The following is a 72,089-nucleotide window of genomic DNA, read 5'->3' as shown; positions in this document are numbered from 1 at the left end:
TCTCCACGCAGCACTTCAAGCGAGTTCCGAGATCTCCGAAGACCTTGACTGAGAGCAGGCTGTCCTCCGTTAACTTGAAGTAGAGGACAAGCCTCGCCGTCACGCTGTGGTTGCGTGTGAACATCTTCCATCTGCGGCGGAGGTACATGGCGTGAGGGGCAGGGAAGTTGACATCGACCCACATGCCGCCATTCCCGCAGCCCTTCATGTGCAACCAAAGGGTCTGGGGAGGATCGAGCTCCATCTCCCAAGCGATGGCAGTAGGGAGACGGAGGCGGTGACGCAGTGGCCGGTGCAGCCTGATGAATAACTCGCGGGGCTGGTCCCCAACTTGGTGCTCCGCCGGGGGAGGCATCGCTGGCGAAGGCGAGCCGATGCACCGCCCCGTCCTCCTCTCCCCCGGGCGCCACGACGGCCTCGACCTCGCCCCCTCCCCCTTCCTCTCGTGGCCGGTTCCGCCGGCACGAGCTCTTGGGAAGGAGGAACGCGCTGGGAGCATCGACCCTCGCCACCACCGTCGAAGGGCCAATGCTTCCTCTCGCCATGGCAGATGGAAGGAAGAAGCGGAGGTGGAAGGAGACGGATGATGGGAGAGTGTGGAACGCCGCCCCCTCCCCTCCTTATAAAGAGGTGGAGTCGGGGCTCGGCCGCCCCACTCGACCAGTCCGGTCATCGAGGGTGCAGGGAATCAGGACCAGCCCGCTACCCCAATCAGTGACGGCCCGGTTTCCCACCTCCACCTCCAGCCACATGCATGAGGGACACGTGGCGAGCGAGCAACATTGAAGGGACAGGCGAGGCGGCCGCTCCCCGCCCCATGATCATGGGGCGTGGGTGCCTTGAAGGCCACGACCCGAGTCCACCTGAGTAAATGGGTCGTGCCTCTGCGCCTCCCTCCTTTTATGGGGAAGGCGCGAGCCGCCTCTTTACCACGATGCGACACATGCGTGCGGAAACCGTCCCACGCATGACCCCCACGTCACGCACGACCCTCCATGTCGCGCGTTCAACGCGGGTCGTGGGGAAACACATCGGACAAGAAGTTACTGCGGTAAAATACGCCCCACCTGCCCGTGCACCGTTTTGGGCCTAGCCCAATAACGCATCGCGCTTATGTATGGCCCAGGCCCGGGGGCTCCTGTCGGTGTACAAAAGTAGGGGCTCTCCTTTTGACCCCTTTACATGTACGCGGGCGGTTAGAGCCACGCGCCGCGGCCACACTTAGCAGGGCAGAGGAGGGAAGCCAGAGAGAAGCCGAAGCACCAAGGCAAACAAGACAACACCAAGGCCGAGAGCACAAAGAGCAGAGGGATGAAACAGGTTACCCCGGCAAGACTCTTGCCGGGGCAGCCTCAGCGGCCCCGACAAGACCCTTGCCGGGGCAGCTCGCCTAACGCCAGCGGAGCACACCACCCTTGAGCCCATGGTTTCCAACACCATCAACCACGTTGGGCCAGGGCTCGGGAGGCACCTCCAGGGTGGCATCCAGATCTTTGTGAAGACAGAGAAACACTCAGGATAAGATGAGGACCAGAAGACGGCGACCCTCGGCAGGATCCTAGCCAAGGAAGTCCACAAGGCCCCCGGCAAGACCCTTGCCGGGGATGACAGCAAGGCCCCTGGCAAGACCCTTGCCGGGGATGACGGCAACACCACCGCAAGACCCTTGCCGGGCCCCCGGCAAAGCCTTTGCCGAGGGCATCAGCAGGGCCACTGCCAGACCCGTACCAGCCAAGACTACCACCGCCGTTTGCATGCAACTGCCAGCCCAACCAGCTGGGCATGCACCTGTGTGGCAACATGCAGCTTCTAGGCCAAATCAGCAGGCACCTGCGTGGCAGTGTGCGGACCTTCATGAAAGCCCTACCACCACGCCACCTTAGCTGCTTGCCTGTCTACATGGCACTGCATGGATCGCTCGCCTGGGCGCGTGTCGAAGCGAGGAGGAGCAGCGGCGGACAGGACGGGCCTCGTTCCCGTCCCCGATAAAGCTAAGGGACACCTAAGCGATGCATTAAATGTGTCTTGTCCTGTAATACGGGCGATAAGCTCACAGTATTGTAGGCCTTTCCACCTCCTGTGTGCCACTGTGGAAGCCCCTTTCGACTATAAAAGGAGGCCTATGGTGTACTGGGGGGGATTCGGCTCTTTTGAACTACACAGCCACCGTAGCTAGTTAGAAAACCCAAGAACACTAAATACATCCACCAAAGCAGGACTAGGGTTTTACGCATCCTCGTGGCCCAAACCTGGGTAAAGGATCCTCGTGCTGACCGCTAATCCTGCTCTTCTCACGACCCCGCTCCCCGGCAACCGTAGTAGGCATTCTTGTGATCCCATAGGTGTCGTCGCCCACTGACAGATAGCGGTCGATGTGTGGAGTAATAGTAGTAGATGCAGGTAGGAGTCGGTCTACTAATCTTGGACGTGATGCCTATATAATGATCATTGCCTGCATATCATCATGGTTATTTGAAGTTCTATCAATTGCCCAACAGTAATTTGTCTACCCACCATTTGCTATTTTTCCTGAGAGAAGCCACTAGAGAAACCTACGGCCCCCGGGTCTCTTTCTCATATTATTTGTCGTTGCGATCTATTTTCCTTTGCTTTTATTTTCAGATCTATTAAACCCAAAAATACAAAAATACCTTGCTACAATTTATTTTATTTGGCGTTCGATCTATCAATCTACTACAATTTATTCACGTCTGTTTTCCAATTTGTGGCACCGTTACCCGAAAGGGATTGACAACCCCTTTAATACGTCGGGTTACAACTATTTGTTATTTGTGTGCAGGTGTTGTTTATGTAGTATTTCTTGGTTATCCTACTTGTTCGATAACCTTGGTCTCGTCACTGAGGGAAATACCTACCGTCGTTGTGTTGCATCATCCCTTCCTCTTTGGGGAAATACCGACGTAGCTTCAAGACGCATCAGAGTTCTGGCAGCACGATAGTGTGGTGACGGTGATAGTGATGCTATCTGATGTCTACTATGCAACCTTTCTTCTTGTAGACTCGTGTTGGGCCTCCAAGCGCAGAGTTTTGTAGGACAATAACAATTTTCCCTCAAGTGGGTGACCTAATGTTTATCAATCTGTGGGAGGCGTAGGATGAAGATGGTCTCTCTCAAAGAACCCTGCAACCAAATAACAAAGGGTCTCTTATGTCCCCAACACACCGAATACAATGGTAAATTGTATAGGTGCACTGGTTTGGCGAAGAGATGGTGATACAAGTGTAATATGGATGGTAGATATAGGTTTTTGTAATCTGAAAATATAAAAACAGCAAGGTAACTAGTAACAAAAGTGAGCGAAAACGGTATTGCAATGCTTGAAAACAAGGCCTAGGGTTCATACTTTCACTAGTGCAAGTTCTCTCAACAATGATAACATAATCGCATCGTATAACAATCCCTCAACGTGCAACAAAGAATCACTCAAAAGTTTCTATCGAAGAACATAGGACGAAAACGTGCATCGACCCCTATGCATAGATTACCCCAATGTCACCTCGGGAATCCGCGAGTTGAGTGCCAAAATATACATCAAGTGAATCAATAGAAAATGCCATTGTCACCACAAATATCCCATCGCAAGACATATATCAAGTGTTCTGAAATCCAATACTCAATCCAACATAACGAAACCTCAAAGAGAAAGACTCAATTCCTCACAAGAAGGTAGAGGGGGGCAAACACCATATGATCCAACTATAGTAACAAAGCTCACGGTACATCAAGATCGTGTTGAATCAAGAACACGAGAGAGAGAGAGAGAGATCAAACACATAGCTACTAGTACATACCCTCAGCCCCGAGGGTGAACTACTCCCTCCTCATCATGGTGGCCGCCGGGATGATAAAGATGGCCTCCGGTGATGGTTTCCCCTCCGGCAGGGTGCCAGAACAGGCTCCCAATTGGTTTTTCGTGGCTACAGAGGCTTGCGGTGGCGGAACTTCTGATCTAGTTTTCTTTTCAGAGGTTTCTATATTTATATGAATTTTTGCATCAGAAACAAGTCAGGGGGTTCTCGAGGGGCCCACAAGCCAGGGGCGCGCCCTAGGGGGGCTTCTAGGCTTGTGGTCACCTCGGGACTCTTCTGGCCCAACTCTAATGCCCCGTGGGTCTCTTCTGGTCCATAAAAAATCACTATAAATTTTCAGCTCGTTTGGACTCCATTTGATATTCCTTTTCTATAAAACTCAAAAACAAGGAAAAAAACATAAACTGGCACTCGACTCTAAGTTAATAGGTTAGTCCCAAAAATAATATAAAATAGCATATTAACGCATATAAAACATCCAAAACAGATAATATAATAGCATGGAACAATCAAAATTTATAGATACGTTGGAGATATATCACTATCTTCGCAGGACTTCGCCTAAGTACTACGAAAATATGACCGAGGGTGTAAACGGTGGAGGGAGGCGCCGCACACGGATAAGTAATTGTCGTGGTTATGTGTGGCGCCGCCTCCCGCATATATATAGGTGGGGGAGAGGGGAGAAGCTACGAGGCACCCCCAAGTAGGCTGAATCCTACTTGGGGTCCTCCCCAAGCCGCGCCCCCTTCCTTATTTGAGTGCGAGAGGAAGGCAGGGGGAGGTGGTGCCCCCCTTTCCTTTCTCTCATGAGGAGGAAAAGGCAGGAGGGGGCACCCCTCCCCTTTCCTTCCCCATATGGACGGCCAGCCAGGGAAGGGGCGCACTAGCCCCCTTGTGGGCTGGTCTGTCCCCCCTGGCCCATTAGGCCCATACACTTACCGGGGGTTTCCGGAACCCTTTCCGGTGACCCGATGACTACCGAGTGCACTCTGAAACTCTTCTGGTGTCCAAATATCATCATCCCATATATCAATCTTTACCTTTGGACCATTCCAGAGCTCCTCGTCATGTCCTTGATCTCATCCAAGACTCTGAACAACATTCGGTCACCAAATCATGTAACTCATATAACACTATATCGTCAACGAATGTTAAGCGTGCGGACCCTATGGGTTCGAGAACTATGGAGACATGACCAAGACACCTCTTGGTCAATAAAAAATAGTGGAACCCGGAAGCCCACATTGGCTCCTACATATTCTACGAAGATCTTTATCGATCGAACCTAATGACAACATACGTAATTCCCTTCATCTATTGGTATGTTACTTGCCCGAGATTCGATCGTCGGTATCTTCATACATATTTCAATCTCGTTACCGATAAGTCTCTTTACTCATTCCGTAATACATCATCTTGCAACTAACTCCTTAGTCACTATGCTTGCAAGGCTTCTTATGATGTGTATTACTGAGAGGGCCCAGAGATACCTCTCCGATACTCGGAGTGACAAATCCTAATCTCGATCTATGCCAACTCAAAAAACACCTTCGGAGATATCTGTAGAGCATATTTATGATCACCCAGTTGCGTTGTGACGTTTGATAGCACACAAGGTATTCCTTCGGTATCCGGGAGTTGCACAATCTCATAGTCGAAGGAATATGTATTTGACAACAAGAAAGCAATAGCAATATACTGAACGATCAATATGCTAAGCTAATAGATGGGTCTTGTCCATCACATCAATCTCCTAATGATGTGATCCTGTTATCAAATGACAACACATGTCTATGGTTAGGAAACCTTAACCATCTTTGATCAACGAGCTAGTCTAGTATAGGCTTACTAGGGACATGGTATTTGTTTATGTATTCACACATGTATTTAAGTTTCCGATCAATACAATTTTAGCATGAATAATAAACCTTTATCATGAATAAGGAAATATAAAATAACAACTTTATTATTGCCTCTAGGGAATATTTCCTTCATGCATTCTATTCCACCCATTGTGCTATGTGGCTTACGCTCATGTATTGCGTAGGGGTTGAAAAAGCTTAAGCGCATTAAAAAGTATGAACCAATTGCTTCGCTTGTCATCGGGGTTGTGCATGATAAATACTTTGTGTTAAGAAGATGGAGCATGACAACTATATGATTTTGTAGGGATAATGTTCTTTAGCATTTTTTTGAAAGAATGATTGTATATTAGTATGCCTAAGTATTGATGTCTTTATATCAAACTATAGACTATTACTTTGAATCATCGGGACCTTAATATTCATACCATAAATGAAATATTACATGATGAACATGTTAGGTAGCATTGCACATCAAAAATTCTGTTTTTATCATTACCTACTCCAGGACGAGCGGGAATTAAGCTTGGGATGCTTGATACGTCTCCAAGGTATCTATAATTATTTATTGTTGCATGCTATTATAGTAACAATCTTGGATGTTTTATATGCAATTATATGTAATTTTATATCATATTTTGGGACTAACCTATTAACTTACTGCCCAGTGCCACTTGTTGTTTTCTTGCTTGTTTTTGGCTTTTCATAAAATCAATATCAAACGGAGTCTAGTTTTTCTGGACCAGAAGGGACCCATGAAGGTTCAAGAGAAGACTAGAAGAGCCACGAAGGAGCGACAAGCTCACTAGGCGTGCCGGGGGGAGGGGGAGGCAGAATTGTGGGCCCCTCATGGCACCTCTTGATCTAATTCCACCTCTATAAATTCCCAAATATTCCCAATATACCAGAGAGCCACCCGAAACACTTTTTTGTTGGGGAACACAGTAATTTCAAAAAAAAATCTACGCACACGCAAGATCTATCTAGGTGATGCATAGCAACGAGAGGGAAGAGTGTTGTCTACATACCCTCATAGACCATAAGCGGAAGCGTTATGACAACGCGGTTGACGTAGTCATACTTGTTTACGATCTGACCGATCCTAGCACCGAAGGTACGACACCTCCGCGATCTGCACACGTTCAGCTCGGTGACGTCTCGCGAACTTTAGATCCAGCTGAGTGTCAAGGGAGGGTTTCGTCAGCACAATGGTGTGATGACGGTGATGATGAAGCTACCGGAACAGGGCTTCGCCTAAGCACTGTAACAATATGACCGAGGTGGATTATGGTGGAGGGGGGCACCGCACACGGCTAAGACAATTGTCAACTTGTGTGTCTATGGGTTGCCCCCTCCCCCGTATATAAAGGATTGGAGGAAGGGGAGGGCCGGCTGAGGGAGTCCTGGATTAGGGGGTCTCCGGATAGCCGGACTATCTCCATTAGCCGGACTGTTAGACTATGAAGATACAAGATTGAAGACTTCATCTCGTGTCCGGATGGGACTCTACTTGGCGTGGAAGGCAAGCTAGGCAATACGTATATGGATATCTCCTCCTTTGTAACCGACCTTGTGTAACCCTAACTCTCTCCGGTGTCTATATAAACCGAAGGGTTTTAGTCCGTAGAACAACAACCATAACAACAATCATACCATAGGCTAGCTTCTAGTGTTTAGCCTCTCTGATCTCGTGGTAGATCTACTCTTGTACTACCCATATCATCAATATTAATCAAGCAGGACGTAGGGTTTTACCTCCATCAAGAGGGCCCGAACCTGGGTAAAACATCGTGTCCCCTGCCTCCTGTTACCATCCGGCCTAGACGCACAGTTCAGGACCCCCTACCCGAGATCCGCCGGTTTTGACACCGACATTGATGCTTTCATTGAGAGTTCCTCTGTGTCGTCACCGTTAGGCTTGACGGCTCCTACTATCATCGATGGCGATGCGGTCCAGGGTGGGACTTTTCTCCTCGGACAGATCTTCGTATTCGGCGGCTTTGCACTGCGGGCTAATTTGCTTGGCCATCTGGAGCAGATTGAAAGCTACCCCCTGGCCATCAGGCCAGATTTGGAAGTTTGAACTACACAGCCGACATCCGCGGAGACTTGATCTTTGACGGATTCGAGCCACAGCCGGGCGCGCCGCACTGTCGCGATGGGTATGACCTAGCTCTGCCTCCGAACAGTACCCCAGAGGCCGCACCCGCATCAGCTCCGGCCCTTAGCTCGGAGCCAACTGCGCCAATCGAGGACGGGTTGTTAGACACCGCCTCAGGGGCTGCAGTCTCAACGGCGATCGAGCCAAACACCAGCATGATCCTCTGCGCAACCCGTGACTCCAAGGTGTCGGACTCTCTTTCTGACTCCGAACCGCCCGCGCCCCTGCCAATCGAATCTGATTAGGCGCCGATCATGGAATTCACCGCCGCGGATATCTTTCAGCACTCGCCCTTCGGCGACATGCTGAATTCACTAAGATCTCTCTCTTTGTTAGGAGAGCCCTGGCCGGATTATGGCCAACAGGATTGGGATGCGGACGACGAAGAAATTCGACGCCCACCCACCACCCACTTCGTAGCCACTGTCGATGATTTAACCGACATGCTCGACTCCGAAGACATCGATGGTATGGATGACGATGTAGGAGACGAACATGAACCCGCACCTATAGGGAGCTGGAAAGCCACCTCGTCATATGACATATACATGGTGGATACACCCAACGAAGGCAATGGCGACGAGATAGTGGAGGATGACCCCTCCAAGAAGCAACCCAAGCGCCGACGTCGGCGGCGCCACTCTAAGTCCCGCCTAAGCAAAAGTGGTGATACCGGCACAGGAGATAATAATACTCCGGATAGTGCCGAAGACAACAACAATCCCCTCCAGCAAGATTTAGAGCAGGAGGATGAAGGAGCCAGCTCTCCTGAGAGAGTGGCAGATGGAGAGGAGGAGGATGACAATTACATCCCCCCCTCCGAAGATGAGGCAAGCCTCGGAGACGATGAATTCGCCGTCCCAGAGGATCTCGTCGAACAAGAGTGCTTCAAGCGCCGGCTTATGGCCACGGCAAATAGCCTGAAGAAAAACAGCAGCAACTTCAAGCTGATCAAGATCTGCTAGCTGACAAACGGACTGAAGTCCTCGCGGCCGAGGAATATAAACTCGAGCGCCCCTCCAAGAGTTACCCAAGGCGCAGGTTACTACCCCGACTGGAGGAAGAAGCGTATGATATGCCGGATCGGCCACCTCGTGGCCGCGATAGAGAGGCATTCCAGCGAAAAGCTCAGCCACCACCCCAACGCCATTCAAATAAAAAGGCATGGGGAGATACGCCAGACCTGCGAGACATATTGGAGGACAAGGCAAAGCATTCAAGATCGATCTACGGATCATGAGGGCGCACCACTCTGCGAGACGACAAACGTCACGCCGGATACAGTAAAAGAAAATCCGGCCGGGCCGAACACAGTGGGCAAGACCCATTCGAGCTGCGTCGAGATATAGCCCAATACAGAGGCGCCGCACACCCCTTATGCTTCACAGACGAAGTAATGGAACATCAATTCCCAGAAGGTTTCAAACCTGTAAACATTGAATCATACGACGACACAACAGATCCCGCAGTATGGATATAGGATTTCCTCCTCCACATCCGCATGGCCCGCGGTGATGACTTACACGCCATCAAATACCTCCCACTAAAGCTCAAAGGACCAGCGTGTCATTGGCTTAACAGCTTGCCAGCGGACTCCATTAGCTGTTGGGAAGATCTGGAAGCCGCATTCCTCGACAACTTTCAGGGCACTTATGTGCAACCACCAGACGCCGATGACTTGAGCCACATAATTCAGCAGCCAGAAGAGTCGGTCAGGCAATTCTGGACTCGGTTCCTTACAAAGAAAAATCAAATCGTCGACTGTCCGGATGCGGAGGCCTTAGCAGCTTTCAAGCACAACATCCGAGACGAGTGGCTAGCCCGGCACCTTGGTCAGGAAAAGCCAAAATCTATGGCAGCTCTCACGACGCTCAAGACCCGCTTTTGTGCGGGAGAAGACAGCTGGCTGGCTCGCAGTAATAACATATCAAAGAACCATGGTACCTCAGATACCAAGGACGGCAATAGTAGGTCACGTCGCAACAAGCATAAGCGCCGCATTAACAGCGAAAATACTGAGGATACGGCAGTCAATGCCGGATTCAAAGGCTCTAAACCCGGTCAGCGGAAAAAGCCATTCAAACAAAGTACGCCGGGCCCGTCCAGCTTGGACCGTATACTCGATCGCTCGTGTCAAATACACAGCACCCCAGACAAGCCAGCCAATCACACCAATAGGGATTGTTGGGTGTTCAAGTAGGCCGACAAGTTAATTGCCGAAAACAAGTACAAGGGGCCACATAGCGATGACGAGGAGGAGCCCCGGCAGCCACACACTGGAGGACAGAAGAGGTTTCCCCTGCAAGAGCGGACGGTGGACATGATATACGCAACCCACATCCCCAAGAGGGAGCGGAAGCGTGCGCTCAGGGACGTATATGCGTTGGAGCCAGTCGCCCAAAAGTTCAACCCTTGGTCCTCCTGCCCGATCACCTTCGATCGTAGGGACCACCCCACTAGTATCCGTCATGGCGGATTCGCTGCACTGGTCCTAGACCCAATCATCGATGGATTTCACCTCACTCGAGTCCTTATGGACAACGGCAGCAGCCTGAACCTGCTTTATCAGGACACAGTGCGCAAAATGGGTATAGACCCCTCAAGGATCAAACCCACAAAAATGACCTTTAAGGGCGTCATTCCAGGTGTAGAAGCCCATTGCACAGGCTCAATTACACTGGAAGTGGTCTTCGGATCCCCGGATAACTTCCAAAGCGAAGAGTTAATCTTCGATATAGTCCTGTTCCGCAGTGGTTATCATGCGCTGCTCGGGCGAACCGCATTTGCTAGATTCAATGTGGTACCGCATTATGCATACCTCAAGCTCAAGATGCCAGGACCTCGCGGAGTTATTATAGTCAATGGAAACACAGAGCGCTCTCTCTGAACTGAGGAGCACACCACGGCCCTCGCAGCAGAAGCGCAAAGCAGCCTCTCAAGGCAATCAACCAGTTCGGCACTTCAAAGCCCGGACACCTTCAAGCGCGCTCGGGGCAATCGGCAAATAGACCGCCTGGCGCGACCTGAGCTCGCGTAGCAATGCGGCAGCCACCCCAATCCCAACCCAACGGCGATATTCGTACCGCGCATACATAATTACGCATTAAAAATACCATGGGCACAGGTGGGGAGGGGGCACAACTGCGGCACGCCCCAAAACGCGGCCTAAACCGCACTAGGGGCTTCCCGTTTGGCTATTTTTCCTTTTTTCTTTTTAGGACCTTAATCTCTGGAAACACTGTCCGACAGCGCTATTGCCGAATACATGATGCAGCAACCAAGGAGGCAGACAGCTACGTTATACCACGGAATTCCCAGGTTGATTACAGTAACGAGTGAAATATTCAGTTTAATATCATTCCTCAGCTTGCCCTTGGAAGGGACATAGTCCTACTCTTTGCTTATCGCACTATCTGTATCACTCTGCCTTAACGCAATTTTTTAATAAACAATGCATGACATTATAAATATTATTGCATTCTTGTTATATATATATATATACGTATTCTTTAATGACGCCTTGCAACCATACACTCTGGTACGGCCAATACACCAGGGGCTTACGTACCCCACAATGCGGTGTGAAAACTCCGAACACTTTCACAAGTGCGGCACCCCGAACTTATAGCATTATATGCATCAGCTCCGAATCATGTCTTTGGTTAAATGTTGGGTTTGCCCGACTCCTATGTTTTGGTACCTTACGTTCTGCTCTATCGGCTAAGGTAGCGCTAGGAGAACTACTGCGATTGTGCCCCGGTTCTGCTGGGTTTAGCACCTCAGTAGAGAAAGCTAAAACTGACTGTCATGATAAGGCGAGAGACTGGTCGCTGTTCGCCGAGGTTTTTTTCGAGTCCCTAAAGACTTATGCCGCTTAGGGCGAGGGGTCGGCCCTGTCCGGCTTACAGCGTGTATCGCGCCCCGAATTCAGCCTTCTGAATACCAGGGGCTTCGCCGAAAATTAAAATTATAGAATTCTATGGCTAAGTGAGAGTGATAAAGCATTATTAGTCCGATTGCCTTGTTCGTTGTGCTGAGCACCTCCCTCGAAGGACCCAAATATGGGAACAAGAGTGCTCAGGTTTATCCCGAACACCCCAGCACTAGCGGCATGGGGGCAGAAGCCGAGGACTAGCCATCTCTCAGATTGGATAAACGGCCAAACAGAAGGTAATATTTTAAATTCAAACAAGCGTTGCATAGCGCATATGAAACAAGTTTTCATCATACAGGATCACACGAGCAAGTCTCATTCAAATATTACATCTTTTGGGCACTCATCCGCGATGAGACGGGCACCCGGCAGAACACCCTCGTAGTACATCTCAGGGTGGCGGTGCTCCTTGCCCTCCGGCGGCCCCTCCTTGATCAGCTTCACGGCATCTAGCTTGACCCACTGCAATTTCACACGGGCAAAAGCCCGGCGTGCACCTTCAATGCAGACGGATCGCTTGACGACCTCCGGCCGTGGGCAGGCATCCACAAGCCGCCTCACCAGGCCGAAGAAGCTGTTCGGAAGGGCGTCGCCAGGCCACAGCCGGACTATAAAGCCCATCATGGCCTGATCGGCCGCCTTATGTAGCTCGACCATCTGCTTCAGCTGGTCGCTCGTCGGCACCGGATGTTCGGCCTCAGCATACTGAGACCAGAACAGCTTCTCCGTCGAGCTTCCGTCCTCGGCCTCGTAAAATTGTGCAGCATCGGACACACTGCGGGGCAAATCTGCGAATGCTCCTGAAGAGCTCCGGATCCGGGTAAGTAATCGGTAATTTACTTTTACATGCTTGCTTTGCATATACAAAGCCTTACCCGTCGCTATCTTCTTCATCGCGTCGATCTCTTGGAGGGCCTTTTGGGCTTCGGCCTTAGCACTTTTTGTGCTCTCGAGGGCCGCGGCAAGCTCAGACTCCCGCGTCTTGGAGTCAAGCCCCAACGCCTCGTGCTTCGTCACAAGAGCCTGGAGCTCTTGCTGCACCTCGCCCACCCGAGCCTCGTGCTTCTCTCGCTCGGTGCGCTCCTGGGCCACTTTATCTTCGGCCTGGGTTAGCACTTGCTTCGGGGTCGCCACCTCGGTCGTGGCCCCCGACAAACATACAATGATCCTGTCATTTAGCAATCGTGTCCTTTTTTAATATATACATATCGATAGATGGGGTATTACTTACCCTTGTTCTCCTCGAGCTGCCTCTTAGCAAGGCCGAGCTCTTTCTGGGACCCCTCGAGGGCCTGCTTCAGTACGGCGACCTCCGCAGTCAGTGCAGCGGACGCCAGCAGCGAAGCCTGCATATGCATATTGACATACTTATATTAGACTCCTGCGATATTATTTGATCCTCTGTTCGGCTTTTCTTTGTGAACACCAAACAAAGCATCAGGGGCTATTGTCTATGCGGTAATATTTCTACTACATTTTAAAACACTTACCTCGAAGCCTGTTAGAAGGCTGGCACAGGCTTCAGTCAATCCGCTCTTGGCGGACTGAACCTTCTGGATCACCGCACTCATGATAGTGCGGTGCTCCTCGTTGACGGAAGCGCTGTGAAGCGCTTCCAGCAGATTGTCCAGTGCCTCTGGATGGACAGAGGTCACCGGCATAGGCGTCTTGCCCCTCTTAGAAGGAGGTTGCATGCCCGAGCCCGGAACCGCTGGAGGGTCCGGCACGGTGTTCGGCTGAGGGCCGAACTCGGAGCTCTCGGGGGCCCCATCCCCTCGGCTCCCGGAGTCCGGAAGGTCGCCTTGGGGCGCCTCCGGGACTGTCTCCCCTCGATCCGGTGCCTCTTGAGACAACACCTCAGCGTCGTCGGCAGGATGAGGGGAGGTGGCAGTCGGGACCGGATCGCTATCCATGTCCGACGAGCCCAGGGAGTCGTTCGATGATACCTCGATATTGCCTCGTGGCGGCCTGCATAATCATGTTCGGCGATTAGGGAAAGCAGTGCGATAAAGGAATCCTATGAGTTACTCTGGTATCCGAATACTTACGATCTCCCTGGGGACTTGACGCTGGGCAACCACTCGTCTTCGCCTTCGTCGGCGGCGGTGGAACTGTCCAGAAGAAGAGCCCTTCCCTTCTTGGACCCCCCCGGCCTCCCCAGTAGGGGCGGCCTTCCTTTTCTTGTCTCCCCCAGTCGGTGGGGGAGCATCATCTTCTTCTTCCTCGTCTTCGGGGGAGGAGTGTGTTGCAGAGTTATCGGACGACGAGTCCGATAATACCTGGCACCGGGAATGCTTTCGGGTTCCCTTGGCCTTCTTGGTCTTCTTCGACACCTTGTAAGGAGCTGGAGTCAGCATCTCCGTCAGGAGAGCGCTCGCAGTGTCTTCGGGCAAAGGGGTCGGACAGTTAATCTGCCCCCAACATCTCCACCTAGTCCTATCAAAGGCAGGGAGATTAGACCCCGCGCATAATTAATCTGGGAAAATAAATGACCTACGAGACATATCGAACTCACCGGACGCGCTAGGCGCTTTGCGCTTAGTCCTCGGTCCTCGGTGAGAGAAGGGGGGACCTCGGCGCCCTTGAACAGTACCTTCCAGATGTCCTTGTGCGTCGTGTCGAAGAGCTCGCTCAGAGTCTGGTGCTGGGCCGGGTCGAACTCCCACAAGGTAAAATCCCGTTGTTGACATGGGAGGGTCCGGCGGATGAGCATAACTTGGATTATGTTGACAAGCCTGAGCTTCTTGCTCGCCATGCTCCGGATACATTTCTGGAGTCCATCCAGCTCCACTGATGAACCCCACGACAAGCCCTTCTCTTTCCAGGAAGTGAGCCGTGTTGGGAATCCGGATCGAAACTCAGGGGGTGCCGCCCATTTGGCGTCGCGCGGCTCGGTGATGTAGAACCACGCCGATTGCCATCCCTTTATTGTCTCCACGAAGGAGCCTTCGAGCCATATGACGTTGGGCATTTTGCCCACCATGGCTCCGCCGCATTCTGCTTGTTGGCCTCGTACTACCTTCGGCTTGATATTGAAGGTCTTTAACAACAGGCCGAAGTGGGGTCGGATGCGGAGGAAAGCCTCACACACGACGATGAACGCCGAAATGTTGAGGATGAAGTCCGGGGCCAGGTCATGAAAGTCCAGCCCGTAGTAAAACATGAGACCACGGACGAATGGATGGAAGGGAAACCCTAGTCCACGGAGGAAGTGGTGAAGGAAAACTACCCTCTCGTAAGGTTCCGGGGTAGGGACGATCTGCCCCGCAGCAGGCAGCCGATGCGCGATGTTCGCGGCTAAGTATCTGGCTCCGCGCAGTTTTTTGATGTCTCCCTCCGTGACGGAGGAGACCATCCACTTGCCTCCCGCTCCGGACATGGTTGGAGAAGGTTGAGGTGGAAGTGTGGACTTGGGCGCTAGAGCTCGAGTGTGCGAAAACGGATGAGCAAAGGAGGAAGAAGGCGTGGATTGAAAGGTGAATCCTTATCCCTTTATATGAGCGGACGAAACTAAGCGTCCCCACTTGCCTGGTAAAACTCGCTTATCCCCCAAGCGCTGCAATTGATGGCGCGGTTGGGTTACCCACGCCCGTATTGATGAGAATCCCGTAATAAGGGGGCACGATCTCTGCTTTGACAAGACATGTCGAAAAACTGCCTCGCATTATGTGCAAGGCTAGTTAAAAGAAACGGTTCGAATAATCACCGGGCCATGACATAACGTCATGCTGCCAAAACAAGCCAGCAGATTAGATCTGCGAAAATATTATTCTCTCTATGGTGGAATGTGGAACTTATTTTGCAGGGTCGGACACTATCCTCGTATTCAAATTCTTCTATGATGTATTCGGAGAAGGAACCAGCCTTGCAATGCCGAAGACAATACTGCGCGCCGGACTCATCGTCATTGAAGCCTGGTTCAGGGGCTACTGAGGGAATCCTGGATTAGGGGGTCTCCGGATAGCCGGACTATCTCCATTGGCCGGACTATTAGACTATGAAGATACAAGATTGAAGACTTCGTCTCATGTCCGGATGGGACTCTACTTGGCATGGAAGGCAAGCTAGGCAATATGTATATGGATATCTCCTCCTCTGTAACCGACCTTGTGTAACCCTAACCCTCTCCGGTGTCTATATAAACCGAAGGGTTTTAGTCCGTAGAACAACAACCATAACAACAATCATACCATAGGCTAGCTTCTAGGGTTTAGCCTCTCTGATCTCGTGGTAGATCTGCTCTTGTACTACCCATATCATCAATATTAATCAAGCAGGACGTAGGGTTTTACCTCCATCAAGAGGGCCCGAACCTGGGTAAAACATCGTGTCCCCTGCCTCCTGTTACCATCCGGCCTAGACGCACAGTTCGGGACCCCCTACCCGAGATCCACCGGTTTGGACACCATCATCGGCCCTCTATGGCGCGCCCTGAAGGAGTCCTACTCCCACCGGGAGTAGGATCCCCCCTTCCCTAGTTAGACTAGGAGAGGAAGGAAGGGGAGGAAGGAGGAAGGAAAGGGGGGCTGGCCCCCACCCAATTCGGATTGGGCCTCGGGGGGCACGCCCCCTCCTAGGCTTCCTTCTCCTCTCTCCCACTATGGCCCAATAAGGCCCATATACTTCCCAGGGGGTTCCGGTAACCTCCCGGTACTCCGGTAAATGCCCAAACTCACCCAGAACCATTCCGATGTCCAAACATAGTCATCCAATATATCGATCTTTATGTCTCGACCATTTCGAGACTCCTCGTCATGCTCGTGATCACATCCGGGACTCCGAACAACCTTCGGTACATCAAAACACATAAACTCATAATACCGATCGTCACCAAACGTTAAGGGTGCGGACCCTACGGGTTCGAGAACTATGTAGACATGACCGAGACTCATCTCCGGTCAATAACCAATAGCGGAACATGGATGCTCATATTGGTTCCTACATATTCTACAAAGATCTTTATCGGTCAAACCGCATAACAACATACGTTGTTCCCTTTGTCATTGGTATGTTACTTGCCTGAGATTCGATCGTCAGTATCTCAATACCTAGTTCAATCTCTATAACACCCGGAGGATCATGCTACAGTAATCTCATGCCTAATGATACAATTACATCATAATTATTTTGATAATCCTCACTTTGCTTCAAACCAAACTGAAATCCAAGTTTGAATGCCAAGTCAAATTAGAATTTTATAAAACTGTAAATTAAAAATGTTCCTTAGGTTGGAAATATTCACTACATAATTCTCATTCATTAAGAAATATTTTTGGAGATGTTTAAAAACACCCATGGATTTTAAACAATGGACCAACGACACCTTTTTTTTGCCCTTTCAAATTCAATCATAATTTATATTAACTCCAATTGCTCGGAAGCATTTTGTGCAGCCCCAAAATATAGTGCGTGGGTTATTTGCAAATTTACATGGTCAACAAAATTCATTTGATAGCAGAACCTAAATAAAACAGGAAACTAAACGAAAATAGAAAATAAAATTAAATAAAAAGTAAAAAAATCAAAAGAAAAGAAAAGAGCAGCCCCCTACCCCCTGGGCCTCGGCCCACTCGAGCCCACCTACGCCGCCGAGGCGATAAGTCTCCCCCTCGGCCTCGTCCTCGTCAGCCCGAGATATTTTCCCTTCCCCCTCGCTTGTTCCCCTCTCACTCGCACTCGCGCTGCTCTCTCCTCCCCTGCCATGGCTGCCCCTGCCTTCGCCGTTACTTCGCCGTCCCGCGTGTCCATCGCCCCCTACACCGGCAACTGTTGTCCAAGACGAACCCCGCTGCCATCTACGCCGATTGTGAGCGTCATGTCAACCGGGGCCACACCGCAACGTCGCCATCGACCACCTCGTCCTCTACCTCCGGCCACCGTGACGCCATCGACGGATTCGTCGTCTTCACTGCACCCCCGGCCTCCCTGAGCTCGTCCTCGGAACCGCGGTGAACTCCTCTCCCCGTTCCCCCTAATTGCCCCTCAATTCGTCCCCGTGGGCCATCGTTCCACCGCCGTGGCCGGAGCTCCGCCCGTCATGCCCCTGGTCGCGCGCCCACTGCCTCTATGCGCCACTGCTGCCCTTTGGCCATCCCGCGCTTGTCGCAGCCCGTGCCCTGCGCCGCCACTCCTCTGCTACTGCTGCTACTGTGATGTCGCTCCTGCCATCGCGCTGTTGCTACCGTGAGTCGCTGGCCGCCGCTGCCTGCGCCCGCCCTGGCCTCTCCTCCGCTGTGCCACCCCGTGCTTGGCCACGCCCTAAGCCCCCTTTCCCGCACCGCAACCGCCTCCCGCTTCGCCCGGCGCTGCCACCACACCCTGTCGTCGCTGCCGGTGCTGCCCCTTCCTCCGCCTGCTGCCGCCACTCGCCAGCGTCCGATGCCACTTGCGCGCATCTGCCTCGCTCGCAGCATGCGTCACTCCCTGGCCGCGCCCCTACCTCCCGCTCCCCACCGACCCGCCTGCGCCGCCGCACCCTTACGCCCGCGCACGCGGTGGCCGCTTGCGCTGGCCGTCGCCGGCAACCGCTGCGGGCTCCGGTCATCGTGGTCCTGGCACCCCTCCGCGCCTGGTGCTGGCGCTCGTCGCCGACGCCTTCTCTGTGCAAGAGCACACAACAGAGAGGCTTGGTCGTGTGCCACTGGCCAATGGGGCCCGCCCCTGTAAAAAGAAGAAAAAGAAAATATGTATTTAGAAAAATTAATTAATTAATTAGTAAATTAATTAATTTAGTTAATTTGGCAAATTAAATTTAGTTAACCTAATCTAGTAATTAAACTAATTAACCTTGTTTAAATTAACCTGAGACTATGACGAATGGATCCCACCTACCAGGTTTGACCTAGTCCACATGTGGTCCTGTTGACATCATGCTGACACAATAATTGTATTTTCTAATTAATTTAAATCTGTTAAATCCAAAATTGGTTTTAAATCTTTAAAAAATAATATAAAATAATCCGTAACTCAGATGAAAATACTTTGTACATGGAAGTTGCTCAGAACGACGAGACGAATCCGAATACGCAGTCCGTTTGCCAACCACACGTCCCTAGCATAGCGAACATGCAACTTCCCCCCCCCCCTCTGGTCCATCTGCCCGAAAACGCGAAACACCGGGGATACTTTCCCGGATGTTTCTCCCCTTTGCCGGTATCACTTAGTACCACGTTAGGTCACCTATAGCACCGCGTTTTGTCTTGTTATGCTTTGTGATACTTTGATTGCTCTATTATTTATTATATTCCCCCTCTGTTACTTTTTTCCGGTAGACCCCGAGACTGCCGGCGACCCCAGTTCGACTACGGTGTCGATGACCCCTCCGTCTTGCCAGAGCAACCAGGCGAGCCCCCCCTTGATCACCAGATATCGCCTATTCTTCTCTACTGCTTGCATTAGAGTAGTGTAGCATGTTACTGCTTTCCTTTATTCCTATTCTGATGCATAGCCTATCATTGTTGCTACAACTGTTGATACCTTACCTGCAATCCTAAATGCTTAGTATAGGATGCTAGATTATCATCAGTGGCCCTACATTCTTGTCAGTCTGCCTTGCTATACTATCGGGCCATGATCACGTCGGGTGTTGATCATGGGTATATACTATACATACATACTATACAGGTGGTGACTAAAGTCGGGTTGGCTCATTGAGTACCCGCGAGTGATTCCGATGTTGGGGGCTGAAGGGGCAGGTGGCTCCATCCCGGTAGAGGTGGGCCTAGGTTCCCGACGGCCCCCGACTGTTACTTTGTGGCGAAGCAACAGGGCAGGTGGAGACCACCTAGGAGAGAGGTGGGCCTGGCCCTGGTCGGTGTTCGTGGTTACTTCAAAATAACACGCTTAACGAGATCTGGGTATTTGATCTGAGTCTGGCTACTGGCCTATACGCACTACCCAACTACGCGGGAACAGTTATGGGCACTCGACGTCGTGGTATCAGCCGAAGCCTTTGTGACGTCAGCGACTGGGCGGCGCGCGCCGGGTTGGACTGGAACGCTTGCTCTTGTATAAGGGAGGCTAGGTCTGCTCGTTGGCCGTGTTCGCAACGTGCAGGTGTGCAATGGGAGATGGGCCCAGACCCCTGCTCCATAGGATTTAGACCGGCGTGTTGACCTCTCTGTTGTGCCTAGGTAGGGCTGTGACATGTTGATCTTCCGAGGCCGGGCATGACCCAGGAAAGTGTGTCCGGACAAAGGGGATCGAGCGTGTTGGGAAATGTGGTGCACCCCTGCAGGGAAGTTGATCTATTCGAATAGCCGTGTCCCTCGGTAAAAGGACGACCCGGAGTTGTACCTTGACCTTATGGCAACTAGAACCGGATACTTAATAAAACACACCCTTCCAAGTGCCAGATACAACCGGTGATCGCTCTCTCACAGGGCGACGAGGGGAGGATCACCGGGTAGGATTATGATATGCGATGTTACTTGGTGAACTTACCATCTACTCTCTTCTACATGCTGCAAGATGGAGGTTGCCAGAAGCGTAGTCTTCGATAGGACTAGCTATCCCCCTCTTGTTCCGGCATTCTGCAGTTCAGTCCACATATGTTACCCCTTTTCCATTTGATACCAATGCATACATATGTAGTGTAGCTCCTTGCTTGCGAGTACTTTGGATGAGTACTCACGGTTGCTTTGCTCCCCCTTTTCCCCTTTCCTATACCCGATTGTTGCGACCAGACGTTGGAGTCTAGGAGCCAGACGCCACTGTTGATGACGACTACTACAACTCGGGAGGTGCCTACTACTACGTGCAGCCCGCTCACGATGACCAGGAGTAGTTTAGGAGGATCCCAGGCAGGAGGCATGCGCCTCTTTCAATCTGTATCCCACTTTGTGCTAGCCTTCTTAAGGCAAACTTGTTTAACTTATGTCTGTACTCAGATATTGTTGCTTCCGCTGACTCATCTATAATCGAACTCTTGTATTCGGGCCCTCGAGGCCCCTGGCTTGTAATATGATGCTTGTATGACTTATTTTTATTTGTAGAGTTGTGTTGTGATATCTTCCCGTGAGTCCCTGATCTTGATCATACACGTTTGCGTGTATGATTAGTGTATGATTGAATCGGGGGCGTCACAAGTTGGTATCAGAGCCAACTGCCTGTAGGAATCCCCCTTCCACACTCCTTGGCTGAAGTCGAGTCTAGACATTGCAAAACTTTTACTAACATGGTTGTGTGGCCCATGGGCCCACGTCGCCATTGGGTGGTATTAGGATCTTTTATTTCTCGTCTATGCTCTTTGACTCTAATCTCTCTTCTATTCGTGTTAAATGATTTTACGAACTCTGACTCTAGGTTCTCCTAATTACTTCCTCCTGGAGAGCCCCTCACTCCAGATGATTGCTTGGTGCACCAAAGGATTCCGAAGATAATCTCCGATGTTCTCTCGAGACACTTGTGCCCACCTCCTTTGCAATTCCCTACCACCGAAATATCCCTATGTATAAATACATACCGCTGTTGTTCTTACTTTTGTTCCCAGTTGATCTTGTTATTACAAGATACCCTGAAATTATCTCTATTGGTTCGAGAATACTTTGTGCCTACTGCCTTGCAGTTCTTGCCATATGAATACCCTCTACGGATAATTACTCGCACTTACCGAGTATCCTCTCTTCCCCCGTTGTTCATATGATTCACAAGACACATTGAAATACTATATGATCTTTTGATAAATCTCTGTCCGCTATTACTCTGCAATTACTTGTCTGCGTGCATTGTGGTTGTGATCCATATGACTAGCAATATTCATTAGCTTCCTTTGTCATTATCATTTCGAGTCCCTTGATTCGATATGTTGCGAATGCTCGCAATCCTCAATCAGATCCTAGAATTCATCCTTCCGGCTCAGACGTCATATTAAACATGAGCTGGATCTCGACCAATCAAATTGCCATCGATTGTACCCCTAAGCCTACTCAACTTATCCATCGTTGATCAGAGTGTTTGCTTCTGATCCCTTGATTTGAAGATCATAATTCCTTGCATTTCAGCTTTTAATTAGTCAGTTGTTTCTATAGTCTGATCTCCTTGCATCCCTTCTTATTCTGGTTGGGTACCGATGCTAACATCGGCTCAGTCATGGACCGTCAAATCCTTTGCTCAATTTATCATCCGACAATGTCCTTCATTTACGGAAACCTCGGGAAATTCCTTCCCTAATACATAAAGCCTTTGGTACATTGTATCCTCTTTTTTCTCAACCATGCTCTGTTTTCGAGATGGTGGTATTTACTATTGAAGCTTGTGGTATATGTTTCCATGATACCCTGACGGGTTGAACCTATGCCTTCCTTAATATGTGTGAACTCTAAAGTTTTCACGAGTCATACTCTTCTGGTATTTTGCTAAATAAAATTTCAATATTACAACTTCTTCGAAAATGAGAAGTGACTGAAAGGTTATGCATTGGAGAAGTGGGAGTCGACCTTGAACTTTGTGTTCATGCCCATGGACCTGATGTGGAACTTATCATAGAAGCTTCTTGAAAAACTTATAATTAGTTGGATAATTCTTCTGGTGTCTTTGAATTGGATCCCTTGCAACTATGGTTTCGGCCATATTGATATTCCTTGATTCCTTTTCTCGGACAAGTTAAAGTACTTGTCTTTTGCAGATCAATACACTTGTCAACCCTCTATTTTGCTCTACCTCTGAGTATTACCCTCTGGTATCTCGATAATATCATCAAACCATGTTGCTTATTATGATCCTTCATCGAGTATTATTCCTCACCGATTCCAATGTTTCCTGGTTCCGAGTTGTTAGTCACTCGAGGACACCGATAACTAAATCGGGTCCGCACCATGATTAAACAACTCTTAGTAATCTCCTTTACTCACGAGTTTGTACTCGAGCATGTCAATCCTAGCCTGATCGGCTATCACCTTGTGCTAAATTTTAAACTATGCCACCTGGTCTTTATTCCCAAAGCGCAGCTTTTGATGATGAGCTAAGCTTACGTCAATCTTCCTTGTCATATCATCTCGCCTTGAACAGCAAGCTTGATTTCGAGTTTGTGTCGTACCCGTGGTTCCAATAACCTTGTGCTTCATCATTCCTTTGACTTGATGACATCGCCAATCGTTTACATCTTCATGAAATCTCTCGACAACTGTGTCTTGATCATCATCAACATCCTAAGCTCTTCCAAGATATATGTCAAATTCTTGATGGATAATACCATCCTTGCCCCTCAATGATTCGTGTTATCATTAACCACTTTATTGCTTTCCGTTCAACACAAACTTGTTCGTGTTTTGTGTTATACCTTGAGGTCCCGTAACCGGCAAGTCTCTTTACTTGTTTCGTAATGCAACATCCCGTAACTAACTCATTAGTCGCATTGCTTGCAAGGCTTATAGTGATGTGCATTACCGAGAGGGCCCAGAGATGCCTCTGCGATACATGGAGTGATAAATCCTAATCTTGGTCTATGCCAACTCAACAAACACCATCGGAGACACCTGTAGAGCATCTTTATAGTCAACCAGTTACGTCGTGACGTTTGATAGCACACTAAGTGTTCCTCTGGTATTTGGGAGTTGCATAATCTCATAGTCATAGGAACATGTATAAGTTATGCAGAAAGCAATAGAAGTAAACTAAACGATCATTGTTCTAAGCTAACGGATGGGTCAAGTCCATCACATCATTCTCTAATGATGTGATCCCGTTCATCAAATGACAACTCTTTGTCCATGGCTAGGAAACTTAACCATCTTTGATTAACGAGCTAGTCAAGTAGAGACATACTAGTGACACTCTGTTTGTCTATGTATTCACACATGTACTAAGTTGCCGGTTAGTACATATCTAGCATGAATAATAAACATTTATCATGGTATAAGGAAATATAAATAACAACTTTATTATTGCCTCTACGGCATATTTCCTTCAGTCTCCAACTTGCACTAGAGTCAATAATCTAGATTACATTATGATGATTCTAACACCCATGGAGTCTTGGTGCTGATCATGTTTTGCTCGTGAGAGAGGCTTAGTCAACGGGTCTGCAACATTTAGATCCGTATGTATCTTCCAAATCTCTATGTCTCCTTCCTTGACTTGATCGCGGATGGAATTGAAGCGTCTCTTGATGTGCTTGGTTCTCTTGTGAAATCTGGATTCCTTTGCCAAGGCAATTGCATCAGTATTGTCACAAAAGATTTTCATTGGACCTGATGCACTAGGTATGACACCTAGATCGGATGTGAACTCCTTCATTCAGACTCCTTCATTTGCTACTTCCGAAGCAGCTATGTACTCCGCTTCACATGTTGATCCCGCCATGACGCTCTGCTTGGAACTGCACCAACTGACAGCTCCACCATTTAATAAAAATATCTATCCGGTTTGTGACTTAGAGTCATTCGGATCAGTGTCAAAGCTTGCATCAACGTAACTGTTTACGACGAGCTCTTTGTCACCTCCATAAACGAGAAACATATCCTTAGTCCTTTTTAGGTATTTCAGGATGTTCTTGACCGTTGTCCAGTGATCCACTCATGGATTACTTTGGTACCTCCCTGCCAAACTAATAATAAGGCACACATCAGGTCTGGTACACAGCATTGCATACATGATAGAACCTATGGATGAAGCATAGGGAATGACTTTCATTTTCTCTCTATCTTCTGCAGTGGTCGGGCATTGAGTCTGACTCAACTTCACACCTTGTAACACAGCCAAGAACCCTTTCTTTGCTTGATCCATTTTGAACTTCTTCAAAACTTTATCAAGGTATGTGCTTTGTGAAAGTCCAATTAAGCGTCTTGATCTATCTCTATAGATCTTGATGCCCAATATATAAGCAGCTTCACCGAGGTCTTTCATTGAAAAATTCTTATTCAAGTATCCTTTATGTTATTCAAAAATTCAGTATCGTTTCCGATCAGCAATATGTCATCCACATATAATATATCAAAAATGCTACAGAGCTCCCACTCACTTTCTTGTAAATACAAGCTTCTCCAAAAGTCTGTATAAAACCATATGCTTTGATCACACTATCAAAGCGTATATTCCAACTCCGAGAGGCTTACACCAGTCCATAAATGGATCGCTGGAGCTTGCACACTTTGTTAGCACCTTTTGGATTGACAAAACCTTCTGGTTGCATCATATACAACTCTTCTTTAAGATATCCATTAAGGAATGTAGTTTTGACATCCATTTGCCAAATTTCATAATCATAAAATGCAGCAATTGCTAACACGATTCAAACGGACTTAAGCATCGCTAGGGGAGAGAAAGTCTCATCGTAGTCAACTCCTTGAACTTGTCGAAAACATTTTGCAACAAGTCGAGCTTTGTACACAGTAACATTACCGTCAGTGTCAGTATTCTTCTTGAAGATCCATTTATTCTCTATGGCCTGCCGATCATTGGGCAAGTCAACCAAAGTCCACACTTTGTTCTCATACATGGATCCCATCTCAGATTTCATGGCCTCAAGCCATTTTGCGGAATCTGGGCTCATCATCGATTCCTCATAGTTCGTAGGTTCGTCATGGTTAAGTAACATGACCTCCAGAACGAGATTATCGTACCAATCTGGTGCAGATCTTACTCTGGGTTGACCTACGAGGTTTGGTAGTAACTTAATCAGAAGTTTCATGATCATCATCATTAGCTTCCTCACTTACTGGTGTAGGAATCATTGGAACTGATTTCAATGATGAACTACTTTCGAATAAGGGAGCAGGTACAATTACCTTACCAAGTTCTACTTTCCTCCCACTCACTTCTTTCGAGAGAAACTCCTTCTCTAGAAAGGATCCATTCTTAGCAACGAATATCTTGCCTTCGGATCTATGATAGAAGGTGTACCCAACAGTCTCCTTTGGCTATCCTATGAAGACACATTTCTCCGATTTGGGTTCAAGCTTATCAGGTTGAAGCTTTTTCACATAAGCATCGCAGCCCAAACTTTAAGAAATGACAACTTGGGTTTCTTGCCAAACCACAGTACATAAGGTGTCGTCTCAACGGATTTTGATGGTGCCCTATTTAACGTGAATGCAGCTGTCTCCAAAGCATAACCCCAAAACGATAGTGGTAAATCAGTGAGGGACATCATAGATCGCACCATACACTACAAAAAAAATACACTTCCGTGATGATACGTGTTTGTCACAGTAGGTCGCATTTTCTGTCATGCATGTACATCCATGAAGATTTTATGACAGAATCAAGATAGTCATACCTGTGTTGTCGTAGCAGTGTTCCATGACATTACCAAAATTATCATCACGGAAGTGTCCACTTCCATGACGATAAATCTCGCGTCACAGAAGTGCTTTCGTCAAGGGTGACCGACACGTGGAATCCACTGTAACGGAACATCGTTAAGCTATCGGGTCGGGTTTTGGATCCGATAAACCATTAACAACCCCGACCAATGGGGATTTTCCACGTGTAAAATCATCATTGGCTGGAGGAAACACGTGTCAGCTCATCGTTGGGACAGATGTCATCCACTCATTGGACAGAACACGCCTATGATACGTCGACACGTGGCACGGCCCAACAGAGGCCCATTCCTGTGTAAAGGCCAGCCCGTTTGACTTGGTCAAAAGGTGGCGGGCCGGCCCATGTAAAGCCTGTTAACGGCCTGTTCGCATATAGCCCATTTATAGCCCGCTAACCCAAGGCCCGTTACGCCCTATCCGAATTAGGACCAGTAGCGTCATCTGGGCCACCCAATATGATTCCAGCCCGTTTTCACTTCTGGCCCGTGTATGGCCCATGACGTCTTTCGGCCCATATGAGGCCCTATGTAACTCTTGCCCTATTAACGGCCCATGGTGAAACTGGCCCGTAATGAACAGTGTATCACTTTATACCCATTAACGGCCCGTTATTCCGTTGGGCCGTTTCCATCCCATGCTATCTTTCGACCTTCTCAGAGCCCATTTATTCTTGGGCTCATTTCCAGCATTCGTTTACTTACGGCCCATTACTGTCATTTTCTGCTTGTGGGCCAAATTCAGCCCGTGGTTACAGTCGGCCCATTTGTGGTCCGTTAATACGTTGGGCCGATTTCATAGCATCATAAAATACGGCCTATTAACGATGGCCCATTATGGTCGGCCCATGAACGGACGATTCCAACTCTAGCCCGTTTATGGCCATAATGCGGCCTGTTATTGGCCCATGTTTGGCCAATCGATCATACTGCCCGTATAAGGCCCATTGATGATACGGCCCGTAGAAGGCCCACTGTTTCTACGGCCCGTAGAAGGCCCACTCTTTCTATGGCCCGTAGAAGGCCCACTATTTCTACGGCCCGTAGGAAGCCCAGTGTCACTACAGTAAATATTAGCCCATGGTTATTGTGGCCTCGTTTTAAAAAATAGGTTATTGCAGCCACTAGCAAACAGCGGAAAAAGAACTGCAATGACTACAAGCAAACAAATAAACAAGACAACAAGGAAATAAATAAGCAAGCAACTTACGCTAGGCTATCACGGCTATCGCACATATTACATCCACTGGGCATCAAAGTTCGCCACCAGTGCAAATAAACCCGCCGACAAAAGAATATACAAATCTGAGAGCACTTCAGAAGGCACTAGGCCTGGCCAGGTCGGGCCCCCCAAACAGCTGAAGAAGCTGAGTAGACCTCAGTTGTGTCAACGATAGATGCATCAACACTAGATTTAAGGCATGATGGTGCGCACGGCAGTCCTCTGACATCTTCATTGCATCTTTGACTTCAAGTCAGAGCTGAGCTGAAGCAAGCCTTTCCGCTTTAAGTTGAGACTGAAGAAGTCGAACTGATTGAGGCAGCGACTGCACAGAGATTGTCTCACACCTGTTGGTGAGTAGCTTCAACTCACTGTCTTCATCAAGACAGGACCTTGGGGTCATCTCGCTGTCCTCAAGATGGTTTGGCTCACTATCTTCCCTAAAGTTCTGCCTGGTGTAAGAGATACGAGTCTAAAAGAGAAACAAGGAGACACGTAACAGGTTTCACAATTATATAAGCAAATAAATGGATCTGCTTTGCATAAGGAACATGTTTTTACAACTACAATTTGAAACTGGTAGTTGTTGCAAACATCCAATCAGATGTAAACAGGAAAGCAAATAGCAGTGGAGGAAATGATGCCTATCCAAATCAATACTAGAACAAAGTTTGAAGGCTTGAGAAGGATGAACTTACATTACATGTTAACACGGGCTGGACAAAGCCCTTCTCCATGTTGATGGAAGGATAATTCAATAAATTCCCCAAAGAAAATTCTTTATAAGCGTTGCCATTATTCTACATTTTGCAAAGAGTAAATATATATCAAATAATATTGGAAGAAACAGAGGATAATGAAGCTCAGGTGCAGACTGATGATACATAATCAAATAGCAATTAATTAAGTACAGCGTTACAAGGCAAAAGGGAGAGAGGTACTAAAAAGAGCAATGCAGAGCACATTATTGTTTTGAGATCGTATGATCCTTTGAGCAAGGAGATTCATCTAAAATTAGTTTTCATACAGGTAAGGCACAAGCAGAAATTTAGGAGTTCAAATTTTGAATTGATATCATAGACAGTACCTGACGCTGGGTGTCGGTGTCAAAACCGGCGGATCTCGGGTAGGGGGTCCCGAACTGTGCGTCTAGGTCGGATGGTAACCTGAGGCAGGGGACACGATGTTTTACCCAGGTTCAGGCCCTCTTGATGGAGGTAAAACCCTACGTCCTGCTTGATTAATATTGATGATATGGGTAGTACAAGAGTAGATCTACCACGAGATCAGAGAGGCTAAACCCTAGAAGCTAGCCTATGGTATGATTGTTGTTTGTCCTACGGACTAAAACTCTCCGGCTTATATAGACACCGGAGAGGGCTAGGGTTACACAGAGTCGGTTACAATGGTAGGAGATCTACATATCCGTATCGCCAAGCTTGCCTTCCACGCCAAGGAAAGTCCCTTTCGGACACGGGACGAAGTCTTCAATCTTGTATCTTCATAGTCCAGGAGTCCGGCCGAAGATATAGTCTAGCTATCCGGACACCCCCTAATCCAGGACTCCCTCAGTAGCCCCTGAACCAGGCTTCAATGACGATGAGTCCGGCGCGCATATTGTCTTCGGCATTGCAAGACGGGTTCCTCCTCCAAGTACTTCATAGAAGATTTTGAACACAAAGGTAGTGTCCGTCTCCGCAAAATAAGTTTCCATATATTTCCATAGAGAGAATAATATTTACACAAATCTAATCTACTGATGTATTCTGTGGTGTGACATCACACCACGGCCAAGTCTTTATTCGAATTGTTTTATTGTCCCACCTTAGCGCGTTTAGCGAGGCGGTTTCCTTGGCACGTCTTGTTAAAGCAGACATCGTGTCCCCTTATTCCGGGATTCTCATCAACACGGGCATGGGTAACCCAACCGTACCCGTTGGTATATTTTCTCGATCAAAGGCGAGTCCCAAATGGTCACGGGGAAGGCCCTTGGTATTCAACCTCTTATAAAGAGACCAAGGCCTTACTCCTTTCTTTCAATCTCAAACGAGTCCGCCCTTCGCCTCGAGTTCCAACACACAAGGCTCCAGATTTCAGGCGCTTCGGACCTTCGACAATGTCCGGTTCCGACCTTCGAGGCCGATGGATGCCTTCCTCCGTCACGGAGGAGGACGTGCTGAAGTTGAGAGAGGCCAGGTTCTTGACCGGCGAAATCTCGCATAGGCTGCCTGCTCAAGGGCAGGTCTTTCCCCTCCCAATCCCGGTGAGAGTGTGGTGTTCATGTCTCACTTCCTTCGGGGGCTAGGCTTCCCGACGGATCCCTTTGTGAGGGGGCTCATGTATTATTATGGGCTGGAATTTCACGACTTAGCCCCGGAGTCCATCCTCCATATTTCCTCATTCATCGTCGTGTGTGAAGCCTTCCTCCGTATCACTCCTCACTTCGGACTATGGCTCAAGACCTTCAAAGTAGAGCCGAAGATGATCGAGGGACGGCATGCGGAGTGCGGAGGCGCTTTTATAAGCAAGAATGCTGGTACTCCATGGCCCGAGGGCTCTTTTCAAGAGGAGTCCAGCTTATGGTAGCGAGAGTGGTTTTATATTACCGCTCCCAGGGCCCCTAAGTGGGTGGCGCCACCAGCCTTTCGCTCGGGTCCCCCGCCACGACTGGCGTCATGGGTCAATACGGGGCCGGCCTGGGGGCCGGCAAAGGACATGCCCCTGTTGCAGGGACACATCCGAGATCTCCTAGAAAGAGACATCAGTCTGGTCATGGTGACGCAGGTTATGTTAACTCGCCGAGTTCTGCCCTGCAAACGTCGCCCCCTCCGCCTGTGGGAGTTCAACCCGGAGGGACCACGAGTTATCCAACATTTTCTTGGCATGACGCCCGTGGAGATGTACAAATTGTTCTTTGCACCACAAGTAGTGTGTCCAGATTCTACAGAGGACGCAGGTTTGAGCTGCAATCGTCCAGATACTCAAGTAAGTAGCCTTGTGCCCGGACTCGCTATTCGTATATTTATCATAAAATTGCCCCTAAAAGAGTTGTCCTTTAAACAGGAGTGGATAGAGAAAGCAAAGCTAATCAGGTGTCCGGCCCCCCTCCCCGAGACCACGCCGGGTCCCGTGCTAGTCAGGATGTTGGAGGTTGTGCCTTCAAAGGGAAGCAAGGGAGGGGACAAGGGAGCTACAACCTCCTCAAAGGAGGTTGTCCGGAAGGGAGGAATCGAAAATTCCTCTCCACAGGGGAAGAAGAGGACTGCCTCTGAAGACCCGGAGACCATGGCCTTAAAGCGGGGAAAGAAATCTTCGCCAGAGGGTCCTGTGCTGGGGGATACTTCGGCCGAATTATGCCCTCAAGGGGATCAGCCCTCCACCGAGCCGTAAGTATAGAGGAGTTTTCTTTTTAAGAAACGAGAGAAATCCCTGCTTTATATCTGAGAAAAGTAATCGAAAATTTACCTTGTAGCTCGGACCTTAGCCCTTCTCAGCAGAGCTCGTCTTCGGGGGATCTTCTTCCGGAGATGATGGAGAGTGGAACGCCTCCCCCTGTCGTACCGCCTTGCGAGGCGGGCGACCCTGAGGTATCGTCGCGGAGGGTTTCTCCGAATCCGGTGGGGCCGGAAGGTAGTCATATGGCCCGCCAAAGCCTTCCGCGTCCGGCCTTCGAAAAGGGCCATCGGACGAGTCCGGCGCCATTTGGTGCGCGGTCGGAGGAGCTAAAGGATCTGCTAGGGCGAGCATCTATCTCAGAGGAGCACCGTGCATTGATGGGTATGGTGATTGAGAGGATTTCATCCGCGGAGAGCGGTTTGCACAAGGCCGTCAGGAGTTTACTGACAGGTTTTGAGGTACGTGAAATAATATACCCTTTTTGGACAGTTGTGCATAAATAAGACGTGCCCTGTGTAGATAGTAGCCCCTGAGACTCTGTGTGTTATCAAAAGTGACGGCGCACAGAGGATCATAATCCCAGGTCTAATATGCCGCCTTTATACGTAGGTGGCGAAGTGTCCGGTGGCCAGCCGGACTGATGGATTTGCTGAGCTAAAGCGGCAACTTGACGTGGCAGATGCCGACATCGCGCTTGTCAACAAGCGGCTTGACGAGGCACAAGGTATGTAATTCTTTCGCCGGTGCCTGGTAAGAGGAGCTTTATGCCAATATCTTACAATGTGTGCGCTTGATGCAGATGGTACTGCTGCCATGGAGAATCTTTGGGCGGAACTTGCCTCAGCCAAGGAGCAAGCCAGGAAAAGTGATGCGGCTGCCGGAAATGCAATTGAAGAGCTGAAAGCCGAACAGGCTGCTCACTGCCGAAGCAAGAAGGAAATGGCCGAGATGGCCGTGAAGCTGAAGAACGCTGCTGACCGTTGCAAGCTTCTTGAAAAAGAAGATCGGGCAGAACAGACGGACCTGAAGAAGGCCGTTGCCGATGCCAAGGATGCTCGCTCTGCGATGAGAGCGGTGAAGGAGGAGCTGCGTCAGGCCGGAGAAATCGCGGCTGGAAAGCCCTTTATGCTGCGGAGGAAGTTATGTGATCCTAAACATGCTCCGTTAGACCATATGTGGAGTACGGCGGACACCTATCTGGATTTAGCAGCGAGTGCCGCAGATGCGGCCGAGCACTTCTGAGATCAAGAAGATCGCGAAGTGGAAAAGCTCTTCTGGTCATAGTTCCACAATCCAGAGCGTCCACTGTCATTAGCTGATCGTTTGGCTGAATGGGCCGAGCTAAATAGGTTGTCCAGACTCGCCATGAAGTATGTCATGAGTCATCTGTGGCCAGAGCGACCAGAGCCAAAAAGTTATTTCAACTTGGTGCAGCAGTTCCTTGGTGCGGCGCCGCATATCAATGCGATGAAGAGGTCAGCGTGCATAGAGGGTGCGCGGATGGCTCTTGCCCGTGTCAAGACATACTGGGCAGAAATGGAAACCACCGCTGTTGCATCCCCAGACTCGGATGGAAGCCGAGTACCTGTCGAGCGCTATTTTCAGGAAGTTCTGCAAGGCGCTCGTTTAATAGAGACGCAGTGCTCGAAGGATACTATATTCGAATAGCATGTATTATTGTAAAACAATATTTTGATAAATTGTAGAAGCTTTTTATACTTGTGCCTGCAAGTATTATGATACCTCCTGTGCGGCCGTTTAACATATATGTATATATAATCTGAAAGATGGCAGTCGTCGGCTTCAGCCCCCATGCACATAATGCGGGGGTGTTCGCAGAAGGCGCATTTTCACACTTGATCCAACGTCTTGGTCCTACAAAGGAGGTGATAGCGCAGCGAACTAGGCAATCGGACTATGATGCTTTATCACTTTCACTTAGCCATAGGAGTTTGACATTGAGGCTACTTATATAGCCCCTGGTGGCGCCTGCGCTCGCCCGAACTCGGGGCGCGTATGTGCCTGGCCGGGAAACGGCCCTTCGATAATGCGGAGGAATCCTAAAGATTCCGGTATGTCATCGAGTGGTTGACCAGTCTCACGCTATATCATGACAGTCAGTTTTCGGCTTTCTCTACTGAGGTGCTCGCCTGGCCGAACCGGGGCACAATCGCAGTAGTTCTCCTGGTGCCGCCTTAGCCGATAGAGCGGAATGTAAGGCAGAAAAACACAGGAGCCGGGCAAACCCAACATTTGACCAATGACATGATTCGGAGCTGATGCATATAAGGACAAACTCGCGACGCCGAACACTCCCTAAGGTATTCGGTCTTTATGAGGGAGGGCGGGATAACGCCCTTAGTAATAAGCCCCTAGTGTCCAGGTACGCGCAAAACTCTGACGTGGCCACATGCCAAAACGCCAGCCTCCTCCTTGGTTATACCAAGAAACCAGGGGATGTGTATCAACAAGAGACAGTAAAAAAGGTTTACGCAGGGTCTTAATCTGAAAAGAATCCTTGGAACGGGTCCCTGCTGTACGTCTGCGCCTGTGTCTCCATTGTGTCGTATCCTGGACGGGCGTAGCACGGTGTTCATCTGTAAAAGAGAGGAACTTAGTTAAAGAAAGATCGTGCCGAACATGAGTTATACTAAATAAACAAAGTATGAATCGAAATGGGTAAAATTGAGCTTTATTGTCTCTTGTTTTATATGCGCGGAGCCCCTAGTACAGGGGTATACGGCTATTAAGCCTTTATCAATTGTATGTTTATGCCGGACTCTTCTAGCCGTGTCTGTGGTCTTGACGACCTGTTTAGATGGTTTGGCTGGTGAAGCCGCTTTATTGCGGGGCTGTCAAGGCAGCTGCACTGTTTTCCGCGCGGGAGGAACGCTCAATGTTTTCCCTTTAATGAGATGATGCCTTGTGGACCGGGCATCTTAAGCGTAAGAGATGCATAATGCGGTATTGCGTTAAAGCGGGCTAAAGCTTCGCTTCCCAGCAGTGCTTGATAGCTACTTGAGAATGGGGCAATGTGGAAAGTTAGCTGTTCGCAACGGAAGTTATCGGGGGAGCCGAACATAACTTCTAGCCGGAGAGAACCCATGCAACGGGCATCCGGGCCTGGCGTTACCCCTTGAAAGGAGGTTTTGCTATGGAGAATTTTTGTTGGGTCTATCCCCATGTTGCGGATTGTGTCCTGGTATAATAGGTTTAGACCACTGCCGCCGTCCATCAGGACATTTGTAAAATGGAGTCCGCCGATTATTGGATCTAATACCAAGGCAGTCCAGCCTGTGTTCCGGATACTTCTAGAGTAATCCTGATGGTCGAAGGTGATTGGTTTTAACAACCATTGGCGAGACTCCTTTGGGATAGGCCGTATGGCGCGTATCTCTTGTGGCGCCGTTCTGTTCGTCACGTGAAGTAAGTTTACTGTTTTGACTTCTTGTGGGAAATCCTTTTGTTTCCTAGTGCTCTGCTTGTGGGGTTCGTCGTCGTCCTCACTTGGTGTGTCGAGCCCCTTGTGTTTGGCGTTGAGCTTGCCGTCTTGCTTGAAAACCCAACAATCTCTGCGGGTATGGTTCGTAGGCTTCCCGGGAGTACTATGTATTTGACATATCTTGTCCAAGATTTTGTTTAAGTTGGATAGCTCGTCCTTGTTATCCTTAAGGGGCGGCTTTCTCTGATTCTGCCGCAAGCTTTTGAATCTGGCATTGACCGCCGTGCTCTTCGGGCTGTTTCCCTTATTCTGGCGCTGGTCCTTGCTGCGTCGGGGTTTTCCGTTTCCATCCCTAACTTCGGATGTACTTGGGTCGCTGGTGCTGCATCTTGCCAACCAGCTGTCCTCTCCTGCGCAAAAGCGGGTCATGAGGCTTGTCAATGCGGCCATTGTTCTTGGCTTTTCTTGGCCAAGGTGTCTGGCGAGCCATTCGTCTCGAACGTTGTGCTTAAAAGCTGCTAGGGCTTCGGCGTCCGGACAGTCGACTATCTGATTCTTTTTAGTAAGAAATCTGTTCCAGAATTTCCGGGCTGACTCTCCGGGCTGTTGAGTTATGTGACTGAGATCGTCTGCATCTGGAGGGCGGACATAGATCCCTTGAAAATTTGCCCGGAAAGCATCCTCAAGATCTTCCCAACTTCCAATGGTGTTTTCGGGAAGGCTTTTGAGCCAATGCTGGGCTGGCCCTTTAAGCTTGAGGGGTAAGTTTTTATGGCGTGGAGGTCATCTCCTCTGGCCATGTGTATGTGGAGGATATAATCCTCGATCCAGACCCCAGGGTCTGTTGTTTCGTCGTATGCCTCTATGTTTACGGGCTTGAATCCCGCTGGAAATTCATGGTCCAGCACTACATCGGTGAAACATAAGGGGTGTGCGGCACCCCTGTATTTGGGTGTGCCGTGATGTTCGGATATTTGTTGTGTTGCATTGCTTACTAGAGCTTGCTTTCTTGGCCCGTATATAGATCTGGCTGGGCCGTCTTTTTGATGCGGATCATTTGGTGGATCGCGTGCCGGCTTGTGTGCGGCACCGCTTGCCGCTCCATGATGGCCATGCGGTCGTCCATCTGACCGGATGGCTTTCCTATTTTTTGACTGCGGGGGCTCTAAGGCCTGCTCGTCAAATTCAGGCAGTAGCTTTCGCTTTGGATAGCTTTTTGTGCGGCGACTACCGGTATATTTGTCTGCGGTTATGCGTACTTTGCTCCATCTGATTCTGAGTGCATCTTCCGCAGTTTTGAGCTTCCACTTCTGCTTTTTCAGGCTATGCGCAGTGGCGACAAGCCTTTTGTGGAGGTTCTTCTGCTCCATGAGTTTATCTGGCGTAAGGTTGTCTGGACTGTTGTTTTCGCTGGGGACGGGGTGTTCGGTTTGTTTATCCAAGTTTCCCTGTTCGGCCACTTGCTCGAAGGCATGTTCGTCGTCCGCCGGCTCGTCCTGCTCTATGGCTGGGTCTATATGACTATTGTCTCTGTCGAGGCGGGGCTTGGAGCGGCGCTTACGTCGCCGCTTTGATTGCTTTTCGAGTGAACGATCCCTCGTTGCATCCCTGTGTTCCTCATCGTCGCTTCCTTTGGGTGTGTCCACCATGTATACATCATGAGATGAGGTGGCTGTCCAGTGCCTTATAGGCGTTGGTTCATGTTCATCTCCTACATCGTCGTCCATACCATCGATGTCTTCGGAGTCGAAGTCGAGCACGTCGTTTAAATTATCGACAATGGCTACGAAGTGGGTGGTGGGTGGGCTTTAAATTTCTTCATCATTCGCATCCCAACCTTGTTGACCATAGTCTGGCCAGGGCTCTCCTGACAAAGAGAGAGACTTTAGTGAATTCAGAATATCGCTGAAGGGCGAGTGCTAAAAGATGTCCGCGGCGGTGAACTCCATGATCGGCGCCCAATCGGGTTCAATCGGTCGGGGCGCAGAGGGCTCGGAGTCTGGAGAGGAGTCCGGCTCCTTGGAGTCACGGGCTTCGCAGAGAATAGGGCTGGTGTTCGGCTTGATCGCCGTAGAGATTGCAGCCCCCGAGGCGGTGTCTAACCACCCATCCTCGGTTGGTGTGATCGGCTCCGAGCTAGGGGTCGGAGCGGACACAGGTGCGGCCTCTAGGGCACTGTTCGGCGGCAGAGCAAAATCATGCCCATCGTGACAGTGCGGCGTGCTCGGCTGTGGCTCGAATCCGTCGAAGATCAAGTCTCCGCGGATGTCGGCCGTGTAGTTCAAACTTCCAAATCTGACCTGATGGCCAGGGGCGTAGCTTTCGATCTGCTCCAGATGACCAAGCGAATTGGCCCGCAATGCAAAGCCGCCGAATACGAAGATCTGTCTGGGGAGAAAAGTCTCACCCTGGATCGCATCGCTGTTGATGATCGGAGAAGCCATCGGGCCTAAAAGCGATGACACAGAGGAACTCTCAATGAAAGCACCAATGTCGGTGTCAAAACCGGCGGATCTTGGGTAGGGGGTCCCGAACTGTGCGTCTAGGTCGGATGGTAACAGGAGGCAGGGGACACGATGTTTTACCCAGGTTCGGGCCCTCTTGATGGAGGTAAAACCCTACGTCCTGCTTGATTAATATTGATGATATGGGTAGTACAAGAGTAGATCTACCACGAGATTATAGAGGCTAAACCCTAGAAGCTAGCCTATGGTATGATTGTTGTTCGTCCTACGGACTAAAACTCTCCGATTTATATAGACATCGGAGAGGGCTAGGGTTACACAGAGTCGGTTACAATGGTAGGAGATCTACATATCCGTATCGCCAAGCTTGCCTTCCACGCCAAGGAAAGTCCCTTCCGGACACGGGACGAAGTCTTCAATCTTGTATCTTCATAGTCCAGGAGTCCGGCCCAAGATATAGTCCGGCTATCCGGACACCCCCTAATCCAGGACTCCCTCACTGGGCTCCCAGCAGTTCTAATAGGGGGTTGGCCACTGGAGTAGGGGTAAAGTGTGGTACAGTTGGGCCTGTGTTTTCTATGGCTGCTGATCTATCTGATTTAACAGGTATCACTACCTTTTCCAAATACCTAGTTTGTACTCCTTGAGGATCTGCACTCACCCTCTTCCTTTTGGACATCTATTACGAAAGAACAACTTTTGACTAGAAAAACATAGTGTGACGACACATGGAATAGGTATAGAAAATGGATAGGTATGGCATATACTCATATATGATGCTTAAACTAAGCAGATGGTGTAACAAAGTAGAAGTAATGCAAGAGGTCAGATGCAAAATATGTGCGACCAATACAACTTTGCAAAGTTAGAGCAAGCACCTTGATGGGTGAATAAGATAGGCCTTCCTCCACCATGCCAAGTTTGTTAGCCAGTGGATCGTTCCGCAATATTCCTCTCGTGCACCCATTCTCATATTCATTTTGATAATGTTCAATATCTGACAAGCATGAAAACATAAAAACAAGTGAGATTTTCTTTGTAATGCAGAAGTGATTCTAATCCAATACTGCCTCCCTGTAAACCCCTTTGTGCTATCTCTGCAATTCTTTTAAAAGATGCCATGCATGCTGTAATTTGTTATGTGCATTAATATAATGTGGCCTACTACTCAAAATATGAGAGCTCCAGAAGTGATGACACTTCGCAGATGATAGCTTCAACATATAGTAAAGAAGAACAAGTCGACCTGACCTGACAGATTCAAAATATACTAAGGGAGAACAACTCGACCTGACCAGTCGACCACAAGAGAATATTATCATCTTAAAGAAGAGCAGAAAAGCAAGCAGATTGAAGATGTTACAAGTCTTTCAATACAATGTCGGTTGGCCACCCATGATGAACCAGAGCGCACAGAGAAATACTATTCTTTCTGGTCTCTCCATATGTGGCTCACATGCATTTTGAAACTAAAGTAGGAACATTTAGCTAACCAATTAAACATCTCTCAGTTTTACTAATATCAGCAATAATATCATATATGAATTTGTACAACTAAGCTTGTTTAGCTTGATGGGTGGAGCAGTGCTATTACGACACGAACCATGTAGGCTGATTGTGGTCATCATAAAATGGGGAAAACATAAGCATGATGAGTACAGTGTTGACCGTGGCAGTGGGATGGCAGATCTGAAGCTGCAAACCACGCAAAGGGTAGTTAGCAACCGATGTTTGCTTTGAAATAACAATTAAGATTTGGTATGGACAAGAAAGTACGGTCAACAAGTGACAAAGAAATGCAATTATGTTGTCTCTCTATATGTCGTGACATGCATTTGGAAACTCAAGTGGGACCTTTAGCTAACCAATTAAATGTGTCGGTTAACTAATATCAGTATCATATCACAATCATATTTAAACAACTAAGCTTTCGAATTCTAAGTGTTGTGTTGTTTAGCTTGAAGGGTGGAGTAATGCTAGTACGACAGAAAGCACCTACGCAGATCATCGTAGAGTAGATAAAAGGGGAAAACCCTAAGCATCAAGAGAAAAATCAGGAAAGTGGAACTAGCTGGACCAGTGGGTGGCGCACATGCTTTTCGAGACGAATATAGGAACATTAGGTGACCAATTAAATGTTCTCTGTTTTAGTGATATGAGCATCATATCAAATTCGTATTTCAACACGTAAGCTTTGGGTTGAGGTCTTGAGGAGCAGTGCTAGCACGACACGAAGCACCTACGATGATGGTAGTGAATATAAAGGGGGGAAACCATAAGCTTTACGAGTATAGTGCCCATGCCATGGCGGATCTGAAGGTATAAACCGGACAAAGCTACTTCGCAACCAATGTTTGCTTTCAACTAGCCACTACGATTTGGTATGGAAAAGAAAAGTACAGTAAACAAATTACGATCTATTTTCCGGGTGAGATCAATAACTTAAGCACATATGGAAGAGTACCACCTCTCTTGTGACGCCGTGTAGGCCTATGCTGATACGTTGAGGGTGCTGCGGGTGCGATGGCTGTCGGCAACGGGGAAGAATACTTTAGATGGCAGACGGCCAGGTCGGGGGATATATCCTATTGTCGTGGACGAGGTGGTCGTAGGAGCGGCAATGGCAAGGTGGACGACAGCGCCGATGAAGCGAGAGGAGGCGATGAAAGGATCCTGGTCCAGCGCCGTGGATGAGAGACGTCCATCTCTTGTAGTGGAAGACGGGGTATGGGTAGTGTCGGTGTCAAAACCGGCGGATCTCGGGTAGGGGGTCCCGAACTGTGCGTCTAAGGCGGATGGTAACAGGAGGCGGGGAACACGATGTTTTACCCAGGTTCGGGCCCTCTTGATGGAGGTAAAACCCTGCGTCCTACTTGATTAATATTGATGATATGGGTAGTACAAGAGTTGATCTACCACGAGATCAGGGAGGCTAAACCCTAGAAGCTAGCCTATGGTATGATTGTATGTTGTCCTACGGACTAAAACCCTCCGGTTTATATAGACACCAGAGAGGATTAGGGTTACACAAGGTCGGTTACGAAGGAGGAGATATCCATATCCGTACTGCCTAGCTTGCCTTCCACGCCAAGTAGAGTCCCATCCGGACACGAGACGAAGTCTTCAATCTTGTATCTTCATAGTCTAACAGTCCGGTCAAAGGATATAATCCAGCTGTCCGGAGACCCTCTAATCCAGGACTCCCTCAGTAGCCCCTGAACCAGGCTTCAATGATGATGAGTCCGGCGCGCAGTGTTGTCTTTGGCATGGCAAGGCGGGTTCTTCCTCCAAATACACCATGAAAGAATTTGAATACAAGGATAGTGTCCGACCCTGCAAAATAAGTTCCACATACCACCATAGAGAGAATAATATTTCCACAAATCTAATTTGCTGACTTGTTTTGGCAACATGACATTATGTCATGGCCCGGTGATTATTCGAACCGTTTCCTTTAACTAGCCCCACACATAACACGAGGCAGTTTTTTGACACGTCTTGTCAAAGCAGAGATCGTGTCCCCTTATCACGGGATTCTCATCAATACGGGCGTGGGTAACCCAACCGCACCATCGATTACGGCGCTTGGGGGATAAGAGAGTTTTACCAGGCTAGTGGGGACGCATAGTTTCGTCCGCCCATATAAAGGGATAAGGATTCACCTTCTCATCCACGCCTTCTTCCTCCTTTGCTCATCCATTTTCGCACACTCGAGCTCCAGCGCCCAAGTCCGCACTTCCCACCTCAACCTTCTCCAACCATGTCCAGAGCAGGAGGCAGGTGGATGGTCTCCTCCGTCACGGAGGGACACATCAAGAAGCTGAGGAGAGCCGGATACTTGCCCGACGACATCGCGCGCGGGCTCCCAGATGAGGGGCGGCTCATCCCCACCCCCAGGCCCCATCAGAGGTAGTGTTCCTTACCCATTTCCTCCGTGGAGTTGGATTCCCTCTCCACCCATTCGTCCGGGGGCTCATGTTCTACTACGGCCTGGATTTCCACGATCTGGCCTCGAACTTCATCCTCAACATCTCGGCGTTTATCGTCGTGTGCGAGGCCTTCCTCCGCATCAAGCCCCACTTCGGCTTATGGCTGAAGACCTTCAATGTTAAGCAAAGGTAGTGAGCGGCTGCCAGGCGGGGTGCGGAGGCGCCATGGTGGGCAAGATGCCCAACGTCACATGGCTCAAGGGCTCCTTCGTGGAGACCGTAAAGGGGTGGCAATCGGGGTGGTTCTACATCACCGAGCCACATGACCCTAAATGGGCAGCGGCCCCCGAGTTCCGATCTGGCATCCCCACGCGGCTCACCTCCTGGCAAGAGAAGGGCCTGTCCTGGGGTAGTCCGGGAGAGCTGATCGGACTCCAAAAATGTATTCAAAACATGGTGAACAAGAAGCTCAAACTCGTCAACATAGTCCAGGTCATGCTCATCCGCCAGATCCTTCCATGCCAACAACGGGCTTTCAACTTGTGGGAGTTCGACCCGGCCCAGCACTGAACTCTAAACAGGCTCTTCGACACAACTCACGAGGATGCCTGGAAGGTGCTATTCAAGGGTGCCGAGGTTCCCCCTCCCACTACCGAGGATCGCGGATTCTGCGCGAAGCGCCAAGCCAGCGCGGTAAGCTGTTTTACCTCTCACAGGATACTTGTTTTTTCATAGTTTGACTCTATGCGGGATCTAAGCTCCCGTACCTTTGACATGACTGGTAGGAGACGGCCGGACAGATCGACTGTCCGGCTCCTTTTCTCGAAGGCCTAGCAGACACTCTCCCGACGAAGATGTTGACTCCGGCTCCTTACAAGGTGCCGGAGAAGACCAAGAAGGCCAAGGGAACCCGAAAGAGTTCCCGACGCCATGGGTCATCGGACTCATTGTTCCATAACTCCGCGACACACTCCTCCCCCGAAGACGAGGAGGAAGAAGAAGATGCTCCCCCTTCAGATGGGGGAGACAAGAAAAGGAAGGCCGCCCCAACTGGGGAGGCCGGAGGGTCCAAGAAGGGAAGAATTCTCCTTCCGGACAGTTCCACCACCGCCGCCAAAGGCGAAGACGACTGGCTGCTCAGGGCCAAGCCCCTGGCGAAGTCGTAAGTATTCGGATACCAGAGTAACTCATAGCATTCCTTTATCGCCCTGCTTCCCCTAACACCGAATATGATTATGCAGGCCGCCACGAGCCCGTATCGATGTATCGTCGGACGGTTCCCTGGGCTCATCGGATATGGATAGCGATCCACTTCCGACCGCCACCTCCCCTTGCCCTGCGGACGACATCGAGGTATTGTCTCAAGAGGCACCAGGTCGAGGGGAGACAGTCCCGGAGGCGCCGCAAGGCGACCTTCCGGACTCCGGGAGCGGAGGGAACAAGGCCCCTGAGGGCTCCGAGTTCGGCCCTCAGCCGGATACCGTGCCGGAACCTCCAGTGGTTCCGGACTCGGTCAGGCGGCCTCCTTCCAAGAGGGGCAAGACGCCTGTGCCGGTGACCTCTGTCCATCTAGAGGCGCCGGACAATCTGCTGGGAGCGCTTTGCAGCGCTTCCATCGACGAGGAGCATCGTACTATTATGAGTGCGGTGGTCCAGAAGGTTCAGTCCGCCAAAAGCGGATTGACTGAAGCCTGTGCCAGCCTTCTAACAGGCTTTGAGGTAAGTGTTTAAAATATAGGAAAAATATTACCGCATAGACAGTGGCCCCTGATGCTCTGTTCGGTGTTCACAAAGAAAAGCCGAACAGAGGATCAAATAATATCGCAGGAGTCTAATATAAGTATGTCAATATGCGTATGCAGGCTTCGCTGCTGGCCTCAGCCGCACTGACTGCGGAGGTCGCCACACTAAAGCAGGACCTCGAGGGGTCCAAGAAAGAGCTCGGCCTTGCCAAGAGGCAGCTCAAGGAGAACAAGGGTAAGTAATACCCTGTCTATAGATATGTATATATAAAAGAAGACGTGATTGCAAAATGACAGGATCATCGTATATTTGCCAGGGGCCACGACCGAAGTGGCGACCCTAAAGCAAGCGCTATCCAAGGCCAAAGATAAAGCGGCCAAGGAGCGCACCGAGCGGGAAAGGCAAGAGGCTCGGGTGGGCGAGGCGCAGCAAGAGCTCCAGGCTCTCGTGACGAAGCATGAGGCGTTGGAGCTTGACTCGAAGACGCGAGAGTCTAAGCTTGCCGCGGCCCTTGAGAGCGCAAAGAATGCCAAGGCCGAAGCCCAAAAGGCCCTCCAGGAGATTGACGCGATGCAGAAAATAACGGCGGGTAAGGCATTCTATATGCAAAGCAAGCATGTGAAAGTAAATTACCTATTACTTACCCGAATCCGGAGCTCTCCAGGAGCATTCGCAGATTTTCCCCGCAGCGTGTCGGATGCCACACAGTTTTACCAGGGCGAGGAAGGAAGCTCAACGGAGAAGTTGTTCTGGTCTCAGTATACTGGGACCGAACACCCGGTGCCTAGGAGCGACCAGCTGAAGCAGCTGGTCAAGCTACACAAGGCGGCCGAACAGACCATGAAGGGATTTATAGTCCGGCTGTGGCCTGGCGACGCCCTTCCAAACAGCTACTTCGGCCTGGTGAGGCAGCTTGTGGATGCCAGCCCACAGCTGGAAGTCATCAAGCGGTCCGTCTGCATCGAAGGTGCACGCCGGGCTTTCGCCCGTGTGAAGGTGCAATGGGCCAAGCTAGACGCCGTGAAGCTGATCAAGGAAGGACCGCCGCAGGGCAAGGAGCATCGCACCCCTGAGATTTATTATGAGGGTGTCATGAAGGGTGCCCATCTTGTAGCGGACGAATGTTCAAAGGATGTAATATTTGAGTAAACTTGCTCGTGTGATCCTGTATGATGAAAAACTTGTTTCATATGCGCTATGCAACGCTTGTTTGAATTTAAAATATTACCTTCTGTTTGGCTGTTTATCCAATCTGAGAGATGGCTAGTCCTTGGCTTCTGCCCCCATGCCGCGAGTGCTGCGGTGTTCGGGATAAACCTGAGCACTCTTGTTCCCATTTTTGGGTCCTTCGAGGGAGGTGCTCAGCACAGCGAACAAGGCAACTGAACTAATAATGCTTTATCAATCTCACTTAGCCATAGAATTCTATAATTTTAAATTTCGGCGAAGCCCCTGGTATTTGGAAGGCCGAATTCGGGGCGCGATACACGCCTGTAAGCCGGACAGGACCGGTTCCTCGCTCTAAGCGGCATAAGTCTTTAGGGACTCAAAACCTCGCCGAACATCGACCAGTCTCTCGCCTTATCATGACAGCCAGTTTTAGCTTTCTCTACTGAGGTGCTTAGCCCAGCAGAACCGGGACACAATCGCAGTAGTTCTCCTAGCGCTACCTTAGCCGATAGAGCGGAACGTAAGGTACCAAAACATAGGAGCCGAGCAAACCCAACATTTGACCAAAGACATGATTCGGAGCTGATGCATATAATGCTATAAGTTTGGGGTGCCGCACTTGTGAAAGTGTTCAGACTTCTCACACCATATTGTGGGGTACTTAAGCCCCTGGTGTATTGGTCGTACCAAAGTGTACGGTTGCACGACATCTTTAATGAACACACATATATATATATAAAGAAGATTGTGATAATAGTCTTAATGCTATGCATTGTTTATTCAAAAAGGTGCATTAAAGCAGAATGATATAGATAGTGTGGTAAGAAAAAAGTAGGACTATGTCCCTTCCAAGGGCAAGCTGAGGAATAGTATTAAAGCAAATATTTCACTCGTTATCGTAATCCACCTGGGAGTTCCGTGGTGTGACATAGCGTTCTGCCTCCTTGGTTGCGGCATCATGTGTTCGGCAATCGTGCTGCTGGACAGAGTTTCCAGAGATTGAAGTCCTGAAAGAGAAAAATAACAAAGCGGGAAGCCCCTAGTGCGGTTTAAGCCGCGTATTGGGGCGTGCCGTAGTTGTGCCCCCCTCCCCGCCTGTGCCCATGGTATTTTTAATGCGTAATTGTGTACGCGTGGCACGAATTTCGCCATTTGGCTTGGGCCGGGGTGGGGGCCGCATTGCTACACGATCACAGATCGTGCCGGGCGGTCTAGTTGTTGATTGCTCTGAGCGCGCTTGAAGGTGTCTGGGTCTTGAAACGCCGAACTAGTGGATTGCCTTGAGAGGCTGCTTTGCGCTTCTGCTGCGAGGGTCGCAGTGTGCTCCTCCGTGCGGAGAGAGCGCTCTGTGTTTCCATTAACTATGATGACCCCCCGAGGTCCTGGCATCTTGAGCTTGAGTTATGCATAATGCGGTACCGCATTGAATCTTGCAAATGCGTTTCGCCTGAGCAGTGCATGATAGCCACTGCGGAACGGGACTATATCGAAGATTAATTCTTCGCTTCGGAAGTTATCCGGGGATCTGAAGACCACTTCCAGTGTAATTGAGCCTGTGCAATGGGCCTCTACACCTGGAATGACGCCTTTAAAGGTTGTTTTTGTGGGTTTGATCCTTGAGGGGTCTATACCCATTTTGCACACTGTGTCCTGATAAAACAGGTTAAGGCTGCTGCCTCCATCCATAAGGACTCGAGTGAGGTGAAATCCGTCGATGATTGGGTCAAGGACCAGTGCGGCGAATCCGCCATGACGGATACTAGTGGGGTGGTCCCTACGATCAAAGGTGATCGGACAGGAGGACCATGGGTTGAACTTTGGGGCGACTGGCTCCAACGCATATATGTCCCTGAGCGCACGCTTCCGCTCCCTCTTGGTGATGTGGGTTGCATATATCATGTTCACCGTCCGCACTTGTGGGGGGAACCTCTTTTGTCCTCCGGTGTTCGGCTGCCGGGGCTCTTCCCCGTCATTGCCATGTGGCCCCTTATCTTTGTTTTCGGCAATTAACTTGCCAGCCTGCTTGAATACCCAACAATCCCTATTGGTGTGGTTGGCTGGCTTGTCGGGGGTGCCGTGTATTTGACACGAGCGATCGAGTATGCGGTCCAAACTGGATGGGCCCGAAGTGCTTCCTTTAAATGGCTTTTTCCGCTGACTGGGTTTAGAGCCTTTGAATCCGGCATTGACTGCCGTGTCCTCGGTATTGTCATTGTTAATGCGGCGCTTATGTTTGTTGCGACGTGACCTATTATTGCCGTCCTTGGTGTCTGAAGTACCATGGTTCTTTGATATGTTATTACTGCGAGCCAGCCAGCTGTCTTCTCCCGCACAAAAGCGGGTCATGAGTGTCCTAAGGGCTGCCATAGATTTCGGCTTTTCCTGACCAAGGTGCTGGGCTAGCCACTCGTCGCGGATGTTGTGTTTGAAAGCTGCTAGGGCCTCTGCATCCGGACAGTCGACGATTTGATTTTTCTTTGTTAGGAACCGAGTCCAGAATTGCTTGGCCGATTCTTCTGGCTGCTGAATTATGTGGCTCAAGTCATCGGCATCTGGTGGTCGCACATAGGTGCCCTGAAAGTTGTCGAGGAATGCGGCCTCCAGATCTTCCCAACAGCTAATGGACTCTGTTGGCAAGCTATTAAGCCAATGCCGCGCTGGTCCTTTGAGCTTTAGTGGGAGGTATTTGATGGCGTGTAAGTCATCACCGCGGGCCATGTGGATGTGGAGGAGGAAATCCTCGATCCATACCGCAGGATCTGTTGTGCCGTCGTATGATTCAATATTTACGGGTTTGAAACCCTCTGGGATTTGATGATCCATTACTTCGTCTGTGAATCATAGGGGGTGTGCGGCGCCTTTGTATTGGGCTATATCGCGACGCAGCTCGAATGGGTCTTGCCCGCTGTGTTCGTCCCGGACGGATTTACTTGTACTATATCCGGTGTGACGTTTATCGTCTCGCAAAGTGGCGCGCCCTCGTGATCCGTAGATCGATCTTGCATGCTTTGCTTTGTCCTCCAATACGTCTTGCAGGTCTGGCATATTTCCCCATGCCTTTTTATTTGAATGATGTCGGGGTGCGGGCTGAGTTTTTGGCTGGAATGCCTCTCTATCGCGGCCACGAGGTGGCCGATCAGCCGCGTCATACGCTTCTTCCTCCAGTCGGGGTAGCAACCTGCATTTTCGGTAACTCTTGGAGGGGCGTTCGAGTTTATATTCCTCGGCTGCGAGGAATTCAGTCCATCTGTCAGCTAGCAGATCTTGATCAGCTTGAAGCTGCTGCTGCTTTTTCTTAAGGCTATTTTCCGTGGCCATAAGCCGGCGCTTGAAGCGCTCTTGTTCGACGGGATCCTCTGGCACGGCGAATTCGTCATCGCCAAGGCTCACGTCGTCTTTGGAGGGGGGCATGTAATTATCATCCTCCTCCTCTCCATCTGCCGCTCTCTTAGGAGGGCTGGCTCCTCCATCCTCCTACTCTAAATCTTGCTGGAGGGGATTGTTGTTGTCTTCGGCACTATCCGGAGTGTTATTATCTCCTGTGTCGGTATCACCACTTTTGCTTTGGCCGGACTTAGAGCGGCGCTGCTGACGTCGGCGCTTGGGTTGCTTCTTGGAGGGGTCATCCTCCGCTGTCTCATCGCCATTGCCTTCTTTGGGTGTGTCCACCATGTATATATCGTATGATGAGGTGGCTGTCCAGTGCCCTGTGGGCAGTGGTTCCTCTTCGTCTCCCGCATCGCCGTCCATACCGTCGATGTCTTCGGAGTCGAAGTCGAGCATGTCGGTTAAGTCATCGACAGTGGCTACTAAGTTCGGCCGGACATAGTTCGGCCAGGATCCTCCTGACAAGGAGAGAGAGCTTAATGAGTTCAGTATGTGGCCAAAGGGCGAGTGCTGAAAAATATCCGCGGAGGTAAATTCCATGATCGGCGCCCAACCGGATTCGCTTGGAATGGGCGCAGGCGGTTTGGAGTTCGTGGCTGGAGAAGGATCTGGCAGTCTGACAACGGGGCTCTCGTGCAGGGTAAGGTCAATGTTCGGCTCGATCGCTGCTGAGGGTAAGGCCTCCGTGGTGGGGTCCATCCACCCGCCCATGGACGGCACAACGGGCTCCGAATTGAGGGTCGGAGCGGCTGCCAGTGCGATCTCCTGAACACTGTCCGATGGTAGAGCTAAATCATGCTCATCGTGACCATGTGACGCACAAGGCAGGGGCTCAAATCCGTCGAAAATCAAGTCTCCGCGGATATCGGCCGCATAGTTTAAGCTTCCAAACCTAACCTGGTGGCCAGGGGCGTAACTTTCGATATGCTCCAGATGGCCAAGCGAATTGGCCCGCAGTGCAAAGCCGCCGAATACAAAAATCTGTCCGGGGAGAAAAGTCTCACCCTGGACTGCATCGCTATCGATGATCGTAGGAGCCATCAAGCCTAAGGGCGACGACACAGAGGAACTCTCAATGAAAGCACCAATGTCGGTGTCAAAACCGGCGGATCTCGGGTAGGGCATCCCGAACTGTGCGTCTAAGGCGGATGGTAACAGGAGGCAGGGAACACGATGTTTTACCCAGGTTCGGACCCTCTTGATGGAGGTAAAACCCTACGTCCTGCTGGATTAATATTGATGATATGGGTAGTACAAGAGTAGATCTACCACGAGATCAGAGAGGCTAAACCCTAGAAGCTAGCCAATGGTATTATTGTATGTTGTCCTACGGACTAAAACCCTCTGGTTTATATAGACACCGGAGAGGGTTAGGGTTACACAAGGTCGGTTACAAAGGAGGAGATATCCATATCCGTACTGCCTAGCTTGCCTTCCACGCCAAGTAGAGTCCCATCCGGACACGAGACGAAGTCTTCAATCTTGTATCTTCATAGTCTAACAGTCCGGTCAAAGGATATAATCCGGTTGTCCAGAGACCCCCTAATCCAGGACTCCCTCAGGTAGCGACTCTGGCAAGGTGGGGGATGGGGTGGCGGACGGAGGAGGCTGGCTGCAGTGCGGAGGTTGTCGTGCCGCCGATGGTGTATGAATGGGGAAATGGAGGGGAGGGGGGATCTCAAACTTTGGGACGCGCTTCTCTGAAATGGGGGAAAGTTACGAACTTGTCCCCCGTTTAAAATTTCGGACATCGCGTCGGTTGGGGATAGGACGGTAATCTCGCATCTCCCAAATATTTGCCGGTAACTATTTCGGGCGAGGAGAGGGTGTTTTTCCGCCCACGGTTGGCGCCCGCGGTGTATGAATGGGGCTGACAGGTAGGGCGGTTGTGTCACGTCTGATGGAAGTTACACATCTACCCCTATTTAAAATATTAGCCTACATCGATTTCGGACGAGGAGAGTTTGTTTTGCCGCCCACCGTGTATGAATGGGGAAATGGAGGAAGAGACACATGTCTTTCGGACGAGCTTGAATCAAATGTGTTTTTTCGCCCATGTTTGGCGCCCACCGTGTCTGAATGGGATCAGAGGCCGTTGTGTCATGTCTGATTGAAGTTACTAGTCTATCCCTATCGACAGCAGTGTAAATCTGGTCGATAAGGATGTCAAGTGTCAGGGGTAGACAGTAATTTCCATCTCGCAAACACTTGCTTTAGGCAGCCCACAAATTATAGTGGGTGTTTAGCCGCTTCGTTCAAAACTTGGGAGAATTAGCATTCATGTTTGCCCTGGGACCTGGCAAACTAAATTCAAATCCAATGTGTATTCAATTATGAATATCCACAGATAATTATACGTTTTGTTATTTATTTCTTCAAAACCACAACAAAGATTTATTCCACCTTTATATATGATTATGATTTAGAAATGTCGTGATCTTCGAATTCAGTAGGTTGGATACACTCTGAGTCAAACAGTTATTTCATCCAATACAATATGCTCACACGAAAAATAGTTCATCTTACGTCAATCATACCAATACTGAGGATTACCTCGCCTAAAAAAATCGGATCATTACAACACATGGACAACATAGGGGGTCTTGTAACATAATCCATTCAGAGACATGACACAACATGCAAGTACAATAATCTAATGACAATTTCAACTAGTATCTAAAGAAGAACCGGGATTACCTTGGGCTTCAGATAGCAGAAACAGGAGTACCTCCTCCATCTTCAAATGCAACATTCCTACTTCCCTAATTTTTGGGTTGCTTGCATAATGTGTGCCGCTAATTCCGTAATTTCCAGCATCAAGATAAAGATTACCTCATTCATGGAAGCCACACCATCTCTTTCTGCCTCTAGTAGAGCCTCAAGCACTATAATATCTGTGCTCAGACTGCTCTCTGGCGGTGTTGCCTCTGAACTGCTACCATCTGGTAACATGGATGGCACACTATTTCCACAAATAGATTCTGGGGTTGTACATTGTGTCCTAGTGTGAAGGGCATCCTAAAAGGTTTGCGCTGGACATCAGTAAGAGATAGTTATCGTATGATCCAGGCAGTAAGCTTACATGGTAAACGACGGACGAATTATTGCTGAGCATGGCAAACTATATTTAAATGGTTCGAAGCAGCATCAGCCGAGAAGAAATTAAAATGGTAAGATGAAACTAGGGATGTAAGTGGCAAATAAACGACATCCGCCAGTCCCATCTAGTTAGTTTTTGCTACCTCCCTATTTCATTTTCCTCAAAAAACAAAAACTCTTTTCAACTATCATACCACTAGTGGACTTTAATCAGGATTAAACGGGACCCAGTTGACATCCCTAGTTGAAAGGGAGTGTACAACCGCTATATTTAAGTTGCCAAGGCATCTAAGCAGTTGAAATAATCTGAGAAAGCACTTAACAGTGTGGCCTCATATAAACTACGAAGACAGTCTTGTGATGAAGTTGAGAGGAAAAGTTAAGGACTCAAATGAAATAGGCATGCATTTCTTTACGATAGTACAGCAGGCACTGCTGACATATTGGCCAACTCGGGTATAGCGTAACAACAAATAAGCATTCGAATCAAGCAATACAGCAAAGCAGACAACTGAACTATTTGTAATTCGGTAGGATTACACGTTGAGGGAACAAGCCAAGAAAGCAGCCCACTCGCATTACATTTCACATGTACTAAAACACATTGGCTTACCATATGTTGCTGTGAAGCCTAGCTGCTGTTGCAATGTTCTTTGAAGATATCGTCAACATCCCGTGGTTGCAAATCTAGTTGTTGTAGTTTATTCTGCACCATCTATTTAGGTAAAATTAATTTTAGTCGCATGCACTGGTCCGAATTGAGCATCAATGATTCATCTAAACTAATGAAAGAAGGGTGTGTGCATACACAACAATATATATGCTTCCCTCTATTTTTATGCTTGTTTGAGGTGCCAGCCCCAAAAGAACAAATATTTTGCTTGATGGGGTTGGCAGCTCCATAATTAATAGAAGCAAATTAGTCATGCAACTTGGGAAGATCAAGAACACACAAACAAGTAATGAACAGAGGCTCGGAGCAGTGATGTAATAGCTAGCATCAGAAAATGTAGGGTAAAACGAACAAAAAGCAGCGGAACCACATGCTAGTTTGCTGATGTGTAATTAAGCATAGAGAACATTAAGAAATCTGATGGAACCAATAGGTGGCATCAGAACAAAACTAAAGCATATTAACTATATGTGCACTGGTATGTAATTTAGCACATGTAACATGTTCACTGCCAGAAGTATGGCCCTACAGGTGCAAGCAGAATAACGCGTCTCATGAAAAACTGAATGATGCCCTGAAGAAATTCAAAGGTGCGGTGCTTATGCTAGGAAAGTGAACGTAGGCGCCGGCCCTTGGATAATATTACCTGATTCTCGGCGGCATATGGGTATCGTTGTCATACTTGATAGCTAAGGATCGTCGATGGTGCTCGTGTTGCGGTTGAGTTTGGGTCGGCTATCGCCGTCGCTGAAGCGGCTCCGGTCCTACGGTTGCGGCGCCTGTCGACATACAAGAAAGCTCATCTGTGGTAAGTGAACAGTTGCACGATAAAGAGAAAAACCAAAGGAGTACTAATCGAAATAACCTGATGAGGCTAAGGCGTCAGTAAAGTAGGGCCGATGGAGTTGAATATGGCGTCCGTGGAGCGGGTCCGGTGCATTGGACGAAGGCTTCGGCGGGCGCGTTGTACAGTGCTTTCGGTGAGGCGGATCTGTTGCGGTGGACGAGGGCTTGTATGAAGGGCCAGCGAAGGGGCGGATGAGGGAGTCAGTGAAGGGCCTATGCTGTGGTGGACGAGCACACCGGTTAAGCAGATCCGGTGCGGTGGACCATGATGGCGGTCAAGGAGATCTAGAGCGGTGGACAAGCCAGTCGCTGAAGCGGCTCCGGTGAAGTGGTGAGTTGGCAGTCGGGGGTTCCAAGGTGCGGAAGGTAGATCCGGTGGGGTGTGAGGTCCACCGCTGTGGCGGAGGACTAGATTCGGTGGCTTGCCGTGGTTGGGGGGTCGGAGAGGGGAAGGGGAGGGTCTCTGGGGAAGAATGTTGGGGGCAAAGAGGGGAAAACAATGGAGTTACCAAAGCAGCCCTTTTCCGTTCATGTGGCAGGGGTAAAACAAGAATATCGCACGGCTAAACTTTCGGGTGCGTGATATTTCGATGTGATCGGGAAGTTTGAAAGCTTTTGGCACCTAAAATTATAAGTATTCTGCTCTCGTACAGCCAACTATGATATCATGGCCGACAATTTGTTTGTTTTGCACACAAAAAAATGTGCAAGTTTTGAAAATCAATGTCTCCAACTTGAAACTTAGATTGTCCATTCAATTGAAATATGGATCATTGAGCTACTACAAGTAAATACCATCATACGGTCCAATTCAAATGAAATTCCAAATGTGTTTATCCTAAATATGGTGACAAAAGCAAAAATGTGTATGTGTATGAATAAAGTGGATGATTATAAAGTTTGAACATGCCCGTATGTGTATATCTCTAGGTTTGATATATGAATTTGAAATCACGAAATCCCGGCTTAAAAAATGTACCTCCATTTAAATGAATTACAAAAGCTAATGATGGAGTCGAATTCCAAAATTCCAATCTTAGGTGTGTAATTCTGGTACATCAAGGTATATCACGCATGTTCAAAAGTATCGTTATCTCATAGTACAAACTGTGAAACAAATTGATCAACCATGAGTGCACAATATCTCAATTACGCTAAAGTCCTCAAATATAGACACCTCACTCTTTATCTGAAGTCAACCCCTATAGGATCTAGAAGTAGATGTGTCTAGAGGGGCGGTTATTAGACACTTAGTGCTAAAGTTGCAATTTTTTGGCCTTTTTGGTTTGAGTGGAGTTTTAGGCACAATTTCAACATACACAATACATATCAAGCATGCAAAGAGTATATTGGCAGCGGAAAGTAAAGCATGCAACTTGCAAGAATGTAAAGGGAAGGGTTTGGAGAATTCAAACGCAATTGGAGACACGGATGTTTTTCCCGTGGTTCGGATAGGTGGTGCTATCCTACATCCACGTTGATGGAGACTTCAACCCACGAAGGGTAACGGTTGCGCGAGTCCACGGAGGGCTCCACCCACGAAGGGTAATGGTTGCGCGAGTCCACGGAGGGCTCCACCCGTATAGGGTCCACGAAGAAGCAACCACCCATGAAGGGTCCACGAAGAAGCAACCTTGTCTATCCCACCATGGCCATCGCCCACGAAGGACTTGCCTCACTAGCGGTAGATCTTCACGAAGTAGGCGATCTCCTTGCCCTTACAAACTCCTTGGTTCAACTCCACAATCTTGTCGGAGGCTCCCAAGTGACACCTAGCCAATCTAGGAGACACCACTCTCCAAGAAGTAACAAATGGTGTGTAGGTAATGAACTCCTTGCTCTTGTGCTTCAAATGATAGTCTCCCCAACACTCAACTCTCTCTCATAGGACTTGGATTTTGTGGAAAGAAGATTTGAGTGGAAAGCAACTTGGGGAAGGCTAGAGATCAAGATCATATGGTAGGAATGGAATATCTTGGTCTCAACACATGAGTAGGTGGTTCTCTCTCAGAACATATGAGTTGGAATTGTGTATGTGTTCTGATGGCTCTCTCCACAAATGAAGAGGAGGTGGAGGGGTATATATAGCCTCCACACAAAATCCAACCGTTACACACAGTTTTCCAATCTCGATGGGACCGAATCAACAAACTCGGTCGGACCGAAAAGGTAAACCTAGTGACCGTTAGAGATTTTCGGTGGGACTGACATGCAACTCGGTAGGACCGATATGGTTAGGGTTTGGGCATAACATAATCTCGGTGAGACCGATTACACAAACTCGGTGAGACTGAGTTTGGTAATAAGCTAACTAGAGAGTTGGTCAGGCAAACTCGGTGGGACCGATTTGCTCTTTCGGTGAGACCGAAAAGTTACAAAAAGGAAACACTGAATTTACATTGCAATCTCGGTGGGACCGATCCGCTTTTTCGGTGAGATCGAAAAGTTACGAAAGGGAAACAGAGAGTTTGCAATCCCATCTCGGTGAGACCGAGATCCCTATCGGTAGAACCGAATTGCTAGGGATTGGCAGTGGCTTATGACAAGTGAAACTCGGTGGCGCCGGATAGAAAGAATCGGTAGGACCGAGTTTGGCTTAGGGTTTAGGTCATATGTGGATATGGGAAAGTAGTTGAGGGTTTTGGAGCATATCATTAAGCACATGAAGCAAGAGGCTCATTAAGCAACACCTCATCCCTCCTTGATAGTATTGGCTTTTCCTATGGACTCAATGTGATCTTGGATCACTAAAATGTAAAATGAAGAGTCTTGAGCTTTAAGCTGTAGCCAATCCTTTGTCCTTAGCATCTTGAAGGAGTTCCCACAACCTTTAGTCCATGCCACTCCATTGTTGAACTTATCTGAAACATACTAGATAGAAACATTAGTCCAACAAGAGATATGTTGTCATCAATTATCAAAACCACCTAGGGAGCACTTGTTCTTTCAATCTCCCCCTTTTTGGTAATTGATGGCAACATACATCAAAGCTTTAGATAAAGATATAAAGAACAGCAAGTAAAGCTTTGGAAGGACATGTAACAAGCATAGGCTCCCCCTACATGTATGCACTCATGTAAATATGAAATATAGAGGCATGTGAGAGCATAACCATGACAGAGTAGGCAATGTGTTACATGTATCTTGGCCATATGCATCAGAGCAAAAGATTATCAAGGAAAATACCTTCATGCTCATGAGTCCTTCTTGCAAACAGTATGTACATAAGCAAGAACTCCTCATACTCATGATTTTGATGCATATACTTACCTTGTGGTCTTGAGTTGGCTTAGGATGGAATGAACCTGCACAAACAAAGTTAGATAACACAGGTACATCCACTAGCCAGAGCAAACAAAAGAAACCACAAGAATACCAAGACTGGGATGACATGTAGAGAGTGAGTACAAGGTACCACATTGGATTCAACATGTCCCCAAGAATAAAGATATGCAATGAATTTGACTGATTTCTTTCCCTTAGGTGTCTTGCTCCCCCTGAATCTTACATGGGATATTGGGAGAAGATAGGGAACAGAAAATCAGAGCTGAAAGATACAAATGAACATGTCTTTCCCCCTAAAAAGACATGTGACATCTCTCCTCTTGAACATCAAGCATCAAGCATCTGGGATCCTTGAGTATTCTCTCCCCCTGGAAGTCTCTCTCTCCCCCTTAATACTTTCTCTCTTGTAGGTTTGGTCCTTGAGACTTTTTCTCTCCCTTGATGTGATCTCTCTCTCCTACAAGCTTTGATGTGATCTCTCTCTCCCCCTTTGACATCAATTTCCAAGAAGGGCTTTCTGGAATCCGTCGTATAGGTTTGGTCCTTGAGACTCAGCACAAAGCAATGGATAAAACTGTGATGCTTGTAGAGGACAAGATTCATTGAGTAGAGCTGGATCAGAAGAAATATAGAACAAGTGGCAAACTGTTTTTCCTGTTGCGAAGTCGGTGGCACCGAGTGGTATGTTTCGGTGGCACCGAAAAGATTCGGTTGGACCGAAAATTACAAGTCGGTGAAACCGAGTTCACACAGAGAAAAACACTTGTCACCTCAGCTCACTAGACATGTAGGATCTCACAAAGATTTGCAATGAATTACCTGAAGGATTTGCAAGGAATTGAATGCAGAAAATGCAGAACAAAAACAAAGAGAAAAGAGAAGAAACTGAAAGATCTAGATGAAGTTTTTTTTGAAAAAGAGAAAGAAAATAAACATGCATGAGACAAATGCAATAACACAGAAAAGAACACAAGAGAACTTCATCTAGAGTTGGGCGGTGACATAGTCACCTATGTTAGAGTATATTGACTTAGGAGTCAAGTGAGAACACTTGATCATAGGTCATACTCATTGTTTAAGCTCAAAATGGGGTTACCATTTTTCGTTTAAGCATCTTGATGTATTCACATCTTGTTGAGTTGCTCTGACTCATGTCTTGGAGTAAAGCTTCTCTAAGATGGAATAAAATACCTTGGGTGGTGGTGTGGTTCTTGCTCATGTAGTTGAACTTGTGTGGGTGCTCAAGGTTGATGTAGCTCATCAAGAGTTGGGAGCACCACTTGGAGTTTGAGTTCATCTACCTACATGGGTTAGTTCTTGCAAGGAAGAGCACTTGTGTATCCAAAAATGACAATCATGAAGCTCAACATAGAATTTGTCAAAGGATATGTTTGAATGGTTTTGTACTTCCTTGTCTTCAACCACCATTGTGTAGAGTCTTGGTGATGTAGAGATTGCTCAAGATGTGAGTGAGTCGCAATCTCATGGAATTAGATTCAACCAAGCACCTACATGGGTTAGACAACATGCAAGGTGCAAATATATCCAAGACATAAGATAGTTATCAGAAGAGATATATCATGGATTAGTCATAAGCTCATATATTGCATGTATCCAATGGAGTTTCTACTCCAAGTTCGAAGCATCAATGATGTTCAATTCTCCTCTCAACCTGCAAAACACTTTCTCATCAAGAGGTTTAGTAAATATATCCGCTAATTGCTTATCGGTGCGAACATGCTTAAGATTAATGTCACCCTTAGCAACATGATCTCGAATGAAATGATGACGAACTTCAATATGCTTAGTTCGAGAATGTTGTACAGGACTATGACCAATTTTGATAGCACTTTCATTGTCACAAAGCAGTGGAACATGTTTCACATAAATCCCATAATCTTTAAGAGTTTGAGTCATCCAAAGTAATTGAGCACAACATGAACCAGCGGCAATGTATTCCGCTTCGGCGGTGGATAAGGATACCGAGTTTTGTTTCTTGGAAGACCAAGACACAAGAGATCTACCAAGAAATTGACAAGTACCCGAAGTGGACTTTCTATCAACCTTGTCTCCGGCATAATCCGAGTCGGAATAGCCAACAAGATCAAAAGAAGACCTCTTAGGATACCAAATGCCAAAATTTGGTGTATGGATTAAATATCTCACTATCCTTTTCACAGCCTTAAGATGACATTCTTTAGGAGCAGCTTGATATCGTGCACACATGCACACACTTAGCATAATATCGGGACGTGAAGCACATAGGTATAACAATGAACCAATCATAGAGCGATAAACCTTTTGATCAACCGGTTCACCATCTTTGGTCAAATCATTATGTCCACTAGTAGGCATGGGTGTACACATACCTTTGCATTCTTGCATATTGAACTTCTTGAATAAGTCCTTGGTGTACTTTGTTTGAGAGACAAATGTACCTTCCTTAGTTTGCTTGATTTGCAAACCGAGAAAGAATTTGAGTTCACTCATGATAGACATCTCAAACTTCTCTGACATTAGCTTTCCAAACTTTTCACTAAAGAGAGGGTTAATTGAACCAAATATGATATCATCAACATAAATTTGGCATACAAATAGTTCTCCATTAACCCTTTTAGTAAAAAGAGTAGAACCAATTTTACCAAATTCAAAACCACTTGTAATAAGGAACTTGGTCAAGCATTTATACCATGCTCTAGGAGCTTGTTTAAGACCATAAAGAGCTTTGTGAAGTTTGTAAACATGATTTGGTTTCTTAGGATTGATAAAGCCGGGAGGTTGTTTGACATAAACTTCCTCCTCTATTTCACCATTTAGAAAAGCACTTTTAATGTCCATTTGTACAAGGTGATATTATGGTGATTAGCATAGGCAAGTAAGATGCGAATGGACTCAAGTCTAGCAACGGGAGCATATATCTCACCATAGTCCATACCTTCGACTTGTGTGTACCCTTGGGCGACGAGACGTGCTTTGTTGCGAACCACTTGTCCATCTTCATCTTGCTTGTTGCGAAACACCCATTTTGTACCAATGATGTTGTGGTTGTTGTCGGGCTTCTCAACCAATGTCCAAACTTGGTTTCTCTCAAAGTTGTGTAGCTCTTCATGCATAGCGTTTATCCAATCCGGATCTTCCAATGTTTCTTCAACCTTCATAGGTTCAATGCTAGAGATAAATGAATAGTTTTCACAAAAGTTAGCTAAACGAGTCTTTGAGCGAGTGATTCTCCCGGTTTGTATATCATTGAAGATTTGCTCGACGGGATGATCTTTGGCAATTCTTGCTCGAACTCGTGAGAGCTTTTGCTTGGGTCTTTGTTGAACATCTTCTTCATCTTGTTCTTCTTCTTGGCCTTCTTCATTGTTGACGTTGTCGTTCTCTTGTCGTGGTGGAGAAGGAGGTTGTTGATGTTCATCTTGATGCATTTCCTTGTCTTCTTCATCTTGGTGTGTCCCACTTGTGGATGCTTCCGTGTCGATTCTTGGTTCACCTTGTCGTGAAGTAGAAGCTTCCACTTGGACGGATGAAGTACTCTCCTTCACCTCCGTTGGACGAATTTTTCCAATGGACAAGTCTTGGATTGCTTTTGAAGGGTCTTTGTCTCCTACATCAATTGGCAATTGCTCTACTTGCGAGCCATTAGATTCATCAAACTTCACATCTACCGTCTCTTCAACCTTTCGGGTGAAATTGTTGTAGACACGGTAAGTGTGAGAGTTTGAGCCATAACCAAGTAGAAAACCTTCATGAGATTTAGGAGCAAACTTTGAATGATGATGCTTATCAAGAATGTAGCACTTTGAGCCGAATACTCGAAAGTATCCAACTTGGGGTTTGTTACCGGTGAGAAGCTCGTATGCCGTCTTGCCGAGTAGCTTGTGAAGATATAAGCGATTTGTTGCGTGACAAGCTATCTCAACCGCTTCTGCCCAAAAGTGCTTCGGCGTCTTGTATTCATCAAGCATCGTTCTTGCCATTTCGATGAGCGTTCGGTTCTTCCTTTCAACAACTCCATTTTGTTGAGGTGTGTACGTAGCCGAGAACTCGTGTGAAATCCCTTCTTCGTCAAGAAAGGTGTCCACATTTGCGTTCTTGAACTCCGTTCCGTTGTCACTCCGAACCTTCTTGATCTTCACGTCAAACTGATTTTGGGCCTTCCTAGCGAAGTTTCTGAAGATCTTCTGGACCTGCGACTTGTCATTAAGAAAGAACACCCACGTAAATCTTGAAAAATCATCAACTATAACTAGACCAAAAGAATTTCCACCGAGACTCTTGTAGGCGTTGGGACCAAAAAGATCCATATGAAGTAGCTCGAGTGGCCTTCTTGTGGTCATGATGTTCTTCACGGGATGCCTTCCTCCAACCTGTTTACCTGCTTGACAAGCACTGCAAAGTCTATCCTTATCAAATATGACATTGTTAACTCCAAGGATATGATTTCCTTTAATAAGCTTGTCAAGGTTTCTCATGCCAACGTGACCTAGTCGTCTATGCCACAACCAACCTTTTGAGGATTTAGCAACAAAGCAAGTTTTAGGTTGTGCCTTTTTAGAGAAATCGACAATGTAAAGATCACCTCTACGCATACCCGTAAAGACCATTTTATGATTGTCTCGACGAAATACTTGGCAATCTACCTCAGTAAATAGGACATTCAAACCGAAATCAGCAAGTCTAGATATTGAAAGTAAGTTGTAGCCGAGAGATTCAACAAGCATGACATTTTGAATGGAACTATCATGTGAGATGGCCACCTTACTAAGGCCAACCACTTTACCCTTTGAATTATCACCAAAGGTGACATATTTTCAAGGGCCGTCATTTTCAGCAAGCTCACGAAACATCTCTTCATCTCCGGTCATATGATCAGTACATCCACTATCAAGAACCCATTCCTTTCCTCCTGATTCATATCCCCGAAGATTTGCCATAAGACCAAAATGTCTCATTGCATCATGAAGATCGAAGTCACTATCATCATCATCATAGTATCCATGTTCATCATGATCTTGTGACTCATCATTTCCTAGAGAGGGTAATTCATTAGATAAATGATCATCAAAGTGGTCACTTTTATGAATTCTTATAGCTTCGAATATGATATCACTAATGATTCCAACATCTCCTTTAGCATGGTTAAGATTGGTAAGTTCAAATAGACAATTACCAAAACTAGGATCACTAGAGTTCATCTTACTCAAGGCAATAGATTTATGGAGAATTTCATCCAAAGTTTTCAAGGAATGATCGGGAAATCGTTCCTCAAGAAATTTCCATATAGTATAGGCACAATTAAGAGTAGGCAAACTAGCAATCAAATTTTTGGGCAATCCTCTAATGATGAGCTCAATAGTTCTAAGATTGCGAATCATGTCAATATCTTCATCTAGGGTAGGATGCAAAGGATCAATATGAGGTGCACAAGGGCTAGCAATATACTTGTTCAAATGATATTGATTGAAAATTACAAGCATCTCATTTTTCCACTCATGAAAATACTCTCCATCAAGAATAGACACTCTATGTCTAAGACTCCCTATGGTAGACACATCCATCTTCCTCCAATGGTGATTAAACCAAGGCAATGGAGACCAAAGCTCTGATACCACTTGTAGGATCTAGAAGTAGATGTGTCTAGAGGGGGGTTATTAGACACTTAGTGCTAAAGTTGCAATTTTTAGGCCTTTTTGGTTTGAGTGGAGTTTTAGGCATAATTTCAACATACACAATACATATCAAGCATGCAAAGAGTATATTGGCAGCGGAAAGTAAAGCATGCAACTTGCAAGAATGTAAAGGGAAGGGTTTGGAGAATTCAAACGCAATTGGAGACACGGATGTTTTTCCCGTGGTTCGGATAGGTGGTGCTATCCTACATCCACGTTGATGGAGACTTCAACCCACGAAGGGTAATGGTTGCGCGAGTCCACGAAGAGCTCCACCCACGAAGGGTAATGGTTGCGCGAGTCCACGGAGGGCTCCACCCACGAAGGGTCCACGAAGAAGAAACCACCCACGAAGGGTCCACGAAGAAGCAACCTTGTCTATCCCACCATGGCCATCGCCCACGAAGGACTTGCCTCACTAGCGGTAGATCTTCACGAAGTAGGCGATCTCCTTGCCCTTACAAACTCCTTGGTTCAACTCCACAATCTTGTCGGAGGCTCCCAAGTGACACCTAGCCAATCTAGGAGACACCACTCTCCAAGAAGTAACAAATGGTGTGTAGGTAATGAACTCCTTGCTCTTGTGCTTCAAATGATAGTCTCCCCAACACTCAACTCTCTCTCATAGGATTTGGATTTTGTGGAAAGAAGATTTGAGTGGAAAGCAACTTGGGGAAGGCTAGAGATCAAGATCATATGGTAGGAATGGAATATCTTGGTCTCAACACATGAGTAGGTGGTTCTCTCTCAGAACATATGAGTTGGAATTGTGTATGTGTTCTGATGGCTCTCTCCACGAATGAACAGGAGGTGGAGGGGTATATATAGCCTCCACACAAAATCCAACCGTTACACACAGTTTTCCAATCTCGGTGGGACCGAATCAACAAACTCGGTCGGACCGAAAAGGTAAACCTAGTGACCGTTAGAGATTTTCGGTGGGACTGACATGCAACTCGGTAGGACCGATATGGTTAGGGTTTGGGCATAACATAATCTCGGTGAGACCGATTACACAAACTCGGTGAGACTGAGTTTGGTAATAAGCTAACTAGAGAGTTGGTCAGGCAAACTCGGTGGGACCGATTTGCTCTTTCGGTGAGACCGAAAAGTTACAAAAAGGAAACACTGAATTTACATTGCAATCTCGGTGGGACCGATCCGCTTTTTTGGTGAGACCGAAAAGTTACGAAAAGGAAACAGAGAGTTTGCAATCCCATCTCGGTGAGACCGAGATCCCTATCGGTAGAACCGAATTGCTAGGGTTTGGCAGTGGATTATGACAAGTGAAACTCAGTGGCGCCGGATAGAAAGAATCGGTAGGACCGAGTTTGGCTTAGGGTTTAGGTCATATGTGGATATGGGAAAGTAGTTGAGGGTTTTGGAGCATATCATTAAGCACATGAAGCAAGAGGCTCATTAAGCAACACCTCATCCCTCCTTGATAGTATTGGCTTTTCCTATGGACTCAATGTGATCTTGGATCACTAAAATGTAAAATGAAGAGTCTTGAGCTTTAAGCTTTAGCCAATCCTTTTGTCCTTAGCATCTTGAAGGAGTTCCCACAACCTTTAGTCCATGCCACTCCATTGTTGAACTTATCTAAACATGCTAGATAGAAATGTTAGTCCAACAAGAGATATGTTGTCATCAATTATCAAAACCACCTAGGGAGCACTTGTGGCTTTCAACCCCCCCCCCCCCCCACCACCACACACACACACACATAGAGAAGTCGTTCTCTCCCCCAAACACCAACACACGAGCACATTAACACCCCTCTCTCTTGTAAAGTCCGGACCCCAACATAGGTCTCTATCACTTTGTCTCTCGGGCATGCACACATCTCTTCCCTCACTCTCTAGGACTCCCGCTATCTCTCTTACCCAAGCACACGCACTATGTAGAGTGTATATTTCCCATACACACAAAACGTCTCACCCAAACGTCTATCTCCCTAGTTATGTGGTTCTCGCGCACTCACCTCACACACCACCCCCACTGCAAACAAGCACACTTTGTCTCCTTGTGCACCACTCTCCTCTTTCTATTTCTCCCACATGCGGACCCGCCCAGCTCCTTCCCTGTATACATATATGTCGTGACTCTTTGCATAGCTCCCTAATGTATAATCGTTCTCGATTTCGCACATTGTTCTCTACACCATCTATTCTAGATCTCTCATGAAGTCCCTATCACACACACGATGACTCGCTTCCCTTGCGACTCCGTTCATAGGCCAATTTCGGACAACATCAACATTGTCTCCCTATCTATATGCTATTTATGGACACAAACGACCCCTCTCGCCCCCTCTCTTCCTGTCTCTCTCACCGTCGCTAGCTCTCTCTTTCTCTCGCTCTCACACCCCTCTCCCACACAGACACTCGGTGTCTCTTCCAAATAGTCTGCTCCCCCCGCCCGCACCCGTGCTATCTCGCTACTACACATGTCACACCATTCCCCCTTCCCTTATACTAGGTTTACATCATCAGTGGTCTCTCTACTCCACATACACTCTCTCCCTCTCACACACAAACGCGTGCACAAACACACACAGACACGCACAAACACCCATTTATCTGGATCCTCATCTCTCCTCATGTACGCATGTGTATCTCACACACTCACTCTCTAATTATGTATATGTGTCTCCACGTTACACAACACAAAGCCCCATGTACATGTCTCTCTCTATCCTCCACACACATAGACACAAAGAATCTGTTATCATTGCCTCAGTCTCTAACATATCACACACGCACACTGTCTCTCTCTCTCGCAAACCTGCTCAACAAGGTTTTCCCCGTGAATAACTTACCGTCTATTCATCAACAGTCGTGGCAGTACGGCGAACACGAGACGTGAAAAAGAATAATTCTACACGTGCATAGACCACCTAGTATGACTACTAGGACTAGAGCAAGCCAAAAAGCGCGCCGCCATCACCCCCTCCTTGTCGGCGATGGGAAAATCTTTGTTTTACATAGTCGAGAAGTCATTGTGCTAAGGCCCCACATGCCGAGGCATTGAATAGAATGTAGATGCTAGTTTACGGAAGCAAGTATCGATAATACGTTTGTATCTCCATACTTATATTTCTTCTCATATAAAAAACCGAGTTGGTGATGATGGTACGTGTGCCATCTTGCAATATAGACCGTCCGATCTATTTCTGACAGATGGAAATTAAACTAAAAGATACCCGCACCCCTCTCCACATTTGCAGACAAGGCCTTCCCTCGTTCATCCTTATCTCCAACAAACCTCATTGTTGAGCAATTAAGAAAGGAAGCCTTTGGAACAAACTGGCCTGGTGGCCGCTGTCGGCGTCGTCAATCCCCATGCCTCCGCTCAGTCCGACCACCAACCACCACCACACCCCACTCCTCTTCACCTTATCTTATATTTCTCGAGATATCATTAGTTTTTACACATGGGATTACTCCCGCAATGGTCAATCACAACAAGTGTTTTATAAAAAAATGCATCTTGATGTTCCGTGCAATGCACGGATCTTGCTAGTACTCCTATACAAGACTAAGTTGGTAATGCTGGTGTGTCTGCCATCCGTCGTTTCTGACCATTAGATCTACACCTAATGATTGTGAGGTAAGTTGTTGCCTTTTCTCACCAACATCCCACTTGTCTACCAATTTGCAGAAAAACCATAATTAGTATCTTAAAACCAACCACATCCCTCCCTGACCTCACCAAAACAGCCCAAGGAATATATTCTAATTGAAACATAATATATCTCTAGTGACATATGTATATCAAAATAAGAGTGTTTTGTACCAAGTTTGTGAATAAGTACTATTCTAATTATGATTCGTTGCAACGGACATGACCATTGCTAGTATTTCCAACCATGCATTTTTTCCTAGTTTTCCATCAAGATATTAGTCACTCATGGTTGATATTTACTTTCAATCATGTACACATATGCACTATGTAACTAGCCGTGCTTATTGGCTTCCAAAGCTTAACTTTCACTCCTATTTACAATATGTAGAGTATTTAACAAAAAACTACCACTTTCAACCAGCCCTAGGAAGAATCTATTGTACAAAAAATAGCAAAAACATACCCAAAATTTCTTAATCCACGCCAAAAACTACCTAGTACTCCTACCGATTGGGTTCGTTTAAACCCATTTATGACAGGGTTGGCCCACACGTCCGTGCTGACGAGGCAGCTTAAACCAACACATTCTATTTGACCATTGACACGAGGGACCCACATCTGACCTTCTATCCTGTTATTCCCCTCAAATCATTATTTTTCCTAAACATTACTTCAAACAGTACTGATGCGTGTTCGTCGGTGGCGCCGGTGATGAGCGGGTTGGTCGCCGCTCCGCCGGACGGGCCGGACGCCGCACTGGCCTCCGCACGGGTTGGCAGGCTGGCCCGAGCGTGATTCACGAGCGAGCAAGCCGCCGTGCTGGCCTTCGCCCGAGCCAGATGGCTAGCCTTAGCGCGGCGCGTGCGAGCAAGCCACCGCGCTGTCGTGCCAATCTAGCTAGCAAACCTTGCAGACAAGCAGCTGGACGGGGCTATCTTGGCTAGCTAGGGGTCGCGAGCGCCGGACGGAGCTGGCATCCGGGCTGCCGCAACATGGGCTCCGCACCACCGGCGGTTTTGACCTCACCTTCTGCCGGTGGCGGTAGCTGTGTCCCATGGCCGAGGATGACTAGGTGGACGGGCCGGAGGTAGGAGGTCACTCGAGGATTTTTGTTGGTACGAGCATGTACAATGGTTGATAATGTAGTCTTATCTTAAGTCTGCCACGTATGCAAGTGGTAGTAGTTTCTTGGCATTTTAGTGGTTTCTTGCATTATTAGAGCAAGTACAATAAAGCTGAGTCAGTGGGCTATAATAAATAAACTAGTATATTTCTGCTTAGTTGGAGGAAAGAGAAGAGGAGAGAGAAGGTAAGCGGGCTCTTCGTGAAGAGCCAGCTCTAGCACGTGCTCCTAGGCACTTTGTGAGAATGAGAAGTGGGTCACATAATAAAAAAGTAGTACACTCTTTTGATCTATTATTGTACATGTTGGCTATAAGATGGGCTATAGATGACATGGCACTGGCATATAGCCAGCAGCTGGCTATACTATTAACCATGCTCTTAGGGGTTTCTTGTGTACGTACTACTAGCGACAAAAGGCGATTCTAGGTTGCGTTGTACTCCAACGAGTACTACTAGTGGTCGCGAGAGTGTATACCTCATTTTGTGGGTTCGATCCCGACCGAACGCACGGCGGCCTTTAAAAAAAATAGTACTACTACACTTCGCTGCGAGCCAATATTTTACACGGGTAGTTTGAGTTTTGAACTCAAACGGACGTGCGGCCCCACAATCTAGGTGCACTGGACAGCCTAGCCATGTGAATGGGTTTTCCTTCCCAGCATCTCGTGGCTCGTGTGCTCGCCCTAGCCGCACCTCGCTTGGAGCTTCCTCATCTGCTAGTAGCATATTTAAACTAGCGCCTCCCAATTAAGCCTGCGGAGCCGGAAAAGCCTGGCGGGGCATTGGGGACTGTGCAATATGGCTCTGTACGTAAAGTGCTCTACTACTACTCTGTAGCTTGTGGCGTTGCATGCATGGACTTCACTCCATTATCGGCTCTACTATAAAAGAAATTCCTCTTGACGTGTTTTTTTTGAAACGGAGGCAAAAGCTTTGCTTCATCTCATTCATAAAGAAGGAACTACTAACAAAGTTCGATGAGATCCATTACACCTCCACAAATGGAAGCAAAAAGCCTAGTCTCGTTGTATCAAATAACTCAAATGTTCTGCCCCGCAGTAACCATCACTGATAAACAGGTTGCTAGTGTGTGCGTGAGAGGAGCGGCTGAGTAGGCCAGCTACGTGAGAGGAGCGGCTGAATAGAGCACCGAGAGTACCCACTAGGCCACTATGCAGGTGTACTTCCCCTGCATTGATAGTACAACGATGGTTCTAGAGAACAGGAGTACCCTCCACTTCCAACTGTAGCTCCTTGGCCCTGAGATTCAAGAGTTCAAAACTGGTGCACTATACTAGACTAGACTAGAAGTACAGTACATCGCACTACTAGTTGAAAAAATTAGTACTAGTACTGCTACAGTACGAGTACGTTGTCAGGACCCCGATTACAAGCCACATCGATCTAGCCGGTAACACCTCATATCACTTTGCGGCCTCACGCACGGTAACCCACGGGTGTCGCCTTACCATGGCCCGGGACCGTTTGTGCCTTTTGGCTCACGTATATGATAGTGTCGCTAGCATCCATATGACAGAGAACCCGGGCCGACATGGCTAGTCGTGAACCCAAAGCGGCACAGACCTATGGAGACAGGCATACATGAATCACATCGAGCATGTCGGTCATCAGCGAGTGATTCCGGGCTGTAGCACTGGGCTAACAGGACTCCGGGAACCCGGGCTGTAGCAGGCTAGGCAGGACTCCGGATGTCACCGCGTGACATTTCCCCGAAGGGACAGACACAGGAACGAAGTGAAACACATGCCGGCCAGTCAAGTGATCTGAGCAGTAGTGTTGGGCTAGCAGGACTCCGGTGAACCGGGCTGTAGCGGACTACTATGGCTCAAGGAAGCACTAGACTACATTTCCCCATAAGAGAGGCTGCCAAGGATAAACAACTAGATTGTCGGATCCCACACATACCAAGCATTTCAATCATACACACAATATGCTTGGTATGTGTAAATACAACATGGCATCACAACATAACTCTACGAATCAAAGTATTTATTCATTAGGCTCCGAGGAGCGAGATATGACAAACATGGGTCTTATGACCCAACATACAGAGCATACAAGCAACAAGCACATGCAGAAGCTTAACTTGTCTGAGTACAGACAACTACAAATGAAGAAGGCTGAGAAGCCTGACTATCTACCAGATCCTGCCGAGGGCACAAGATCGTAGCTGAGGTATCAAGCTAAACATCGAAGTCCACGTGAAACTACTAGCGAGACTGAAGTCTCTCTGCAAAACATAAATTAAGCAAACGTGACTACAAATGTACCCAGCAAGACTTACATCAGAACTAACCACATATGCATCGGTATCAACAAAGAGGGTGGTGGAGTTTAACTGCAGCAAGCCAGCTTTGACTCAGTGGCTAACCTGAACTACAACTGCAAGTAACTCTTTTGAGGTGGCGCACACGAGTCCACATATTCACCATTCAATACACCACTATGGATCCACTCCCGTCTCCCTACGAGAAGGCCATCCATAGCACTCACACTTATCTTGCAAGTTTTAGAGTATCCACTTTCACTTGTCTATGAACTGTTATAGGCAACCCAGAAGTCCATTACCGCGGACACGGCTATTCGAATAGATGATGTTAACCCTGCAGGGGTGTACTTCTTCACACACGCTCTCACCACTTAACGTCGTTTACACGACATGTACTCGGCAACCTTCAAGCGGAAGCCCAATGAGGGTGTCGGCCACGGCCTACCTAAACACTCAAGTCTCTAGTCCAGGTTTATCGCCTATCCAGGTTCCATCCGCAGGGAGTCCGGTCGAGGTTTCCACATACGGCCCCGGACGATGTGTACAGGGTTCCGAGACACCAAACGGGCGCCCGGCATGCCCGGCCACGGTGTATCTACCGCATCATAGCCCACCCCTAGGGTCAGCGCTACGCACGGCCGCCAACACATATCCTATAAACACCAGAAACTAGTTGCAACTCCTGGACAGAGGACAAGGGTGATCAAGAAGCCGAGAGGGTCCATTGGTTTCGGGCCCAATGCGTGGTAGTAACTGTTTCATGGATCACAAACACAGAACTCAGTTCCTAAGGACGGTTTCAATGAGACAACCCACCATGTACTCCTACATGGCCTCTCACCGCTACCTTTACTAAATCGTGTTCACACACTTAGCTCACACACAGTAGGACATGTTCATCACTGTTCCAATTCATCCCCGATGAATCAGACCTGACTCAACTCTAAGCAGTAGCAGGCATGACAAATAAGCATGAATGAGTAGGCACATCAGGGCTCAAACAACTCCTACTCATGCTAGTGGGTTTCATCTATTTACTGTGGCAATGACAGGTCATGCAGAGGAAAGGGGTTCAACTACCGCGACATATAACAGTTGAATCGTTGTTTTCCTAATGCAGTAAAAGAGAGCAGGAGCGAGAGAGTGGGATTGTATCGGAATGAACAAGGGTGTTTTGCTTGCCTGGCACTTCTGAAGATATCATTGGGTCTTCATCAGTGTCAACGATCACAGCATCGATACAACGTCTATCGAGAGGGGACAACCACCGGCAATAGAGAAGGAACACAATCAATGCAATGCACAACATGATGCATGATAATGACATGGCAATATGTTGTTAATTGAGCTAATGCAAGTAGCAACACAATTAAATGAAGTTGGTTTGAATACAAGATTCAAATTCCAACTCCATACATGATTATTTAAATGCCCTTTATTGGATTTGTCCTAAACAGTGGCCTTAAATTGTTCTAACATGCATGAAAATGCCATAAACAGATTCCTTGAATTTTTCTGATAATTTTTCATATATAAATTATTTCATTCTGAGTTATAGATTATTTCCTATGATTTTTTGAAGTTTTGGACATTTTCTGAATTAAATAAATCATTTCTGATTTATTTAAAATCCAGAAAAGCATTTATGACCTCATCACTGCATCACTATGACATCACCGAGTCAACAGGATGGGTCCAGGTCAAACCTGACCTGCGGGACCCATTGGTCAGTGACCCTGGGCTAGTTAGGTCGTCGACAGGTGGGCCCGGTCAACGTTGACTAAGTCAAAGTCAAACTGACACGTGGGGTCCGCAGGATTAGCACTAATTTAAGCAGGATATTTAGACTAACCTAATTAGGCTCGGGGACCCACATGTCAGTGTCTGTTAGGATGGGTAATTAACGGAGATTAGCACTAGTTACGCCGCCATGTCGGCATGCCGGAGTTTGGCCGGTGGCGACCTCAAGCCGTGGCGGAGTCTGCTCGGGATTGAGCTACAGGTGATGGTTTTGAGCGTGGTTTGCAGCTACGGGACGCTGACACTCGCGCGCATCCAATGGTGGAGGCGGTCGGAGCTGGGGTGGCCTGCAGAGGCACCGGCGACGAGCGAGGCGGCGGCCGGAGCTACGGGTTCAAGCGGGGCGAGGCCACAAAGGACGGGAGGGCTAGCTAAGGGGCTCATTGAGCTCCTGAAGATGCTAGGAGCACGGTGCCGTGCTCGTTTTCGAGCCTCAGTGGCTGGAGTGACGACAGCTACATCGCCGGCACCGTGGAATTCTCGGCCAAGACAGGGCTATGGCCTAGAGGTCGAAAGCGACCAGGGGAGAAGGGGGAAACGACTCGGGGGCTCGCTGTGGTGACGTAGGGATGGCCAGCGTTCTCGAGGAAGCGTCAGAGGCAGCGAATCGACAGGCGAAGTCCGGCGAGCAGAAGCGGTGGTGACGAGCTCGAAGACGACGGCATGGTGATCCTCGGCTTGCATGGCTTGGCGAGGAGGAAGAGGGGCACCAGGCGGAGCTCGGGGGCGCATCGGAGAGGCTCAAAGATGGTTGTGGCCGTGGGGGAGCTCGTCGGCGGCGACGGCTGCGTTCGGTCGCGCGCGTGAGAGAGAGACGGAGAAGGGGACGAGGGCGAGGGAGAGTGCGAGAGCGTCAAGGGGGTCCAGGGGTAGCGTGGCGTCGCAGAGGGAGTCCAGGGCGACGAGGGGGCAGCCAGGCAGGCAGTTGCCGGCGTGGCACGCCGCGGCGCCGTGACTAGCTTCTCCTCTGCCTTCTGGCGAGAGGGGGAAGACAACTGGCAGGGGGGTGGCTGGGCTGGGCCGGCTTCAACAGCAGGCCGCACAGGTAGGTGGGCCGAGGTAAGTGCCAGGTTAGTCCTTCTCTCTCTCTCTTTTATTTAGTTTCTGTTTTCTATTTATGTTATTTTGTTTTGATTTAGTTTATAACCCAAACCATTTTAATAAATCCTGAAAATAATTGTGGCCATTAAATGAATTATTGCAGATGCCCTTAACTATTTTCAGAATTATTGGAGCATTTAAAAATATTAATAGTATTTAAAGGCCCCAATTCAAATACAATATGGATTATTCAAAAATCCAGAATGGCCTAAAAGTATGTGCATCATTTTTGGCAGAGGTTTTCACCTTTATCAAAAATAATGAACTTTTCTAAAGGGCATTTTGGGTTCATTGAAAATATTTTTATTTTGATCCTAATTGAATTTCATTTAGTGCTAGGGCTTGCCATCCCCATTTCAAATTTTCTGAGTAAAGTAGACATGATGCAAGACCATATGTTAGCACTAGGCATTACCAGAACTTGGGATGTGACATACGTACTCCTCCGTCACATAATGTAAGACGTTTTTTGACACTAGTTGGCGTGTACAAAAAATGGCAAAAACATACCCAAAAATTCTTAATCCACGCCAAAAACTACTACCTAGTGCCAAAAATTTCTTACTAGTGTTATTATTTACAGTATAATGCAATCCCATAACATTCCATAATGATAGTACTAGTAGTAAATAATAGCCTCACCCCTTCGCTGAGGAATGATCTACAGTTGGAAGGGACAAGGCCCTGCGGTTACTACGCTCTTATCTCCTCCTCGCCAGTTCCCCTCCCCCCAAAGAGAAGGCAGTTCGTCGCTACTCCCATGGATTCTCCAGGCGGTTCTCCTCCTCGTCGGGGCTGGGAGACCTTGGACGACGATCCTCTAGGGAAATCGCACGCCGCTCCGACGTACTCACTGCCGCAAGACTCGGTGCTTCCCGCACCAACTTTTTCAAGACGCTGCCTAAACAGGCTTGGGAAAAGGCCATGCTTGTTGGTCTTCCATGCGTCCTCGAGGAGGAGGTTCTTCTATGGGACAATCCTTCGAACAATCCATCGCTCCCTGGCCATGGTTGCACGTTGACTCCACTAGAGTTGCCGACGTTGAGAGGTAGTCGGATTTTATCCGATGAGCAGGTCAATAATGGACTTTGATCATGTAGTACTTAGCTATTCCATTTCCATCACATATTTCTCCGCTGCCCACCGTCTTATATATAGGTCTGGGTCGGTGCCAACGAAGATTGGCTTGCATACCTTCGGTCGGATACCACCATCATTTTGCACAACAACCACAGCAGTGCGGCCGTTCCGGTAGACCCCTTCTCCACCATTGGGATTGGCCTTCCAGACTGGCTGGGCTTGAATACGTATGATGATGCCTACATGAGATTAAAGAAGATAGCAATTGTGGACCCGCCGACAAAGCGGCGTGGCTACGACGATTACTATCTCATCACGGTGTTCGGCATAAGGATCGCCATCAATGCAAGAGGCAGTAACGGCAGAGGCTGGCACATGTTGGCGGCGGCAGATTTGTACCCCTACACGTTCGAAGATGCCATGCGCCATCTAGTCCGCATCTTTGCAGTGACAAGCCAGGGGACTTGTTTCATCTGGTTGCCATCCTACGGTACGGGAGATTACAAACGGAATGCACAAACCATCATTTGCATCCCTAACGGTACTCCATTATTTTGCAGGGACCAGTCATCCCCCGATCAAAATAAGATCGCCGATCCTGGATGTGCATTTGCATCCGCGATTCGGTCTAACCTGGAACCTTGTAGCTGACTTTGGCATATTGGGATCAACTATCTTAGGAGTCATTA

Source organism: Triticum urartu, chromosome 4 (genome assembly GCF_003073215.2).
Source record: "Triticum urartu cultivar G1812 chromosome 4, Tu2.1, whole genome shotgun sequence".
NCBI classification, from domain to species: domain Eukaryota; kingdom Viridiplantae; phylum Streptophyta; class Magnoliopsida; order Poales; family Poaceae; genus Triticum; species Triticum urartu.
The sequence above is the reverse complement of the archived record's forward strand: the minus strand, read 5'-3'. Positions refer to the sequence as shown.